The sequence below is a fragment of the Cricetulus griseus genome, chromosome 4 (assembly GCF_003668045.3).
Source record: "Cricetulus griseus strain 17A/GY chromosome 4, alternate assembly CriGri-PICRH-1.0, whole genome shotgun sequence".
Taxonomy (NCBI): Eukaryota; Metazoa; Chordata; class Mammalia; order Rodentia; family Cricetidae; genus Cricetulus; species Cricetulus griseus.
In genome coordinates, this window is record NC_048597.1 from 178,711,918 (window position 1) to 178,784,006 (window position 72,089).

General features: G+C 46.1%; 1 non-coding gene across 1 annotated transcript; it reads left to right on the plus strand.

Annotated features, from left to right (window-relative positions):
- The first annotated feature begins 8,476 nt into the window (after window positions 1-8,476).
- LOC113835231 lies at window positions 8,477-8,644 on the plus strand. The gene has a single exon (XR_003484608.1). It is a non-coding gene; the product is annotated as a U1 spliceosomal RNA (small nuclear RNA).
- Window positions 8,645-72,089: the final 63,445 nt, after the last annotated feature.

A 72,089-nucleotide genomic window follows, 5' to 3' on the forward strand; every position in this document is an offset into this window, starting at 1 on the left:
GAAGACTTACATATACGAGCACATTTTTTACATCACATCCCTGTGGGACTGTGCTTCAGTATTCTTGGTTTACAGTTAAGGGACTCCAGGCAAGGTCAAGGTCACAGCTAGTGAGAGGTGAAAAGCTTGCAAGCTCATACGGGAAGTCCACAGAGTCCTCCTCTACAGTGAAGATCCACCCCCTATCAGTCATAGAAATCCTCCTGGTTTTTGGAAATACCAGACTCATCATAGAAGCCTGACCGTGAGGCAAATATGGAAGTTGTCAAAATAGGTAACAGGTGGAAACAGAAAAGTATGAGGGAGCATTAAGCTGGAACCCCATTAAATACCTGAATCTTACCCTCCCCAAGGAACATAGTCCTATCCACTCTACATGGCTAAACACTGTGACACAGGAGGAGAGAATTCAGTATTACCCAGGTAGGTAGGAAGTGGTGGTAGAGCAATAGTTCACTTTGTCCTCTCTACCCAGCATGCTCTAGGGACAATGGCTCTAAATATACTGTTTTTTTAGAGCTCTAGAGGAAGAAATAGGGTCTTTTTTGTTGAGAGTTTCTTTTCTTTTCTTCCTCTTTCTTCTTGCCCCCCATCCCCACCCCAGACAGGATTTCTCTGTATAATAGCCCTGGCTGTCCTGAAACTTACTTTGTAGACCAGGATGGCCTCAAACTCACTGAGATCTGATTGCCTTTGCCTCCTGAGTGCTGGGATTAAAGGTGTGTGCCACCACCACACTACTTATTGAGAGTTTCTAAGACACCTTTGGTTTGCTTAATTTTGTGGTGCTGGGGCTCAGGTCTAGAGCCCCAGTAGAGTGTTAGGCCAGCACTGTATCATCGACCTAAGCCCCCAGTCCCCAAGGCACATTTGGGAAGTGACAAGGGAAGCAGGAAGTCCTAGTCAGTTCCCTTCCCAGGAGACTTGTCTGGTAGATAGTTGGATAAACTCCAGGGCTTAATTTGGCTCTAGGCAGACTTGAGGCCACAGTTGCATGGTGGGAAAAGCAAGTCCTAGGGGAAGGTTAGATTACAGTTAAGTGACGTCTCTTGGTCTTGGACCACCATGGGGCTAAGTTGTGCATGGAAGTGAAGGCCCTGCGCACATGCCTTCCTATGGCTTTTTCATTGCCATGTGCTCTCCTGGGACTCTCGACATCATGAGAAGTTCTCCATTCTCTGACTCTAGCCTCTAGCTGGGGCCTTTTTCTGTAATCTCAGGCTTGTACCCAGCAGCTTTCTAGGCAGCTCTTGGGGAGGCTCCCAGGGAATCACACACCCCTTGTCCCAAAGCAAGCTCCTCCTCTTCTTACTCTTCTGCCTTTTATCTTCACCCTCTGTAATGGGACTGGCCTTCACTAACCTCTTCAGTGGTGTCCATCACCTATAGAGAAAGACCAGACTCCTTGACTGGAAAGCAAGAATCTTTGGTTGCCAGATCCATCCATCTACCTTACCCCACAAAAATCCCTCTTCATTAGGTGCCCCATCTCTTTTGCCATCCTAGTGTCTTTCTTCCTGGTTGTTGTCATTACCTGATTGGAATCCTTTTCTTTCTCTGATAGTTTGATTGCCCTCCAGAGCCCCAGTCCCCCAGCTTCCCCCTCCCAGGGGGCGGTTATCTCTCCTAGGCATCCTACGCCATTGGTACATACTCTCTTTGCATGATAGAGTGTGTCCTATGCATTTCCCGCTGGACACTAAGCTGCTGAACTCACTTGTTAGTGTTTTGTCAAATTGACACACACGCCAGGCGTGGGTGGCGCACACCTTTAATCCCAGCACTCGAGAGGCAGAGGCAGGCGGATCTTTGTGAGTTCGAGGCCAGCCTGGTCTCCAGAGCGAGTGCCAGGATAGGCTCCAAAGCTACACAGAGAAATCCTGTCTCGAAAAAACAAAACCAAACCAAACAAAACAAAAAAACCCAAACCAAACAAAACAAAACAAAAAAACAAATTGACACACGCTAGAGTCATCTGAGAAGAAGGGACCTCAATTGAGAAAATACCTTCATCAGATTGGCCTATCAGCAAGCCTGTGGGGCATTCCTTGATTTATGGTTGATGTAGGAGGGCCCAGCCCACTGTCAGTGGTAGATAGTCCTGGGCAGGTGGCCACAGATGCTATAAGAACAGGCAGAACTAAGGCATGGGGAACAAGTCAGGCTGCAGTGTTTCTTCATGGTCTCTGCTTCAGTTCCTGCCTCCAGGTTCCTGACTTTCTTCAAATAAGCCCTTTCTTCCCCAAGTTGTTTTAGGTCAGTGTTTTATCATGGCAATAGAAAGCATAGTTGGCCATCTCAGGAGAAAGTGCTCTGGAAAAGATGCTCAGCTCAGTGAGGGTTCCCACTGCCCAGAAACACTTCAGTGTGGAATTGAACACACACACCCATGGTAAATGACTACAGAGTTCTGGGGAATGGGCCTGTAGTTTGGGGCAGGTCAGGATTTTTATCCAGAGTAAGGGTGTGCATGGTGTAGGAAGGACAAATGCCTGGAGAAATTTGCTGGATGCCATGCAGCCCATGACAGTGTGTGGGCATATGCAATGTATATATGTGTGCATATATTTGTATACATGTGTGTACATGTATCATGTGTGTGTTTCTCAGTAACATATATGCTCCTCTGCAAGTGATGCTTGGTGACTTCCACTCTTCTATCCTGGATTCTGCTTCAACTTAACTGCCTGCCTGTGAGCCCAGGACTCTCCATTTGCCCTAATCATCTCACCAAACCTCATTTAATGGAACGACGAAGCAACACAAACCTTCTTAGGGCTCCAAAGTCAAATGTCCTCCTCTGCCTGACCCTGGGAAACGTGAAAGAGGAGAGATGTATCTCCGACCTTAAGTCTCTGGAGCATGGTTCCTGAACCTCCATCAGGATCACCTGGGGACAGTTCAACACCCAGCTCTGGGTTCCATTTCAGACTGACTGGTTTGGAATCTTCTGGGCTTGAGACTTGGGGCCTCTGTATTTAATAAGTACTTTTGAGAGTTTAAAAAAAAATTATGGGACCAGCATGGAAGCAGAGTTTTGGGACCAAATGACGGCTGAGCTCATGATATGAGTGAGTGTATTGCGTAATAACCCCCATCCCTTGTAACAAAATGTATGGAGAACTCGCTATGTTTGCAGCACATGTTTAAGTCATTTATGCCTTAGTTCATTTGTTCTCTGTAACAGCCTCAGAGGGCTGGCGCTGCTATATCATCTTTACTTTCCAGATGAGGAAATAGGGTGGGAGTCACTTGGGGAGATGGCTCAGTCTACAAAGCACTTGCTTTGCAAGCATAAAATCACCAGTTTGATCCCCAGAACCCATTAAAAAGCCAGGTTAGGCATTGTATTCATTTGTAATATCACTGCCAAGGAGGTGGAGACAGACACATCCCAGGGGCTGGCTGGCTGGCTAGCCTAGCTAAATAGGTGAGTTCCAGGTTAGTGAGAGTTTCTGCTTCACAAAACAAGGGAGGGGGGTTAGGATGACTCAGTGGATAAAAAAGAATTTGCTATACAAGCCTGGTAACCCGAGTTTCATCTTTGAAACACACAGGAGGGTGGGAGGAGAGAATGAACCCTGCTAAGCTGTCATCTGATCTCATCATGCTGTGTCATGTGCACCTAACCATATATTATGCATCCATGCACACACACATGTACACACAGTAATAATAAACAAGCAAATATTTAAAAATCCAAGGTAGCATCTTGAAGATGGTATTCAAGGTTCAAGGTTATTCCCACATGCACATTCTCTCTCTCTCTCTCTTTCTCTCTCTCTCTCTCTCTCTCTCTCTCTCTCTCTCACACACACACACACACACACACACACACACACACACACGCACACGCTCAGGCAGTGAATACATGTAGGTTCTTTAAGGTCCCCTAGGAAGTAAAGAGCTGAGGTTCTGAATCTGTTCTTCACTATGATATACAAGAGACCAGCATTGCTCAGCATGCACATGCTGCTACAAGTTGTGGATAACAAGTAAGTATTCATCAAAGGCAGAATTGAAACCAGACACAATGGGGCTGTCTGATTAGCCTCTCCATTCAGAGGATGCTAGTTCTGTGCCATCAACAACTCACCCAATTTCCTAATACCCCGGGGAGTGGTCCTGGAGTCACTTGTGCCCTTGATTCTGCAGATAAGGATGTAAAGTTGGGAATTACCACTTCTCTTCAGCTGGTGGCCTGGGAGGTCTACCATCTAACACTGCTTGCAAGCCGGATTTCCCTGCCCACATTGTTCTCTTGGTCACTCAACTTAAGGACACAGGGACCTAGAGTATAAATTATTTCTGGGACTGTATCAACTGAAAAGCAGTAGTGACGACCAACCAATCAGCTGGAAGCTCAAGGCTGGTTTCCTTAAACAGAAACTATGTCTCCAACATGTGTTCTGCAAGATGTTCACAGGAACTGGGCGCCAAGGTCAGTCATGGCGGGAATACCTGGATTACACAAATTTAATATCTCTCTCTCTCTCTCTCTCTCTCTCTCTCTCTCTCTCTCTCTCCATTCATCCTTTCCTCCCCCTTCCTTTCCTCCACCTACTTCTCTTTCTCTCAACTGAGTCTCAGATAAAAAAAAAAAAAAAAAAAAAAAAGGTATACCTTGTGATTCTCTGAGAGGCCCAGGTTGGCTTCAATTTGTTATGTAGCTGAGCTTGCCTCAAATCTGATCCTCCAGTCCCTGCCTCCCGAGGGCTGAAATGACAAGACATGCACTACTATACCTAGTGTATACAGAACTGAGGACCAAACCCAGACCATTTTGCATGCCAGGCAAACTCTCTACCAACTGAGCTACATCCCCAGCCCTTTATTTATTTAATTTAATTTTTATTTTGCTTTAAAAACTTTTTCCTAGTATCTAGTTTTATAGTATCTAACCTGAAAACCAGTAAGCAACAGCATATGTGCACATTCAGGCTTTCATGTGTGTGTTCTTTTAAGAATGAAGGCCTCCTTTAGGAAAAAGCATCCTCCAGGCTGCCTTCCCCAGCATAGGCAGAGGGAGGGTGACAGGGCCACTGAAGGGAGAGAGTGTGTCAAGCAGAACAGCTTCATGGGTGGTGAGGAGGAATATTGCCAGGTTTGCAGTTCTGCCCTGGGCTAGGTGAGGCCATGACCTTGACAGAAAGCTGAGAGCTGTTTTCCTTGGCAAAGGATGTTCACTCTGAGTTTCTAATGCAGCCTTCAGGGTTCTGTGATGGAGGGGGAGGGAGGTTATCAGACTTCATCTACAAGGTTTGCCCCTGTGACTTCCATAAGCCTGACTTTGGCAATGTTTGATGGGGGGTGGGGGTGGAAGCTGGCCCAGCTGTGGAGTATGACTCTCATTTGGTGGTAAACACTCTGTGGGCCACTGCAGCCCACTGAAGAATTGCTTCTAGGGCCTGTATGTTTTCTGAAGTCCTGAGTGGGCAGATTGGGCACATGGTGCCAGCTTTCCAGAGGCCCCGCCCAGAGATCAGAAGAGGGGTGGGCCTCTGCTGAAGGTGGGCCTGCTGTCCCATCCTGACTCTGACCTCGCACAAGCTGCTTAACAGCTAACTGCGGTGTCTTTCTCTGAGAAATAGAGAATGACCTGACTTCCTCTTAGTTTTTCCCCCTTCAGTGCTGGGAATCATTCTTGGGGACTCACCATGTAATGCAAACACTGAGCCCATGGAGCCACTTCATCCCATGAGACTTCCTAAAACCTTGATGAGGAATTCAAGAGAGGGTCATAGTGAGAAGAAGAAAAATAACAATCCCACATAGCCTTGTAGAATGGGGCTTACTTGGAATCCTGCTTCTATCTCATGTAATGTGAGGCTGCCCTGACCTACAGTGAGAGAATCCTAGGCCTCTCTAACTGGGCAGAGAGGGGGCTACCCTTCCCTTCTTGGTGGTATTGGGGATAGAACCCAGTTCCTCACACATGCTCACACACACATTCTATCACACATGATGGTGACCTATCACTGAGCTATATCCTAGATCCTCTTATTTCCTCCTTCTCATTTTGAGATAGTTGTTCAAATTGGTCTTGAACTCACTCTGTAGTTCAGGTATGTCTGGAACTTTGGATCCTCCTAGCCCAGCCTCCCAAGGAGCTGGGCTTACAAGTGTGTGCCACCAGATCCACCTTGGAGGGGATTTCCCTTTAATGGAGAGAGATAGAGAGATAATTGGTACCCAAGTTTACACAGGAAGTTAGTGACAGATTCCCAACAAGAATCAAACACGAGAATCTTTCTTTCTCTGATCCATCTCTGTGACATAGAACTGCTCTACAAAGTCAGTTAGCTACATTACTATTAAAATGGAGTTTCTGGTGTTCAAAGTCTGAGCTCCCACGATCTGTGCTCCCACTGACTGTAAAGAGCAAGGAGGCTACTTTTGCAGTGATATTGATGATTGCAGATGCACAGTTGAAAAGAGGGACATACATGCAAGGCTTCTGTGACAATCCTATCCTTCTCCCTCCTCGAAAGTAACAGCCTAAACAGGAAGCCTTGGAAGAAAAGTGTGATAAGGATGCTGAAGTGTAGCTCTCCACAATTGATGGCTGGGGGTGGGGGGCGTGTAGGAGGGGAAGGACTCAGCTCTATTAAGAGAGTTTGACCATGCTCCAGTGAGTATGTAGATAACACAAATCGGACTTTTTGGGGGAGGGAGGTATTTACATGGAAGGACTGGGAAGTGATTGTGATTGGGGTATATGACATAAAATTCCCAAAGAATCAATAAAAATACTATATTGAAACAAACAAACCAACCATGGCTCCCATTGCGTTCTCTTGGTTGTCATAACTACTGTTTTCAGTGCCAAGGGAAACATCCCTGAAAACTCTGAGTTGTTCTTGATTTTTATTTTCTTTTAAAACTCAATTCCAGGAAAATATCTAAGACAAGATGGCTTAGCAGGATTGTTCTTTTGTGACCCTGTTCTTTAAGTGTCCAGTAAAGAAAGGCTACTTAGTGTTGGGGATGGTAACTTGCCTGGGAGGCACGGAGCCCAGCATTTAATCCTTAGAACAGTATAAACCGGCATGGTGGCACACACCTGTAATCCTGGCAAATAAAGGCATGGGCCCTGCCTGGGCTACATGAGATTCTAGCTGAGAGAGAGACAGAGAGAAAGAGAGAGAGAGAGAGAGAGAGAGAGAGAGAGAGAGAGAGAGAGAGAGAGAGAGACTCCCTACAACTCTGCTCAAAGGCAAAGGGATGTGCAGATGTGATATTATCTGTGTTCAATAAACAGTTGAAGACTCAGCCCTCAGCTGGGGAGTCAGGCTTAACTGAGTTCTGGTCTGAAGCAGGAGGCACTTAGCCAGATAAGTTTCTCTTGCACAAAGGGAAATCAAATACCTTGTCCCAGACAGCAAAGCCAGGCCCACTGTATGGTACTGGAGCCTCCTTCCCATGAGAAGAGACCGAAGGACAGTGACTCCCCCACCCCAGGCTTGTACTTCCAGACAGTAGCATTGGAAGGGTGCCAGAGGGAAGGAAGGAGGCCTTGGTAATGTCCGCCCAACTCTTTAACATTGCTGAGCTTGTGCCCAATTGGACTCTGGACTTGCTGATAGGAGACTTGGTTGTGAACTAAGCTAACAAGCATCGGGGAAACTGCTGGAAGGGGGAGTGAGTTATTATTCAATATAGGAGGGAAACCACAAAGTGAGATGCAGCACACACAGTGTGCCCAGCTCTAGGGGTATAGCTGACCCCATGCCAAAGCTCAGAAGGGATGCTGAGGTTGGTGGCTGATGGAACCAATAAGCCCGAGTGTCTCAGAGAAAGACGTGTGGGAGGGAGAGATTCAAGGAATTTGTATAGTAAAATAAAAACCAAGCAGATGCGAAGCAACATCAACAATGAAGAAATTCCAACCGTAAATCTTATTAAAAATAGTCATTGGGCAGGGCAGCGGTGGCACACACGCATACCTTCAATCCCAGCTGAGGCAGGTGATCTCTGTGAGTTCAAGGCCAGCCTGGTCTACAGAGTGAGTTCCAGGACAGCCAGGGCTACACAGAGAAACCCTGTCTTGAATAACAAAAACCAAACAAAAAATAGTTACTGGATAAGCTCAACGATCAGGATAGAGTTTAGTTGGGGGCTGCTGAACACAATGAATGAAGTAATAGAGTACTAAGGCCTTCACCTGGAAACATGCAGAAAGCTTTAGAAATGCAAGAAGTGGGTACTCAGGTCTGAAGGCAACATCTCATCCCCCTCTCAAGGCTCGTGAAACACTCTGAAGAGGAGATAGCCAGGGTATCAGAGCTGGACACCCCTCCGTCCCCAACCCCCACCATCCTACATTCGCGCACCCCCCACACACACGGAAGAGGGAGACTTGCTGGGTTAGAGGGCTAGAAGCAGTGGGCGGTAGACAATCGAGGGCAATGGCAGGACTGAGTCTGATCAGAATGCATTATATACATGCACGCAGTCGTTAAAAATAAATGAAGAATTATTTCAACAAATGCAAGCCATCCCTCATTCAAAAAGGGAGTTTTCCCAGGGTGAGGCTTAGCCACTGCAATCCAGATCTTCTGACCCTGAGATTGCCCCCAAATGTGGGGACCTCTATTGTAAAGTTTGTGGTAGTGGGGGGGACTGTGTTAACAACTTTTCCCTATTAAAACTAAATAATAAGAATTAAGTGCAAGAGAGAACTTAGATAATTCAGTTTGACTGAGCAGATGTAGGACATATTGAATTGAATGAGTCCCAGAGGAAGAGACAACAGAAATTCCTCAAAGAGATCGTAACAGTTGTTTTTCCTTCTTTATTTTGAGATCAGTACTAATTGGACAATATAACACAGTCCTTCCCATGTGTACCTGTGTGTAGCTCACGTTTGCTGCCAGTATGGGACACATATGTGTATGGCTATCTATGCTGTCTTACTCACTGGTCACCTTGTGACACATGTGACAATTAGATGAGGCTGCTGGCTAGGGATGTTGGAGAGACTTGTTCAATGTCGTATGGTCAAAAGTGGAGCAGGTGCTTCAGTCTCAGGCCAAAACCTCCCAATCCTGGTAGTGTTTGATTCCTCTAGGATTCTCCCAATTTTTGTGGTGAAAGTTCCACGTGTTGGCCAATCCCCTCCGTACCTGGCAAACTGAATAGTGGGTCATTCTAGGTCAACTGCATAACCCTGGAATTTGACAAATGGCCGCTTGAATTCCATCTCTACAATTTATTGGCTATATATGTGCTTCAACTTTCTTGTGTACAGAGCAGTAATCAGAGCCAGCAGGTGGCTTGACTAAACTCCTCATGACAGATACTCAAGGAATGCCAGCTTTGGCAATGGAGAGATGGCTCAACAGGTAGAAGTGTGTGCTACTCTACCAGAAGATCCAAGTTCAGATCGCAGCACTCACCTGTAGCTCTAGTTCCAAGGGATCCAACACTCTTAGCTTCCTTGAACACCTGCACAAAGGCAGCATTCACTAGCACACTCATACATACACACACACAATCTTGAAATATGTTAACTTGTTATTTGTATTTTATTGCAGTTTGTGTTTCCTACTGGGCCTGGTTTCAGAGGCCTTGAACACAAGGAGGAGTGAGTGCTTGCCTGGGTTCAATTCTCAGCATGTAAAAACAATACAAAACAATACAAAACACCTTAGATTCCCAGGGCACTGTCTCTAAATCCCCACCCCCCCCCCCACACACATTTTAACATGCATAACAAGGTTTTCAAGTCTGCAGGAAACCACTGAGAAACCATTTAAACTCCACCGAGACTTTAGAAAACAGGGTATGCTTGGCAGTTTTGTGGTGTGTGGGTGTCATGAGCTGTGGCCAGACCAGCAGAGTTAATGTAAGGATGTAAGGTTGGGTCCTCTCCTAGGCAGGAGGGAGACAAAAGCCCATTGTTTGTTTTTTTTTCCCTAGGACCCGAGTCTGCCTGAGGATGAAACTTCAAAGCAATTCCTTGAGACCCCCTAATCCTCAGGCAGAATTCCCTTTTCTGTCTGTCCTGCTTCCTGACCCTGTTCCTGGCAGCTGTCCCAGGCTCCCACCTCTGCCCAGGCAGGCATTCCCTCTCCATGACCTCATCAGAAACAGTCCCTCCCTCAGGCCTGGACCTCTCACCTCAAATTCTTCTTCATCAGAGGCCCCTGAAGCCAATTGTGAGTGTGGGCTTCCTCGTCCACTCCTCTCTCTGAGGCACAATGGAGAGCCGGCTTGGGGCAGTGAGTCATCTTAGAAAGCCATCTGGCTGCTAAATGCTCAGAAATTTCCTAAAACAATCACTCAAAACACCTATGAATAGGTTCCTTAAAGGAAAATGTAAAGGACAAGAAACCAAAATACGGTCTAGGGTGTAGTTCACAGTAGCGTGCTTGTTTAGTACACATGACACTCTGGGTTTGATCCCTAACACTGCACAAAGCAAGCCTGGTGGGTAATCAAAGCCTGCTCATGCTTGCAGAAGGATCAGAAGTTCAAGACCTCCGTTGGGTACACAGGGAAATTGAAGGCCTCCTGGGCTACTTGAGACCCTTTCTAAGAGAGAGGGGAATGAGAAGTAAATTATAATTTGAGAATTTTGCAGTAGTGAGATATAAAGAGAATTATGGGACCTAGAGAGATGCTTCAGCAGGTAAGAGTGAATACTGCTCTTGCAGAGAACCTGGGTTTGATGCCCAGCTCAAAGCTACCTGTAACTCCCACTGCCACAGATCTGATGCCCTCTTCTGGACTTTGAAAACACCTGCATTCACACATGTGCTGGTGTGAATGTACACACACACATACACACACACACACACACACACACACACACACACACACACACAATCTTAAAAGAATTATTGTTTTGTTTGGTAAAAAGCCACACACTCAGTCAACAAGACTGGGATGTGTTTCTTTCACTCATAAACAATAACTAAAGGAAATGGTAAATTTCAGGGGTTTTTGTTTTTTGTTGTTTTGTTGTTGTTTTGATTTGCTTTTCAAGTCAGGGTTTCTCTGTGCAACAGCTCTGGCTGTCTTGGAACTTGCTTTGTAGACCAAGCTGGCTTGAACTTGGAGATCTGCCTGCCTCTGCCTCCTGAGTGCTGGGATTAAAAGTGTGCACCACCACTACTGCCCAGCTTTTTTTTTTTTTTTTTTTTCTATCGGAATCAGTAGACCTAGTGAGCTCCATCTGCAGTTCCATTCCATTAGGTTCCACAGACCTTCATGAGGAATTCTGGAACCAGATGACCTGCCTTCCAGATTTAGCATTTTGTGGTCATAGAGAGTAAATCTCTCCAAATTGTTCATGGGCTCATGGAATATCAGTATTCTAAGGAGGACACTAACTACAACTGCCTTTTTTCCAAAGAAAGGCCAGGCATGGGTGTTGTTGTTGGAGAGGGGAGAAGGGATGAAGGAAGAATGCCAGGTAAATCTGTCACCTCCATACTTTCCTGTGGTAAACAGGGAGGAGAGGGACTAATCTCCATACAGAGAATTCAGTTACTGCCTTGAACCCGACAGACCAATCTGGGAAACTAAACAGTATCTGAAAATGATACCCTTCCTCTCGGTCCGTGTGTGTGTGTGTGTGTGTGTGTGTGTGTGTGTGTGTGTGTGTGTGTGTGTACATGTGCACTGCATGATGTATGTTGGCATCTTCCTCAATTGCTGTCCACCTTGTTTTTTGAGGCAGGATCTCTCATGGAACTCAGAGCTCCGTATTATGCCCTGGACAGTGAGCCTCTAAGATCTGCATTCTGCCGCTGTCTCCCAGCACTGGGGTTACAGGTGTGTATGGAGTCAGGCTTGTCATACACAGATGCTAGGGTTTGAACCCAGGTCCTCAGGCTTGCCCTGAAAACACTTTACCAACTGAGCAATCTCCCCAGCCCCCTGATGCTCATTCCTTGAGGAGTCTGGAGCCAAGCCTACACCCGTGAGACCTGATGTCTGTAAGAATGTATTTTCCATTTAAAAGAAACACGTGCCTCCCACGTTCTTCTGGGAGTCTTGACAGATGACAAATTCAGTTGAATATACAAAAATCAGCTGCCCACAGCAGCAACAACTAAATCAAACTTGATTTCCTATTAGTCAATATTTCATGATCTCATTGCCAAGCCATGCTAATCACTCCCCCAACCCTGTATACCCCACCCCAAGTCTCTCCTTAGGCAGAATGTCTTGCCTGGGCTAGGCAAGGAAAAAAGCTAATTGATTTTCCTCTGACAGGGCTGCTCTTGTGTCTTCCAGTGTGGGTTTCTGATTGAGTCCTTTGTTCTTCAGCCATCCACCTGCAGGTAATTATCCAGTACTTAGTGTGTTCACAGCTCCGGAGTAGATGTTGGGGAGTGGGAACTCCTGTTTGCTGAACACATTGCACATGTCAGGCACTGTGTGAACACCACTGCAGTCTTTCCTCATCATGACCAAATATCTGACAAAACACAACTCAGGGTGGAATAGCTCCTTTTGACTCAGGGTTTGAGAGGAATACCACTCATCTCGGCACAGAAGGCAGGGTAGTGGGAGTGACTTGTGGCACTGTTTCTCACATGGATCAGGAAGAGAGCTCAGGTCAGAACTGAGGTGACTGTAACTCTCTAGACCTACCCCTATTGCCCAATGTCTAAACTCCATGTCCAAAAGATTCTACTGAATGAAAAAAAAATGAGGACATGGCTGCTCCTAGGTATGGTGGAAGAGAAGGTTTATTGTAGACATAAGGGAGAAAACAGCCAGAGGCATCTGGAAAGGTCCAGACTGCACAGGGGTGGGGTGGGGTAAGAGAGAGAGCTAAGAGAGCACCTGGGAACCGTGAGACCAAGAAACCAAGAGCACCAATATGACAAGAGATCGTAGCTTCAAAATGGCTGAGGTTCCATAGGGATCAGAGGCTGGGAAGGGAGGCCTAGCCCAGCCCTGGGCTAGGTGTTTAGGGTAGAGGGTAAGGTATGACAGCCAGGATGCCTCTGTAACTGGTACTGAGAGATGCTGGGAGAACCTGGCAGCCAGTGTCCACTTTGATATGTAATGTAGGCACCTCAACCCTTTGTCTTGAGTTTGAGACCTCATGTCTATGAGCTCTCAGAGCAGAGTCACCAGCTGGGGACATGCGCAGTTGGGGGTGGCATATTTCACATCCAAACCCTAACAGTCTCTCATTTGATTTTCAGAGCCACCTGTGAGGTTGGAGTTTTGATCCCCAGCATTATCTAGAAAGAGCTCAATGCTGAGCAGGTTCTTACTGCACCAGTTCTTAACCAGCATTTAGTTACTTCCGTGTCCTAGAAGGGGAGAATGGATATATAATGCTTTTTCTCCAAGAGTTTGTAGTCTGTGTAGATGTATACAGCTACAGCTTGAACTATAGACCTGAAGGCTAAGTAAGCACCAATACAAGGGAGAGCATTTGACTTTAAATGCACTGAGAGATGAGACCATTGTGGACTGGATGGTTGTGAAGGTGTGCCCGTACCAAAGGCAGAAGACTTGGAGTAGGCAGCCGCTGCACAGGAATAACTAGGCAGCAGCATGGAAGGACTCAGAGGCTTAGACTAAAAGATCAGAAGTAATTTGGGAGGGGTGGGGCACGGCACATGGGTACAGAGCTGTCAGAGGGTGTTCTCAGCGTGATGCTTTATCTACAGGAATAAAGATATGAAGAGAACGAAGGGAGACGCGAGCGGCCACTGGTGTGTGGGTGGGAACAGAATTGCCAGAAGAGGTCAGGTTGGGGAATGGCATGTCCTCTCCTGGGTAGATACTGGAATCCAGAACTCGGGGATCTAGACCACACATGAAGGGGATTGAGTAATTAATCTGGATTCTTTATTTGGAAAGCATACCTTAGCTCTCAGTACATCAACTTCGTGTCATCAAAATTCAAGCTAACACAGAATACAAGTAATCAAATTCCCTCCCCTATCCCCACTATGGAGATTAAGCCTGGGGCTCCTTTACTGAGCGCCACCCATTCCCAGGCCCCTTGTTTACTATTACTGTATGTGTGAGTGTGTGATGTGTGTGTATGTCAATGGGTTGGGTGCACCTGGCCATGGAGGTTCAGAGGACAACCTTAGGTGTCAGTTCTTGGGAGACCTTTTGATTGAGATGGGATCTTTCGTTGGCTTGGAACTTCACTACACAGATTAGGATGGCTGGCCTGTCAGCTTCCAAGATCTACTGGTCTCCTCTTCAGATCTCACCCTTTCTGGGAATACAGGCATGAGTCACCAAATCTGACTTTTTATGTGAGTTCTGGGGGTCAAACTCAGGTTCCTGTTATGCAAGCATTTACTGACTGAATCAATTCCCAGTCCATTAACTTTAAAATTTATTTGAGACAAGAGCTTGTTAAGTACTAAGGCTAGCCTTGAACTTACGATAGTCACACCTCAGCCTACAAAATAGCTGGGATTGCAGACCTGTGCCAATAAGCCCAATACTACCTTTTTTAAAAAGTATAATTATCTGTCTAAAACCTAAATATCCCATAATACAAAAGTAAGCAAGTGAATGTGGGAAATATTGGAAATAAGGAGGTTGGGTGGCATGCTGTTGAGATAACAACGTTGAGAACTGACCAAAGATGTGGAGCCATGTGTGCAGATTCCGAACATGCCTTAGAAGCAGGATGCTCAGGGCATGGTGACTGATGGGTAAGAACCTAGGGAGAGGAAAGTGTCAAGGACAATTAATGCCTAGGCTTCTGGCTTAGATAAGTAAGTAAAGCCTGAGATGAGGGAGTGCAGAGCAGGAGCCAGGGTGAGGCAGGAAGCAATAAATCCCATTTTCAACACAGGGAGATTGGCATCTAACTGAAGTATTCACTGTGCATTTGGCTCTGTAGGTCTGACACTCTGGAGAGGGATCTCATTAGAGGCATAGATTGAAGAAGCACTGGCTTCAAGGTGGTAAATGCAGGCACAGGAATGGATGGATAGCCTTGCCCTGCAGAGCTATGTAGAGTGAGAAATGGGACTTAGGAGAGAGGCTCGAGGAACCACAATATTGAAGGTCCCATGCCTCTAGGAGCCCCTGCAAAAAGCCTTCCTCACTGAAAACCAGTGCTGTCTGTGTGAGGGGTTGAATATAGCTGAAGTGATAATTAGGATCTTGTCTAGGCCTTGTAAGGTACTGCTTTGTTATTTGTATTGCTCACTGAGGGAAGTCAACATCACAAAGAAACCTCAGAAGGCCTGTTGGGAGACAGCCCAGTCAGTGCCTGCTATTCAAGCATGTGTTTGACCTCAAAAACCCATGTAAAAATCCAGGCATAATGTACTTGTAATATCAGGCCCAGGAAGGTAGAGACAGGTGGATCCTTGGGGCTTGCTGGACAGTCAACTTGGCTTACTTGGTGAGTCCTAGGCCAATGAGGAACCCTGTCTTTAAAAACCAAGATGGGTCAGGCAGAGGTGGTGTATATGCCTTTAATCCCAGCAGAAACAGGTGAATCCCTGTGAGTTTGAGACAAGCTTGGTCTATAGAGTGAGTTCCAGGACAGCCAGGGGTACACAGAGAAGCCCTGTCTCATAAAACTATAACAAAAAACAAAACAAGATGGGCAGTACCTGGGTGATAACAATCAAGGTTATTCTCTGGCCTCCACTCCACACACATATATGTGCACATACATGAGCATGTGTGCATGTGTATACATAAACACACACTGTAAAAAGAAGTCCTGTTGAAAGGCCCACATGGAAAGAAACAGGCCTCTGAATATCAGTGCTGATTTGCCCCAGAATGCATTTAGGCACAGCCCCCAGCAGACACAATTGTGATTTAATGAGAGACCCTGAGCCAGAGCCTGTAGCTGAGCTGCTCTGGAATCCCTTACTCACAGAAATCATGAGAAATAGCAAGCCAGGACATTTGGAGTTGTTTTATTATGCAACAAGAAGCTCTTATTGACGTCTTACACACTCTGTGGGGTTCTAGGTGACTTCGCCCATCCCTTAGACAGCAGCCTAGTTGCAACTGCATCTAAAAGGTGTGTACCAATTGTGTGTTAGGTTGAAATACTGGGCCACATGCTCAGACATCCTGCTGTGGGCAGAGCCTGTCCCACACACAGATTGATAACACGAGCTGTTTTGCAGACAGGGTTTTAGTGTGAGCTTTTTGTGCAGAGCTTCACTGACGCTGTACTTTCGTGACGTAATGCTGATGGACGTGAACTTGAACAGCTTCACATCGCATAATTAATGACATTCCATTTCCATGACAACTCCTAATTAATCATGCCTGTTCCCATGAACTTTTAGCTTGTGGGAGTCCTAGCTCACATGGGACAGTAAATTATGCTGGCTTATCTTTTAAAAGTTTCTTTGAAACAGGGTCTCATGTAGCCCAGGCTGACATCCAACTTGCTTTGTAGCTAAGGATGACATTGAACTCCTTACCCTTCTGCCTCCACCTCCAGAGTGCTGGGATCATAGACGAGCACCATCATACCCAGTTGGGCATGAAACCCAGCTTGGTGCATGCTAGGCAATCACTCTATCAACGGAGCTAAATCCCAGCTCTAACCTATAATTTTTGGAAGGCAGAGCTGGGTGGTTGCTACTTCTAAGGACCCCCTGGACCCTAAGTTTGGCACTGGGGTTTATCAGTCCCCAAGGTTAGGGTTTAGTCCTTTCACACCTGCTTCCCCTCTGCTAGCATGGTACCTGGCACACCACACTAGCTCATTAAATATTTGTGAATACATAGCAGATGGTGAATAATTAATGAGCCGTGCTCTGCCTCTTCTTTCCTCACTCACAGAGTTAAGACAAAAATCCGTTTGGAAGGTTCAGCCTGTTTGATCTCTGTGGAGGGATATGGAGGAAGTATATCTTGTATTTTCTCACACTCTGGGCATGTGGAGTCGGAGGTTACAGACCTGGGGTCCTGGCCAACACTTCTCTCCCTTTGGAGAGCACCAGTATGAAGGAGAGTGTCAACAACAACCATGGTGGGAACGCTTGGAGACATCAAGAACATTTGTATAAGGCCTCATGGGTGAGACTTCTCACCAAAGAAGTCTTTGGTGAGGCCCATTCTTGGCCAGGAGGGCCTTCTGGTTTCATTTAGTGGCCAGGACTTTCCAAGGCTCCTGCCACCAGTTCACAAAGATCCATCTTCAAGAATGGCAATTCCCCACTGACTGCTCGCTGGCCAGGGCTCTCTCAAGTTTCTCTCCATGTGTGTCTTTCTATAGGGCTTCTTTAAAAACAAAACAAAATTTCAAATACATTTTTATCTATTAATTGTTTAATGTGTGCCTGTGGAGGGGGCAGGCATACCACAGCACATGTGTGGAGGTCAGAGAACAACTTTTGGGAGTCACTTCTCTTCTTCCATCATGGGATCTCATGGAATTCACTCAGGTCATCAGCTGGCATCTTTACCCTCTGAACTATCTGCTGGCTCTACGTGACTTCTTAAATGTCTTTATATGATTCTGGCTTCTTCAGAGTGAGTGATGCATGGTACCAAGGCTCAAATGGCAGTGACTAGTAGCTGAGAGAGACATTAGCTTCTCAAACAGGCTTAGCCAAGTGTCCCTCAATCTGCTGCAGGGAGGCACTTTGATTTTCCAGACACCCAGTGGATTTGTGCTTGGCTCTGGCTATTACCATCATTTCCACAAAGAAGCAAACCAGTTTTTTTCCACCCCCACACGTTGGCCACTGCAGGGCCAGAAAGCCAGTTGCCAAGCTGGTCCAAACCATTCCGGGTTCATCGCCTGGGTGATTTTGAGCTCATCATGAAGACTTGGTGACAAGGGCTAGGAGCTGTGGCTGAGGGGGAAGTGTGAGATCCTGTACGCACCGGGTGGCCATGGCCACCACAGCTCTTGAGTCTCCATGATGACTTGCAGATAAGCCCAGGGAGATGGATGACTGAGGATTGACAGGGCCACTTGTCCTGGATTTGGGTAGTCTGGGGACACTGGGCCACCTGCTGCTGAACTACTCCTAGCAAGAACGCGTGTTTCTGAAATTAGACACCTTACAAGGCTTGCCCTCACTCCTCCATTTATAAGTGACTGAGGCAGCTGGTCTTGGAAAGGAAAACACAACACAGCACAACTGTGTCCAGATAGGCTCAAAGGCTTGGGGTGCGGTGGGGAAAGGGGACTTCTGGTGTTCCAGTTTGAACTCAGAGATGCATTTCTGCATTGTCCCTCTGAGCTATAAAAATATCCTTCCTTCCTCCCTCCCTCCCTCCCTCCCTCCCTCCCTCCCTTCCTCCCTCCTTCCTTTCACTCCCTTTCTTTTTGATGAAGTCTCATGTGTTTCAAGCTGCCCTTAAACTCCCTATGAAATCAAAGAGGACAGTGAACTTCTGATACTCCTGCCTCCACCTGGCAAGCGCTAAGATTGCAGGCACGACACCATGCTTGGTTTATATGGTGCTGAGGATCAAACCCAAGGCTTTGTGCATGGCAGGCAAGCACCTTATCCGATGAGCTACACCCCCAGCCCAGCCCTTTCTTTTATAAATGATCTGTTCTGAGTCACGCACATCCTAGGGAGATCTGAGTCCATACAAACCTTTAGCTCACATCATTCAGTCATCTGATTAATCACATGCTTCAGAGCACAGTTTGCCCAGTTCAAAGAAATTCTCTTGCTAATGTTTTAGGGACAATGATTTGCAGTATTTAATTTTTCAAATATATTCTAACTACAAAGATTAAGCTTTTAACCTTGCAACTTTGGGGAGTTAGAAGTAGAATATTTTAAGCATATTCTTTGATAACTTCATACATATATACACAGTATCTTGATCATATCCACCCCAACTCCTCTTCTCCCACCTCCCCTGGACTCTTCAAGCACAACCCCTTCCCACTTTCACATTTTTTTTTTGTTTGTTTGATTGTTTTTTTTTTTGAGACAGGGTTTCTCTGTGACTTTGGAGGCTGTTCTGGAACTCTCTCTAGGCTGGCCTCGAACTCACAGAGATCCATCTGCCTCTGCTTCCCAAGTGCTGAGATTAAAGGCGTGCGCCACCAACGCCCGGCTCACATCCTTTTTTTTTTTTTTTTTTTTTTTTTTTTTTTTTTTTTATAGCCTATTAAGACTAATGCGACCTGTATGCACAAGAGTGTGGGACACCAGCCATCTGAACAATGTGAGTTTCCTGACTTCGTGAGAATCTGCAGAGACAGCTAGAAAGTGTATGCTGAAGAAGGGCTCAGTGGGTATAATGCTTTCTGTGAGTGTATGAAGACCTGAGGTCTCCAGGAGCAATGCAAGGCTGGACACAGTAGCCCACCCAGCTGTAATTCCAGCACTCCTGGAAGCCTGTGGCTCCTTAGCCTGGTATATGTAGCATCAAGCAAGAAACCTTATCTCAAACAAGATGAAGATGAAGACTGACACCCGAGGTTGTCCTGTGACCTGCAAACATCCCCCCATAGATAAACAAAGTAAAAAGCAAAAATGTAAATAATGCCCCTTTGACTTTTGTGTGTTTTGTGTGTATGAAGCGTGTGTGAGTGTGGGCACATACATGACACAGTGCTCATGTGGAGGTCAGAGCACAACTCTCAGGAGCCAGTTCTCTCCGGTCACCTTGCTTTGAGGCAGGGTCTCTTGCCTCTTTCAGTTTGCCTGCTTAGCCACACACTTCAGGCTAGCTGGCCAGAGAACTTCCTGGTCTTTCTCCCGTCTTCTCTCCCATTTCCCTGTGAAAGTGCTGGGAGTACAGACGCCAACCTCTATTTTCAGCATTTTCACACGGGCTCTGGGGATCCAAACTCAGGCTGTCAGGCTTGTGTGGCAAGTACTATCCTTCCCCAGAGCCCTCTTTGACTTCTGAAGCCATGCTACATCTTAGTGATTTATTGTCCTATAAAGGAGAGAGAAAAGAAAATATAGGAACAAGTGATCTCCTACAGAGAGGAGGGGTCTAGCCCTGCTGCAATGTGTGTTTATATAAGACAGCAGAGGGAATTCCTTCCCTGAATTCTTTCCCTGTGCCATCACAAGGCAGGGTTACTTGTAACCCAAGAAAGGGCTTCATGGTCCACTGCTGGTTCCCCACCCCTCCAGGGTCCTTGAAGGTAACAGACAGCCTCTGCTGTTCATCGAACTTAGAGCATTTTTACAAGCACATCTATTTTCATTCATAACACATTTTTAAAGATTTTATTTTTTTAATTATGTGCATGTCTGTGTATATGGGGGACATGCACCCAAGTACAATGCTCTTGGGGGGCCAGAAGAAGGTGCCATATCCTTGGAGCTGGAGTTACAGTTGGTTGTGAGCTACCCAGTGTGGGAGCAGGGAATCAACCTTGGATCCTCTGCAAGAGCAGTATGTGCTTGGAACCTCTGAGCCATCTATCTCTCCAGGCCCCTCACTCAAGACTAAATATTTACCTGTCCTGTTTACATGACATCACAGGCTACATATATGTACATACTTTACACTTAAAATACACATGTAAATATATGCAAATAATTAACATTGAGTGTCTGTAAACACTATTTTCAGAAAGTTGTAATTCACCCTTTTAAGTATTTTATTATTCCCCTTTACAGAAAATGAGGCACACAGGCAAAGATGGAGTTGAGCCCAGTCTGCCTGAGTGTTGTGGCATATGCTGACCTATCAGCGGATCCTGGCTTCATAAGGACAAGAAAATACGATGCTATGGCCTGGATCCTTAGCATCCTCCAAAGGCCCCAAGGCTTGGTCCTCCAAGGTGGTGCTTTTGAGGTTGTGGAAACTGGTAAGTGGAGCCCTGTGGAGGTTCGTAGGCCACTGAAGCTGTGTCCCTTTGGGACCTCAGCCTCTACCTCTTCTAGCTCTGTGGCTGTTGATGTGAGCAGGCTTTTGCTTTTCTAGAAGCAATTTCTTGCCACAGGGGCAGAGCAATAGAGTCAACATGGGCTAGACTGTGAGCCCAAACAACCCTTTTCTCTTTATAAATTGTCTTAGTTGGCCAACATACCTGACAAGTAGAAGCTTGGGAATGCAGAGGGGGATGAAGGAATCTTCCTGGGGGTGCGGATGGTGAGAGAAGTTCTCACTAAGGAGGTGATCTGTGAACTGAGAGTCCTGCAGGCAGCCGAGAATCATGGCGGTGGGAGCCCCAGCGCTCTGGAAGCAATAAGACATTTTCAGTGCTTTGTGGCCCGTACTGTGGCAGGGGCTCCAGGCTTTTGATCTGTACATTTCCTCGGCTTACATCCAAGCTTTTGAGAGCCATGCATGTGCTGGCTTCAGTCAGTTTTTGTGTGTGCACATGTTTGCATGTGCATGTGTGGAGGCCAGAGGTCAACTTCTTTTGTTGTTTAGGGATCATTCACATTATTTTTTTTTCTTTTGACACAGAGTCTCCCATCTGGCCCAGAACTCACCAAATAGGTTAGGCTGCTTGGTTAATGACATATATGCATATGTCTACCAACCCAGGGCTGTGATCATAAGCATGTACCACTATATCCAGCTTTTCTCTCTCTCTCTCCCTCTCCTCTCTCTCTCTCTCTCTCTCTCTCTCTCTCTCTCTCTCTCTCTCTCTCTCTCGGTTCTGAGGATTTGAACTTAGGTCCTCAGGTTTGCACAGAAAGTTCTTTACCCACTGAGTTATCTCCCAGCCCTACAGTGTGCTCTTTAAGTTGCTCAGCAATTCTGGGAGTAAACTCTTTCTGTTCTCAGTGGGCAGTTAAGAGAGCTCAGGCTCAGAGCTGTATTGACTGTGTATGTGTATGTCACTGGTCTTGTTAGGTTGGGGCTAGATTTGAACCCAGGCCTGTGTGAGCTTGCTGATTAACCTTGATATCATTTGTATTCTCAGGGAGACGTGAATACAAATCCAGTCACTCCAGACAGGGCAACAACCACAGATCAAAGAAGTGATTTCATCTGTGTTTAACTTGGTGAACCAGTAGATTTACCTGAGGTTACTTACAGGAACCTTGGTAACCTACAACATCTGCATCACTGATATGTCCCCACCCTGGCACTGGTGACAATCCCTCAAAACTGCATAGATGGAATTTCCCCTTCAGCTAACTTTGACCTTCCTGAGGACACTTGCAGAGGGGTCAGAATTACATATAGCTGGGTGGGGGCAAGCGTGGCTAGAATTTTAGTTGAGGGTCTCATGGTCCTCCCCCATTCCTTCTTTATACGAGGGACTGTCAACAGGCCTGATCTTCAGAGGGGCTGGTTGGGTTGTCACAGCTGTACTGATTAATATAGTAACGGCCATGTTAAGCCCCAGGGACTTGCACAATACTTAGCAACCAACACAATCCAACATAGCCTTTTCTTGTTGACTTAAGGGCATCACAGGGAGCACAAACCATGTCTCTGCTGGGAGCTTGAATGTGGAAAAGGGACCTAGTTATCTCTTGGGCTATTGATGTCTGATCTGCACTGCTTTCCTATACTTGAGGGACTGTTAAACTTTACAACAGGATGATGGAGTTTTATAGTTCTATAAATAGCTCCGTCTGTTCTGTCCTGAGAAATTTTGTTTTAGGTTCTCGCTTTGTGATCTTCTTTGTTCTTTGTGGCTGCTTCTTTAAGCCAGCTGCCTGCTCATCTATTTCTATAACTTCCACATATCCAGGCAGGCATCCCCTACTCTATCGCCAAACAAAGGCTGTGGAGGAAACTAAAGATGTTCAGATGAACTAGGTCTGAACAGTGCCCAAGAGAGAAGACACACAGGTTGCAAGGGTGGGGTGGGAAGTGGAGGGTGGAGCTGGGAATGGAGGGTGGCAGTAGGGGTGGGTTTGCCTCCCGGCACAGCAGCCCAAGCAGACAGAGTGGAATTTCCACACAAACGTGTGAACTGGGGTTGAGATTAAGTCTTTTTATGGCCTAGTTTCCTGCCCATTCCCACTAGGTCAGTTTGCAGGATGGTGACAAGAGCTAGAAACTCCAGATGTTACCCTGGGCCCTATCAGATGATGAGGGATTGAATAGGTCCTTGGGAAACATGGCACAGAAATTGAAAAAGCCTCCGAGGACTCTGAGGCCATTCTGTGAGGTGGTCAGTAAAAGTAGCTTTTTGTTTTTGACAGTAAAAGCCATTACATTACATCCCCATATCATTTTACTCATAATTAATGTTACTTTTAATTTTATTTTCCTATTTGAGGCAGAGTCTCATGACATAGCTTAGGCCGGCTTCAGTCTCCTGAGTGCTGGAGTTTCAGGCATACACCACCATACCTGGTGTGGCATTGATGTTCCTGTGGATTCCAGGTGAGTGGTGGCTTGAGTTTTTCCTTTTCCCCCAGACCATGAGATCTAGTTCTGCAGAAAGAGCTCTGTGGGCAGATGGATTTCATGATCCATCTCTGACTTCACTGCACACGCACCACATGGCTGTTTTTCTTAGGATGTGGTCCCCAAGGGTCCAGCTGACTTAGCTAAGGATTGAGGATGATAGTGAGAGATGACTCCATCACACACACCCTCCAAACCACTGGTGCATTTATTAAACTCTTGCCTTGAAAAATCCCCTGGCCATTTCTACTAATCCAGATTTCTGCTGTGTTTACTAGCCATTCTATACCCTGCTCATCATCTTGCCTATTGCAAAGTTTCTTTTCCCACATGTTTGAATTTCTTAGCACTTTTTGCCCAGTTTGTCTCTTATTTCACACCCCCCCCCCCCGCCCCAGACACCAGCTGTATAGACTCGGGACTCTCCAAAACTCTTATTTCATATTTTATGTGGAGAAAACAATTGTGTTTCCTCCACCCTCCGCCTTGTTAGATATTTTGTCTTTCCATCAAACCCCATTCACTCACTCATTCATCTATTCAACAAGAATCCTCAATAAGACACCATACCTGGGTCTAATGAAGATGCAAAGATGAGTGGATCCAGAGCCCATGAGTCCAGGGTCCACAGAGCTGACCTGTAAGGGATGAGATAAGAGACAAACTGGGTAACCATAGAGAAGACAGAAAGTGCTAAACCTTCAAGTGTGTGAGAAGGGAGGCCTTGCTATAGGCAGGCTGGTGAGAGGGTGCAGCAGAGTTTGGGTCCTGGAAGGTGAAGGCAAAGGCATCATATCCGAGGCAGGGGAATGTCTGGGAACTGGAGGGGACAGTTTGAGTGGCAAGAAAGATCAAAGTACTTGAAGTGAGTTGTGAGGCTAGGTGAAGTCCTTAGATTAATTTCCCTCCCTCCTTCCCTCCCTCCCTCCCTCCCTCCCTCCCTCCCTCCCTCCCTCCTTCACTCCCTCCAAATCCTAGCTCTCATCTCAGGCAGGGTTAGATGGGCTGAGTGCCTTCTTACTCTTGGACAGCAAGGCTTGACCCTCAGGGCACTTTTAAAACTGTGTTAAGATTTAATTTTATTTATGTGTTTGAGTGTTTTGCTTGTATGTCTGCACACCATATGCACATAGTGCCCACAGAGACCAGAGAGGGAGGCAGATCTCCAGGAACTGGAGTTACAGATGATTGTTAGCCACTATGTGGTGCTGGGAATCAAAGCCAGATCCTCTGGAAGAGCGAAGACTTCTTCAGCAGTTGAGAGCAGTGCGTGAGTCCCCAGGGCTTCTGCTGTAAGATTTAAGGCAGGAGGGACTGTTTAAGTAGGTGAGGCCTGGAGACCCCTGTGACTGTATGTTTCTGTCCTTGGTTCCTGCTGCTCTCACATCACAACAGGAAAGGAAGGGATGAAGAGAGTTTTCTGGGGTGGGGGAAAGCCCCTCTCTGCCTGCTTCAGCCTTCCCCCAGCCATCTCATCGCTGACCTGCTTTGGGACCCCTCATGTGTAGTGGTGAGGACAGATCCATGATGCTTACAAGAAAGAATTCCTTTCCTTGGGGCCTGGAGAGATGGCTCAGCGGTTAAGAGCACTGACTGCTCTTCCAGAGGATCCTGGGTTCAATTCCCAGCACCCACATGGCAGCTCACAGCTGTCTGTAACTCCGGTTCCAGAGGATCCTGGGTTCAATTCCCAGCACCCACATGGCAGCTCACAGCTGTCTGTAACTCCGGTTCCAGAAGATCCAATACTCTCATACAGACATACCTTCCTGCAGGCAAAACACCTATGTGTATAAAATAAAAATAAATAGATTTTTAAAAAAAGAGAAAAGAATCCCTTTCCTTATGTCCTGAGAATTGCCTGGATTTGGGCTTCTGTGCCGTTGGCTTTTGGAAACTATAGATTTATTTTTCCTTCTCTTCCGTAAAAACAGACTACAAATTACATAAGCTTCAGTTTTTATCCAAATGCTGACTTCCTTTGGTATGGAGATGTGCCACTCCTAGATATTTGTCTGGGCACTGTGTGACTGCATACTTCATCACACACACACACACACACACACACACACACACACACACACACACACACACACACACACACACACACAGTGGGTATAGTTCAATTGGTAGAGTGCTTGCCTGGCAAGTTTAAAACCCTTGGTTCAACCTCCACTAGAATATAAAGTCAGGTATGGTGATTTGTGCCTGAAACCTCAGCACCCAGGAGCCAGAGGCAGAGAGGTAAGGAGAATCAGGAGTTTATGGCCAGACTTGGCTACATAGCGAGTTTAAAGACCAACCTTCATAATACGACACCTTGTTTCAACAAACCAACCCCACAGATGTTTACTTATTCTCCATTTAACAAATGTGCTTCAGGTGCCTGCTCAGGTCTAGCCCTTTGCCAATAGGAGTGGGTCCACAGCTCTGGTCCCCACCTTCAGGGCTTATCAGAGGAAAGGAAGGAAAATGATTGCTCAGTGATTTAACTGACTAACCATGTAGTAATCAGAGGAGCCAGAGGCCACAGTAGCTAGGGCAGGGGGACACCCAACTCTCCTGGAGTATGACACAGGACGTGTAAATAAGACGAGGTAGTTAGACTGGATATAGGTGTGTGTGTGTGTGTGTGTGTGTGTGTGTGTGTGTGTGTGTGTGTGTGTCTGTGTGTCTGTGTGTCTGTGTGTCTGCCTGTGTGTGTATGTGTGTGTGCATGCGTACATGTCCTGGGAGAATAAGCAAGGTGTGGGAAGGGCTCCAACAAGTTGGGCAGGGGAAGAACAGTTTGAGCTACAGGCCGATGATGGTGGGTGTTCAGCAACAGTCAAGCCTGTGGGCCTTTGCCAGCTTGTGGTGGCAAGGATTTGGATGGCTCAAATTTTCTATTTAGAAAGACTGTTTGGCAGGTTTTCAGCCCAAATCATAGGCTCTTTCAGAAAAGAATTCTATGTAATTTTGCTCACATCAAAGTCAAAATTGCATACATTTGGATGGCCATGCTATCCAGGCCATATTACAGACACCATTCCCACAGTGTCCAGTGCCCACTCACCACTTCCTCCCAACACCAACCCAAGAGGGAGGCCCTGATAGGACAATCAGAGCAAGACCGGGACCTAGCTTTAGCTGATGGTAATAGCTACTGAGGACCCACAGTGACTCCAGGGATGCTGACAGTATTTGAACTAGCAGAGAACACTGGCAGTATCTGACCCTGAATGGATCCTCCAGGTAAGTGGACATGTGTGTTGGACACTTTACTCAGCCAGACTGACAAGAGGAGTTCTCTAGCAAGAGGTAGCTTGTCTGCAAGACTCCTTTGATGGTTGACATTGCTTGTTAGCTGGCCAGGATCTAGACTCACCTCTGAGAGACACTCTGGGCATGTGTATGAAACAGTTTCTAGGATGAGCTAATTGAGTAGGAAGACTCACCCTAATTGTGGTGGGCAGGAGACACACAGAACGGATAAAATGGGAAAATTGAGTTGCAAGTTCATCTCTCTGCTTCCTGACTGAATTTAATGAATCTGGCTGCCTCAAGATTTCTGCTGCCATGCCTTCTGGGAAAAGATGGATCATAGCCTTGAATCTGAGCCCAAATCCTTGCTCCCCTAATTTGCTTTTGTCAGAGCTCTGTGGTCAGTCCCCTGGCCTGAGTTGAGCACAGCGCTTCACATCTCTAAATCAGGGCCCAAGGAAGAGCTGCTTCAGTTACTCTGTGTGTGTGTGTGTGTGTGTGTGTGTGTGTGTGAGAGAGAGAGAAGAGAGAGAGAGAGAGAGAGAGAGGGGGGGGAGGAAGGGAGGGAGGGAGAGATCTCAGGTATTGTTTTTCAGGCACCTTCCTTTTTGTTTGTTTGTTTGAGACAGGGTCTCTTTCATTGGCCTGAAACTTTTGTCAAATAGCCTAGGCCAGCTGTATCCAGGTGAGCTCCAGGGATCTGTGGTCTCAGATTCCCATCTTGTCATCAATGGGCACATAGCTTTTTTGTGTATGGGTTACAGGGATTGAACTCAGATGTTGAGGGTTGGGGGTTTCTGAACATGTGTAGTGTCTGATCAAAAAGTCCCTGTGGACAGTGGCTTGTGTTCCAGAACTTTCCCTGCCCTTTTCCTCTCATTAGATATTTAGGTCTGCTTCCTTGCCTGGGCTTTCTAATTTGGGAACTGGGAGTTGCATTTTAAAAATTTAATACATACTTACAATTTAAATGCATGCATGAAGAGTATGAACATGCTATGATGAAACCCATTATTTTGTAGACAGACCTAAAAAAATTAATAAAAAGAGGAGAGAAGAGGGGAAGAGGGAGAGAGGGGGAGAGGGGGATGGAAGAGAGAGGGAGAAGGGGAGAGGGAGACGGGAGTGGTTTTCATTAGTGTGGAACATCCCTGTGCCCTATTCAGTTGGCAAAATGTCTGGCTATGAGCCTACAGAAGAGGACACACAATTCTGCCTCATGTCCTCTCCCTTGGCACATCTGTTTGAGTCTTTACTTTCAGTCACCCTCTACTGCTCCTACCTCACCCCCTCAGCCCAGTATTGTCACATAACTAAACAGCCACCTTCCTCTGCTGTGCTGAGATCTGGCATGGCCTCAGAGGTGTCTTAACAGATTCAAGAACATGGTGTCTATGCTAAAATCTAAGGTTTGAATGACAAACAAAGGTATGATTCCACCTAAGTTCACTCAGGGAAACCAATGAGTTTACTGGGGGCTAATTACAAAGCAATGGATACTAAAATACAGCCTTAAAAGAAGCCATGCTGCTTGCAGTCTGTATCAAGCATGACCATGACTTCCCCATAGTTGGGTAGATGGAGCCCCCTCCCCTACATCTTCTGACTGTATACTCTCTAGCCCCTCTCTGAGGCCACATACAATTGGAGCAGAACCGGTTGGGAGGAGTGGCTTGATTCCAGGAAGGAAAGTCAACAGTTAATACACCCTGCTGGGACTGTCTTTTGCAAGCCAGTCCAGCTGAACTGGTGAAGATGGTAGCCCTATGACTCAGAGGATAATCCTGTATGACAGCTTCAACTCAACATAATAGCTGTAATAGTTCAAAAGACATCAAAAGCCGGGGTTTAAATGTAGCCCAGTGGCAGGCATGAAGCCCTGGGTTGGACCCCCAGCACCTTATGAAAAACAAAACAAAACACACACACAAACAAAAGCAGGTGTGGGGGCATACACCTGTACTCTCAGCACTCTGTGGGGGCAAAGAATCTGAAACACACACTTGTACGTATTTCTCTGAGTCCTGATTAGACACTTGCTACCAGCCAGATCCAGTTCATGTTTAGCTACATGCTAAAATGAAGACCAGACTGGACTACATGAAGCTCTGCCTCAAAACCAAAAAGCAGTTGGATGTGGTTGCACACATTTTAAATCCCAGCATTGGAAGGCAAGCAGATCTCACGAGTTCAAGGCTAGCATGGTCTACACAGTGAGTTTGGTGAAGGCTACAAATGAAATAAAACAAACACAAAAAACAAAGCTGGCCAAGGTCTCCCAGGCCATTTTCTCTTTGTCCTTTCAGGCCTCAGAGTCTTGAGGAAGAGAACAAAGACTATGACATAGGCCCTCAGCTTTGGCTGTGAAATGGCACCCATGGGACAGGCACACATCTCATCTCAGTTAAGCTACTGGGATATTTCATTAGCTTGGGTATTGGATGGCTTCCTTTATGGGTAGTTCCTGGAATCTCTGATGAGGTTAGTTATTAAGGCTTTGACAGAGGAAGAAAGCAAGCTCAGATGGAAGGCTTTGGGTATTCCTACTTAATCCTTCCAAAACTCAGAGTGTAAGTCAGACAGCTGTGGTCCACAAAGAATGTTTCCCTCAAGATTAGCCCTGTCACCTGGGGCCTTGGATGGCCAGGAGCAATGAAGAATACTTATGGTGAGGGCTGGGAGATGGAGCCTGATGACCTGAGTTAAGACCCCCCAGAATCCACTTAAGAGCCAGGTGTGGCAATGCTCTCCTGTAATCCCAGTGCTGGGGAGGGGGAGCCAGGAGGATTCCAGAGCTCCATGGTCATCCAGTCCAGCCAACCGGTGAGCTTCAGGTCTGAGAGACCCTGTCTCAAAAAGAGAGGTGGAGAGGCAATGTGGGCACTCAGAAGGCAGAGGCAGGGGGATCTCTGAGTTCCGGGCCAGCCTGTTCTACAGAGTGAGTTCCAGGACAGCCAGGGATACACAGAGAAACCCTGTCTAGAAAACCAAACCCAAAGGAAAAATAATAATAAATTAATACTGAGGAAGACACCTAATGGTGACCTCTGACCTCCAACTTGCACGTGCACACACAGACACACACACACGGGATACTATGGAGGTGATATTTCATGGCTGTTAACCACTTGTTAATTATTAATGATGAACTAGTTATTAATGTTTTAAAAACATACAAACGTGTAAGGATAATAGGTGTTGAGCTTAGTTAGTCGTATTAACTTTAGATGAACGGTCACAATTCCCTCAGTGCTCCCCATTCCCCATCCTTCCTCTCCCCCAAGAGGGAATGTTTGTTCTAAGTTGTTGTGTAAACTTCATACCCATGCTTAATAATTTTACTGGCATATGTGAACCCAATAAACAATTCACAGTATTTTTTGCATGCTTAAAGTTCACACAAATGCATCCAAAGATTCTAGAATTTTTTAACTCAGCATTCATGTATTTAAGATTAATTGGTGTGTGGTAGATCTAGTTCATTTTGGTCTACTACATACTATTCTATTACATGAATGAATCACGATTTATTAATTTATTCTCCTACTGATAGACATGATTAGGATTTTTCATTGTAGAGAGTGCTACCAAGAGTAGCCCCATGTGCCCTTTTGCTCAGGGGTCATTGGGTGTGTACACCTTTCATGTTTGCCTCTAAGCCCATATGGCCTCTTCAGGCCTCTGGATTACTCTCCTCAGGTGTAACTGTCCTGAAAAGAGGCGTGGGGAGGCTCTAGGATCTTGTGATGTTTTGGGGCAAGTCAAGCAGTCCATGGGATGCCAGAGTTCATTTTCTCCATCTAGCACCCACCAATAAGGGCTTAGGGGTGCTATGGGCTTTCTGATGTATGTTTGGGGTAACTTATCCACTTCCCAAGCTCCTGTCTCCCATAGCTAGGGAAAGCAAAGCATTCCTTAGTGCTGCTTAAAGATTTACATCTATAAAAAACCAGTCCTGGGTCTGATGGGTGGCAAGTGTCCAACTGATACCGAGAATGATAAATAAAAGTGTCTCTGGCGGGCGTTGGTGGCACACGACTTTAATCCCAGCACTCGGGAGGCAGAGGCAGGCGGATCTCTGTGAGTTCGAGGCCAGCCTGGTCTCCAGAGCAAGTGCCAGGACAGGCTCCAAAGTTACACAGAGAAACCCTGTCTCAAAAACAAAACAAAACAAAACAAAACAAAAAAAGAACAAATAAAAGTGTCTCTGTGTGTGTATCTGTGAGTGTGTGTGCACGTGTGCATACACACATTTTTATGTGGAGGTCAAAGATCAACCTTGGGTTTATTCCTCAGGTACTGTCCCTTGTTTTTTGAGTCAGGGTCTGCCACTGGCCTGGAATTCACCTAGTGCACTAGGCTACCCCCTGGTACCCACCTTTGTCCACCTCATGCTTGCACAGTGAGGCTGTGCTGACCACCATCTCTCCAGCCACACAAAATTATTTTTAATGAAAATAATGGATCATATATGGCCATTTAATTCCTTAGATGTGACATTTCCTATCTCCCACTTGTCCCACAAGAATTATTCTATATAACTAGCACCCAGGATCTGGGATGGAAGAATAGAAAAAGGTCAGGGAACTTTGTCCCTTGAGTTTGTCTACCATGTCTGGGGTCATGTGTTCAATTCCCAGTACTGCAAAAATGGATGGATGATGGATGTATGGACAGATAGTTCATTTAGTACTATTTTATTCAGCGTAATGTGTGTTTCCAAGCAACACCTACTCTTTCATCTTGGGTGGATGTCTCACAGAGCCCTAACTAAGTACGGGTTATTCAAACAAATCTATTTAACTTCACGATGCTCAAGTTCCTTGTTCAGATTTTTGTTTACACATAAATTAAAATCCTTTCAAGCTAGGTTCAGGGTTCCCATTTTCCTGAAGTGTGTTGGAGGGAACATGTCATATGGTCAAGGGGAAATGGGTTTGCTGTGGGCAAGCCCTGTGACTCTGAGTTTACGATCTCACTTTATAAGTGAGAGCAGAAATACCTGCTTTTAATGCAGTATCGAAGAGTCCATGGGGCAGTATACATGAGGCAGCTCAGTAATGCCCATGAAATAACGGGAATTGGATAGTACTAGCCACGTTCTTCTCATTTTCCCCAAGGAAATGAGAAGGGCTAATGCCCTGTGTAGCTGAACCAAAATTAACCTCATAAACTACGTTCTCCTTCTGAAGGCTTTGAGTGTTATTGTTTCTTGCTGCATTACCTGCTGACCCTGGAAAAAGGAGGCTCTGCCTCTTCTCTTTCCCAGCTGGACTGGTCCCTCTGCAAGCCACCAGGGCTTCATTCTGCAGCTGTGCTATTCTCCAGGGTGCTGTGTGTGTTTTCCAGCCTTGGAAACAGCCCAGGCCCACGCTTCTCTCAGGGTTTATCAAAACTGCTGAATTCTGACTCTTTTTTTGCCAAAAATGCTTCTGTGTGTGGTTGGAGGTTGGCAGATGAGTTCCTCAGCAGTATCTACCCACAGAGTGACAGTCTAGCTGAAAGTGCTAGTGTGATGTGGCCAAGTCCTTTCTCTCTCCTTCCAGGGGACGCTGCAGAATGAAACCCTGAGCAATCAATCAAGGTGTCAATCCAGCTGGCCTGTGATGGCAGATCCAGGCACAGGTGCAGGGGTAGGTAATAACACTTCCTCAGCCCTCTCCTGGGCATGGTTAATGCATGAGGTGACATTCAATCATCTCCCTATGCAACAGTGGGGAATAGAAGTGCAGCAGGATGGCTGGAGTCTGGCTGGAGTCAAAGGGTGAGAGACTCGTTTCCAAGACACAATTCTGGCAGTGGTCAGAGAAGGTTTTCTCCCTCCCTCCTCCCTCCTCCCTCCCTCCCTCCCTCCCTCCCTCCCTCCCTCCCTCCTTCCCTCCCTCCTTTCTCTCCCTTCCTTATTGAGATGGGGTTTCTCTGTGTAATCCTGGCCATCCTGGGACTCACTCTGTAGACCAGGCTGGCCTCCAACACAGAATTCCTTCTGCTCTGTCTCCTGAGTGCTGAGATTAAAAGTGTGTGCCACCACACCCAGCCTCAGAGGAGGTTTTTCAAGCCAGCATTCTTCTCTCATTTGGAGGGCTGGTGACAGCTTCTGTGTGTGTGTGTGTGTGTGTGTGTGTGTGTGTGTGTGTGTACTCAACAATGGCCAGTGTTCACAAAGTTACAAGGCCAAGCAGTATTCTGTGGCTGGCCACTGATGCCTGTGATAGGGGCAAAGGGACCACCAGGGGACAGGCTGTGGGAGAGAAGGACCCCAGGAGAAGTGAATGCTGAGAGCCTGAGAGACTCTGGGGCTGTGGAAGCTGGAGGTAGAGACGAATATAGAAGGAGATGCTAACCAAGTCATCCAGAAAAAAAAAAAAAAAAAAAAAAAGTCAAGACAGAAAGTTGAGAGCTGAGTATCAAGATGCTGGTGGACCCTCCAGTGGGTGGGTCTCAGCAACAGCACCCTCAAGTGGTGCACAGCCTCAGAGGCAGCCAGGCCTTGGCAGGTGGGTTTCCATGCCTTCATTCTCATCTGAGTGAGGCAGAGAGGACACAATTCAGGGCTACTTGCTATTGAGAGCTTTCCTTGCACTATAAGGCCTCTCCACCTTCTCCCCAAACCCCAGCTGCAGTTTCCCACGACTCAGACCCCCTGACCTACACTACAGCTTAAACTGTCTTGCATCCCTGGCATTGCATACTATGTGTGTTCAGTAACTGGGTTTAGGTATTATCCTCGTTTGATTCTCTGCTGCTGTGATAAAACACTGACCAAAAGCAACTTTGGGAGGAAAGGGTTTATTTGGCTTATACATCCCAGTCATTGAGGGAAGTTAAGGCAGGAACGATGGAGGACCACTGCTTACTGGCCTGTTCTCTGTGGCTTACTCAGCCTGCTTTCCTCTACACTCCAGAACTGCCTGGCATGGATTGACACCACCCACAGAGGGATCGGCCCTCCCACACCAATCACTAATCAAGAAAATACCCCACAGACATGCCAGTCTGATGGAGGCAGTTCCTCAGTTGAGATCCCCTCTTCCCAGATTTGTGTAAAGCTAACAAAAGCTAACCACCACAGCTATGCCACACATTTCATTTTCTAGTACAGCTATCAAAACTTCAAAAGGAAGAGAGTACTTGGACCTTTTTACAGTATCTCAGCATAAAATAGAAAATTCTTCTCTTTCTCTGGGCTAATACAGACTCTTGCCAGGAAGCCACGCTGGTGCCACAGCAGCCCAGAAGCTGCCCCTAGGCTGGGTACTCTTGTGCAGCAGCCCTGGACACAGAGAGGAATGTAGCAGGGACTCACAAGCTCATAAACCGATTGGCAAGCAAGTACACGAGCAGCTGGCTAACAAAATGGGCCATGGGAAATGCTCAAACACAAGTGTAGATGAGATCTCAAGCATCTTGACCCTCTGATAGAACATCCGATAGATGGCCTCACATCATGAGTATAAATTCAGCATAAAGTGGCCTTGGTGGGATATCATCAAATTAGAAATGGGGGATGATGTTAGAAAGGGTAGGGGAGGTAGAGGGTGGATCTGAAAGGAGTTTCAGGCAGAGTGGAAAGTGAATCTGATAAAAATAGGTTGCATGTACATTCTCAAAGAAGTAATAAAAGAAGCATCATATTAAAAATGTCTGTCCTAGCCGGGCATTGGTGGCGCACGCCTTTAATCCCAGCATTAGGGAGGCAGAGGCAGGTGGATCTCTGTGAGTTCGAGGCCAGCCTGGTCTCCAGAGCAAGTGCCAGGATAGGCTCCAAAGCTACACAGAGAAATCCTGTCTTGAAAAACAAAAACAAAACAAAACAACAACACCAAAAATGTCTGTCCTAGACTTAGTAGACTTCCTAGGGGAGGCCTTACCCTCTCTGAGGAGCAGATGGGAGGTGTAGGGGTAGTGGGGAGAATGGGATGAGAGGAGGAGGGGGAACTGGGATTGGAATGTAAAAAATAAATCAATAAAAACAAACAAACAAAAATGCCTGTCCTAAACATGGCAGTGGTGAATGTACACCTTCAATCCCAACACTTGGGAGTCAGAGGCAGGAAGATCTCTGAGTTCAACGCCAGCCTGGCCTATGGATCCAGTTCTAGGACAGCCAGGGTCACACAGAGAAACCTTGTCTTGAATACGCAAAAGGAAAAAAAAATTCTGTTCTGCTGGACTGTATATTCTAGTGGGGGGGTATAAAGATATTTAAATGGGAAGTGTTCTGGAGAAAAAAGACTTAATATGGTAATGAGATTTGGGAGTATGGAATGAGTGAAGAGAAGTGCTGTAATTTAAAAAATATTTACGCTTATTTACTGGTGTGTGTGTGTGTGTGTGTGTATGTCTGCACTTGTATGTGCGTATGTGCCAGAGCACGCATGTGGAGGTCAGAGATTGATTTGTGGGAATCAGTTTGGTTCTTTCCCTCCTCCATCTGTGTTTGGGCATCACAGGCCATCAGGCTTGGAGGTAGTCAATTACCCACTGAGCCATCTTGCGGGCAGTTTTGGAAAAGATGATTGGGCCAGCCTCATCAAGACATTTTAGTGAGACTTTAAAAGACTAAAAAAGGGAGGCTTGTAGGTACTGAGGAAAAGATCATTCAGGGTCGAGGGGACAGACAGTGCAAAGGTCCTGGGGCAGAAGATGCCTGTCTTGTTTGAGGAATGGGGAGCACTCTGTGAGTGTGCAATGGGGCATGAGGAGCATGAGTGCTTGGAAGCCAGTGTGTTGGCCTGACTTGGCTTTGAGTGCTAGGGAAATGGTACTCTCTGGACGTGCTGAGCAGAGAACTGTGTGCTCTGAACTACATCCCAAAAGGACCATCTAGACATAGGCTCCAACTCCTTTGACTGTGGCCTCAGGACTTTCATATTTTCCTTCTGCCTACAACATGAGACTCATGTCTTCTACCATCAATAGCTCCTAAACACTCTACTTTCTCCATGGGTGACCTCATTCGGCCCAGGCCTTCTCGGCCACTGTCCCCTCTGCAGGAAGACCACTCCTCTTTGGGCCAGCTCTCCTCTTTCTATTCAGCCTTCAGCAGTCACCTCAAACACTGTCTGTTATTGCAGCCCAGTCCTAGTCTGGATGCCGGAGCTTTCCCATCAGCCCCTGGGGACTTCCGGGCCTCACCTTTCATGCTCATTTTCCTGGGTCCACAGTCTTTCGCACCTCTGATGTCTTGGAGGCAGGAAACCTCACCTTCTGCTTCCCACATCCATATCACTTATGCCAGACCGTGACACACACAGGCCAGGAAAATGTGCCATATAAGAGGATTCTGACGGAACTGTTGCTTCTGAGGTCTTAGATATAGAAATCAAATATCCAGGGCCACATGGCCAGGGGGTTCTGATGCCTTGCTGCGTGTTCCTGCATGACCCTGTGACATCCTTTGTATGGGCTTCTCTGAAGCCCTCCTTAGGGCAGGGAACTGAACAGATGAGACCAATAGAGTAGTGGAGGTTTGGGGGTGCTCAGGCACAGGCCGCTTGTGGAAGTCACACGGGGCTCACTTGCAGCCCCTGCCCTTTACTTAGCTGGATGTACATGGATACTTCTCCAGGCCCAGCTGAGCTCTTCGCCAGGGCAGATCCACTTTCACTCAGAGTGTTACAGCCAGAAGAGGGGGCCCAGCCCCGTGTTTCCGTGGCCACAGTGTAGGCGGCCTTAGCAGAATTTGAGAGAAAACTCATGGACTACCCTCTTTGTCAAAGCTTGGAGGGCAGGCAGGAAGGGCGGCAGGGTTCTCCTAGTTCTATTCTCTTGTAGAGAGAAAGTTTCACAGACAGACAGGAAGATGGACTGGTCATTGTAGAGGATGAAATGCAATTTTGTATTCTATTCCTCTCCCTGATAGAATCGGTCTCCCAAGTGTCCCCTTTCTTCCCACAGAGAGCCAAGAATCAGACTTTCGGACCCCACAACAAAGCAGGCTTCCTCCTCTGCCTGTTTCTTTATAAATATTCCAAGGTTAGGCTGCCAGGAGGCGATTCATTTAGCAAGGCTATCATTCCATGCAGCTGTGGCCACCATGGCCAAGCAAATGACTGAGTGACTGTGGCTTGCCCAGAGCTCAGCCTCCTCATCTATTTTACAGGGGGAGGGGGGTCACTCATCTCTGGTTTCAACTCCTGCCTGCCAGAGGATTTCTGCTTTTAAAATGCCCCGAATTAGAAAGGCCACTGAAATTTCTCGAGTTCTATCAGGAAAGCCACTCACACTTCTGCTTCAGACTTCTCTGACATCTCTATGCCTAGCCTTCCCAAACTCTGTCAGAGGGGGTGGGGGATGGGGGAAGAAGTGGAGAAGCCAGGTAGAGTGATGCACACCTGTAATCCTTGTACTTGGGAGGCTTAGGCAGGAAGGCTGCCATGAGTCAGATGGCAGCCTGGGCTATATGGTAAGACCCTGTCTTAAAAAAAAAAAAAAAAAAGAGGGGTCCTGGAGGGATGGCTAAGTGGTTAAGAGCGCTGGCTGCTCTTTCAGGGAGCCTGCGTTTGACTCCAAACTGTCTTTAACTCCAACTCCAGTGGGGTGGGGGAACAGATGCCCTCTTCTAGCCTCTGTGGACCAACATACACCCAGACACATATATACATAAAATAATAAACAAAATAAGTATCTTTTAAGAATAGAAGAAGTAGGGAACACACACACACACACACACACACACACACACACACACACACACAGAGAGAGAGAGAGAGAGAGAGAGAGAGAGAGAGAGAGAGAGAGAGAGCCCTTTCCATAGCCTGATTTGGAGCTACCAGGCCTCTCTTTCCCTAAACCTCTTTTCATACTAAACCTCTCAAGTTCAAGAGCTCCTTGGGAGGCAGAGAAGCATAGAGAATGGTTCAGTAACCTGGGACTCCACTTGGTTAGGGCTATACACACCCTGTTCAGTGAATGCACTCGGCAGCCTGAGCGCCTTACCCGTGTGCTGTGCACTCACCCTCACTCTGAACAATGCACTCCAGACCCCCAGCTGTACCAAACTGCACGAGCACCCCTCTCAACAGTCCTATAAGTGTCTCTTCCCTTTAACAGTCATTAAACTTAGATTCTACTCACTATACTCTGTTTATATCCAGTATGGAAGATAAAGGAGTCGATTCAGCTGGAACTGGTTTTGGGTACGTGTGCAATAAGACAAAACTGTCCTTGAGTGAGCTTTTACTGATAATTTCCTATATACCATCTCTTGCCTCTGCATAATTGGGCATGCATGAGTTAAATCATTATGGGAAACGATATGAGAAGTAGGAAATTATATGACATAATCCATCAATCAAATAAGAAACTACCCAGAACTATCTTCCTTAGTAACAGCCCTTCCTCTTGAGCCCCATAAAAGGAAGCCCGAGAAATAATTGGGGTCCTTGGGTGTCTCTACTTATGCTCCCTTGATGTGTATTCTGACCTTGTCTATTCCTTTGCTTTAAATAAAATTTTCTTGGTATTTTTGCAAATCTGTGTGGGCTTCTATTTCAATTCCTTGAATCAGAGACAAAGAACTGACGGTGACCACTGATAATACTTGGGGTTTCCCAGAAGCCATGCAGGTGCCCACATGAGGAACATTTCTCCAGATGCTTTCTATAACTACAGGGGAGTAGTGGGCATAGCTAGGGCTGGGAAAGGCAAGAAGGAAGCAAGGGGGGATGGACAGCATGGAATGAATGGTGAGAATGGAATAGATGAGGTTTGGGCTCTGGGTTGGACATGGTTATTGTGGGATATCTGCACACTGTGTGAAGATGCACTGCTGTGATTGGTGCAATAAAGAGCTGAGTGGCCAATAGCTAGGCAGGAGAGGATAGGTGGGATTTCTGGAGAGAGAACTGTGGGCAGAAGAGAGGCAGGCAGACGAGAGGTGGAACTAGTCAGACATACTGTACAGAGGAGGGGTAATGGAGCCATGTGGCAGAAAGTAGATTAATAGAAGCAGGTTAATTTGAGTTATAAGAACTAGTTGAAGCCGGGCGTTGGTGGCACACGCCTTTAATCCCAGCACTCGGGAGGCAGAGGCAGGTGGATCTCTGTGAGTTTGAGGCCAGCCTGGCCTCCAGAGTGAGTTCCAGGATAGGCTCCAAAGCTACACAGAGAAACCCTGTCTCGAAAAACCAAAAAAAAAAAAAAAACAAAAACAAAAAACAAAACAAAAACAAAAACAAAAAAAAACCCCAAAAAACAAACAAACAAAAAAACTAGTTGAGAGCAAGCCTAAGCTAAGGTCCAGCTTTCGTAATTAATAATAAGTCTCCGTGTCATTATATGTGGGCTGACAGTCCAAGAAAGTCTGACTATATATGGTAACAGAGATGAAATACCATTTAGATGGGAGGAATGCTTAAATGTAAAGAAGCCAAGAGCAGTGTCCTGCCTACAGAGCAGCAGCAGAAAAAAGAAAACAAGGGTACCAAGCTCTGACTGTAAGCCAGTCACGATGAGTGTCCAGCAGATATGAACAGGTGTGGTCCTCACTTGAGGGTACAAAGAGCTTGGTGACTCAAATAAGAATGCCCTGGGGACCCATGGACAGTGTCACAAGTCAGAGTGGGTACTGGGAACAGCAGTCCCAGCAGCAGACAGCCCTGAACTGGCACAGGGACTATGATGATGGGGACAAGTCCTGGTGCCTTTGACACATCCCTGCTTGAATGGCTGACTGCCTCTCTTTAGGTAGCATTTGGACTCTGGGCTCCCATGGGTGATGTCCTGATTGAGGCTTTCAGTGGTCCCAAAGTCCTGGCTGGCTCCAGACACTCACATCAGATATAAGTCCAGGTCTTAGCTTGCTTTCTGACTTGGTGACTCAGCTGACAGAAATAAATCATGCCGGCAGCAGTTCTTTCTGCGTCTCATGGGATTGAGTATTGGGAAGGGAAAAAGAATCAGCCAGTGAAATGTGAGGAGTCCTCCATCTGACCCAGCTCTGTGTGTGTGTGTGTGTGCTCACAGATGTGCATGCATGTGTGCATGTGTGTGTGTGCGTGTGTTTGTGTGTGCGTGTGTGTGTGTGTGTGTGTGTGTGTGTGTGTGTGTGTGTGTGTGTGTGTGTTGCAGGGGTGAGATGGAGACAGAGACAGAATGACTTGGGGAGTTGAGAAGCTGAGGGAGCATCCTCTTCCACTGTCCACTGTGGCCAGCAGGAAGCCTGGCCCTGGGATGCTCAGAGCTAACAAATAAAGCTGGAAGAGCTTGAATTTCTTTTGTTTTTCTTTTGTGTATGCATGTTCGTGAGCATGGAAAAGTGTGTTTCTGTATGTGCATACATGTATGTACACAGGTGTGTGAGGGCCTGAGTACTGTTTCTTGGGGGCTGTCCACTTGTTTTTGACATAGGGTCTCTCTCTAGCCTAGAATTCACCAAGTAGGCTAGGCTGGCTAGCCAGTGAGCCCCAGCAACAGCCTGTCTCTGCCTTCTCAGAGCTGGGATCACAAGTGTGCACCACGACACTTGGCTTTTTAAAGGCTAGTTCTGGAATGGAACTTGGGTCCTTGTGAGACTCGTGAGCCATCTTCACAGCCTCAGAAGAACTTCTCAGGGCAGTTTTCTGGTGTGTAAAGATGAAAACCTAGCTAAGGAAATTTAATATTTTACCCAAACCCAAAAAGGTGGCTAGTGGCAGAGTCTGAGTGTCCTGCCTGCTTCCTGGGATTCTCTAATGTTCCCTGGGACAGAAGGGGTTAGTGGAGCATGGAGCAGGACCATGAAACCTGCAATATCAGGAAGAGCTCTGTCTCCATGAACATTCTTGTGTGGTGTGACTCCCCAGCCCAAGGCATCTACTAATCTGCTCTCTGTCTCTTTAGCTTTACCTTTTCTGGCCATTTCAGAGAAACAGTGTATCATTTTCTTTTCCAGTGGCTGTGACAAACTACTTGATGTTCTGATTAGTTTTTATCTCAACTTGACACAACCTAGAGTCACCTGGAAAGAGGAAACCCCATAGAAAAATTGTTCCCATCAGATTAGCTTAAGGCTGTTCTGTGAGGAATTGTCTTGACTGATGATTGGTGTAGGAGGATTCAGCCCATAGTGGGTGGTACCATTCCTAGGCTGGTGGGTCTGGGCTGTATAATAAAGCTAGCAGAGAACAAGCCAGAAGGTGGTATCTCTCCCTGGTTTCTGCTTGAGTTCCTGCCCTGACTTTCCTTAACAATGGACTATGACCTGTAAGTGTAAGCCAAATAAACTGTCTTCCCAAGACACTCTTGGTTGGAGTGTTTTATCCCAGCAACAAAAAAGCAACTAGAAGACCTGACCATCATGGTGGAGAAGGCACAGCAGCAGAGGTGTGGGGAGACTGGACTTCATGTATCCATAGTTGGGAAGCAAAGAGAGGGGGAAATGATGGTGCTCAGCTTGCTTTCTATTCATACTGTCCAGTCTGTGGAATGGTACTGCCCACATCTAGAGTGGGTCTTCCTGTTTCAAACAAACCAATGTAGAAAATCCCTCAGAGACATGGGCAGAGGTCTGTCTCTCAGGTGATTCTAGGCCCCATCGAGTTGAGGTTTTAAGCTTCTATTCTCTGCTTAGCTTTGTCACCCCATCTGGAGCCTTCAGAAGCAATTCCACCCACAGTTCAAGGAAGGAAGAGAGAAGGGCAGCATTGGTGGAGGGACCTGGAGTACTCAGGAAGTGCCACTTGGTGGGAAAGCCACTGTCAACACCATAGGGGCAGACACAGATGCAGCTGGGGATACTGGGAGTAAATATGAAGGCTCTCCACTTTCCTCCATTTCTTCCTGTTTGTGGAACCTTACAGTCACATAGCAGTCTGGTAACTCAGGAGCTACAGGCCACAGAGGTCAGCCTCCAACACCAGAGTTGGATAGATAAAAGTCTAGAGAATCAACAAGCCTGCTGTGTGCTTGGAATCCTGGTCATTTGCCAGCAACTTTGACGATGTCCTCATAGTTCTTCTTTTTCTTCTTTTCAAATGTACATGTGTGAGAAGTGCATGCATGTGTGTGCATATTTGAAGGTGTATGGGTGCGTGTGTAATCATGTGTATGTGGAGGCCCGAGGCTGATATCTGGAATCATCCTAAACAGCCCTTCTACCTTTCCTGTTGAGGCAGGGTCTCTCAATCAAACCCAGGGCTCATTGATACAGCCAGTCTCACTACCCATCTTGCTCAATGCTTAGAATTGCAGTTTGAATGAGTAATATGCCCCTTAGGCTTACAGGTTTGAACGCTTGGTCTCCAGTGGGTGTTACTATTTGGGGAGTTTATGGAACTTTTAGAATGTGAAGTCTTACTGGAGGAAGTATGCCTCTGAGGACCAGCTCTGAGGTTTATAGCCTTGTCCAACTTCATACTGTCTCTCTCTCTGTGCTTCCTGTGTGTGGATGAAATGTGATGAACCAGCCTCCTGCACTAGCTGCCCACTGCCACCCTTCCCCACTATGATGGGCTCTGGTCCTCTGAAGTGATTATCCAAAGCAAATCCATCCTTTCTTAAGTTGCTCTGGTGATAGTGTTTTATCACAGCAACAACAACAAAAATATCTGATACATTCGTTGAGGCAGGGTCTTACAACACAGGGCTTGTCAAAATGGCTAGTCTTGCTCTGCATATATCTCATCTCTGGCTTTAGAGGCTGGAATTACAGGCAGGCTGCTACACCTACTTGGCCGTGTTGATTTGTGTGTGTGTGTGTGTGTGTGTGTGTGTGTGTGTGTGTGTGTGTGTGTGTGTGTTATCAATTTGACATAAGCTAGAGTTATGTGAGAAGAGATAATTACAATAGAGAAGCTGTTTCTGTAGGCAGGCCTGTGGAGCATCTTATTAGTGATTGATATGGGAGGGCCCATTCCACGGTGGGTGGTGCCATCCCTGGGCAGGTGGGCCTGGGGTGTATAAGAAAGCAGGTTCAGCAAGCAATGGGGAGCAAGCCAGAAAGCATCATTCCTCCATGACCTCTGCCTCAGTTCCTGCCCTGACTTCCCTCCATGTTAGACCACAATTATAAGCTGAAACAAACCCTTTCCTCCTTAAGTTGCTTTTGGCCATGGTATTTTATCAACCAATGGAAGTCCTAAGATGCTGGCATTTACAGGGCTTCTAGGAGTTGGAACTCTAGTCTTCTTGTCACCACACACTTTAGCCACAAAGCCACATCCCCAGACCCTCTTGCTTTCTCATGCTAGCTTCTGGGATCAGATCTTAGTACATTGGTTTCTATGCTGTGGTGGCTAGCTGGCATGACTATCTCTGACCCCTGTTGCCCTGGAAGAAATGATGGTTTAATCTCGGCGAATGTAACAGTGCCCACCACAGGGTAGGAGCCCAGTGAATATGTATTCATTTGAGCCGTGTCCTAATTCTTTGATGTTTCTGCCACCACTGCACAGTAGTGCCTACTTCAGGGCTGTCTACTGAAGTTCCTATAGCTTCCGAGGCTGGGCATATGCATACAGCCTAATAAGGAGGGTGACAGAGGTACCAGTGTCTCTTCTGTAAAGATCTGAGTGACTTCCCAATTGGAAGCAGTTTCATTTTCTCAGTGATGCCGATGCCACACAGAATTAACTTTGTTAACCGTGTGCTTATCACTGAAAGGAACTGGTCATTTCTGTTCAGGAGGATAATCACTGCCCACAATACAGATCTGACAGAGGTTGGTTTAAAATGGAGTTAAACCAACCTGCCTTTGAAATTACTAGACACTTCTCCCAATCTTGAAAAAAATCTTCAAAGGAAAGAAAACAAAAACACAAAACCCCAAACCAACAGTTTTCATACCCAGGCAGCCTCCCAGATGAAACAGACACTGCTATGTGCAGACTTGAGGCCAATGGCATTTCCTGACTGGCCACCACAGTGAGCATTCCTTCAGGGCATTAGCCTCCAAATGTTGTCCCTGCCAGATCATCTTGCCCAAGGGCCCAGAGGATGGACTGGAGATCACTGAGCAGGCTGGGAATGGCTGGATTTTGAGCTAGTTCTCTGGGAGGAGAGGTCAGAGTGACTTTCAGGTTCCCAGAAGATTATAGAATGAACTGAACTGAACCCACCCAGATGGCTAGGAGAGTACTCCTAGGATGAGTCTGGAGAAGTGACAAGAGGACAGACTGAGAAGACTCATGTGCAAGTCGGGGCTCTTCACTTACTGCTGGGGGTATTGACATTTCATAGTAATCTGTAAAAACCTAATATCCAGTTGGCCTCTCCCTATGGAAGTGTTGGCTCTAGAGCCATGCAGACCCGAGTTTAAAGGAGGGCCCTTGCCATTATTAATACGTACGGCGTCATAGTTTGCACATAGCCACCAAGTGAAAAGCTGCATTGTCCAGCCTCTTAGTGTTAGCTATCAGATGCTGGTCATTCTCAGCTGAGTCTACAGCCTGATGAAATCAAGATTGGCAGCTCCTTCTGTGAGGAGTTAAGAAGCCATGCTGTGCTGTAATTTTTACAGCCTCTATCTCTAACTTTAGGCCATTCCTAAGATCTCTCTACATAACCCTGGTTGTTCCTGGAACTCCCTTTGTAGACCAGGCTGGCCTCGACCTCACAGAGATTCTCCTGCCTCTGCCTTCCAAGTGCTGGGATTAAAGGTGGGTGCTACTAAATCCAGCTAGGCCATACCAGTTTTTTTTTGGGGGGGGCGCTGAGACTGGGTTTCTTTGTGTAGTTTTTTGGACCCTGTCCCAGAACTAGCTCTTATAGACCAGGCTGGCCTCAAACTCACAGAGATCTGCCTGCCTCTGCCTCTTGAGTGCTGGGATTCAAGTTGTGCAGTCCGGCCTAGGCTGTCCCTCTAAACGAAGCTCTCAAGGCTTTCCTCTAGGGTCCTTCTATGTTGTCTCTGATACGATACACTATCTTTCCAATGCTTTGCCAATGTCTGATCATGACTCTGGCGGTCCTCAGGCTCTCTTTCCTGATAACTCTCATTGCTGAAGTGTAATTTTGTGTCAGCTCTTTTCATGAACCAACTCATCTGCTACTCCTCTTTCTCTCACTAACAATACATAACAAAGTCATTGGGTTGGAGTAGAGTACAGCTTCCTCATTTGCCAGAACAGGTAAGGAGAGCTCTGCACTTCCTGTAGTTTGGTCAAGGAACCATCTCAGATCATAGACATAGCCAGGATGGCAGGAAGAAGCCTGCCGTCCATCTCAGAGGTGATGCACTTTCAATCCAGGCTCAAAAAGTTCTGTGGGTAAAGTCCAAGGCATACATGTTTGTGGAAAAGAATGTTTGAGAATCACATACCTGATAAACTATTTAGAGCAGTGGTTCTCAACCTTCCTAATGCTGCGACCTTTTATTATATTTCCTCATGTTGTGGTGACTCCAACCATAAAATTATTTCATTGCCACTTCATAACTGTAATTTTGCTACTGTTATGAATTGTAATGTAATATCTGATATGCTGGGTGGTCTTAGGTGACTCCCCCAAAGGGGTCGCAACCCACAGGTTGAGAACCGCTGATTTAGAAGCTACGAAGAGCTCTTAAAAAATGCAGTAACAAGATGATTTAATAGCCAGCAGATCAGCAGAAATAAAAAGAAAACAGGCAGCACCGAGGGTAGACAAAGCTATAGAACTCTGAGAACCTAGATGCTGAGGGTGGAAAGAGCATACATCCATTGAACAACCATTTGGTAGTAGCTACAAAAGCGGAGCATGCTCACACTCACCATCCAAGCCAGAATTTCCAGCCCTGTGTCTAGAGAAACACAGGTGCATGTAGACTACTATACACAAACAATGCTTCAAGCTGTGTTGTACATGAGGCAGAACCTGCAAGTACCAAAATGTCCCCCTGCAGTTGAACAACTATGTTATATACACCTATGTAACTGTGCGGCTATTAAAACATGCCACTAAATGACTGTATGGCACAGATGTCCGTTTGGATGCATGAAGCCAGCTGCTGAAGCCCCATTAGAAGTTGACTCTACTTCTCCAATAGGCAAGATGCTGCCATAGCCTTTAGATGCATACACAGGAGGAAGAAGGAAAAGAAATGTTTCTTTCAAAAGGCAGGGGGCAGCTTACTATTACTACGGCTTAACACGATGTTTTCTCAGGAATGTGAAGTGAACCTCAGCCAGGATCCCCACTTGTGCTAAAACTATGACAGAAAGAGAAGAATTCAATAGGAACCAGGGATGGACACACCTAGGCCTTTCCTCAGCAACAGACCAACGTCGGAATCCAGAAATTCCAGCTCAGCTGGACCACAGGTGTTTGACTGACTCCAGCCAGCATTTAGTAGTTTCTAGTCTCTGGCAAGCTCTTCAGGGCAATGTGGCTACATGGAGCCAACTGTTGTCTGGAGAGATTCCTATAGAAACCTCAAATAATGACAACAGCTCCAGAGGCTTTTGGCTCGTTGGCTTTCTGTGTGTTTTGTTTGGAGACCAGCTGCTAGAGATGACAGCAGTTTGTCTATCCTCCATGGGAGGGAAGAGGCAGAGAGACAAGGAAAGAGGTCAGAGGCTAGACAGGTTTTCATTGCAAGTTGTGACCTAGTGGTTCAGGAAGAGGCGTGGATCTCTGCGTTCTCAATTCCCCAGGCTTGGGTTCTGGTCCCTGACTAACTGTGAGCTAAGTTAACATAGCTCTACTTGAGCCCTGAGGACACGTCTGTGGAAGCTGGGACTCACACAGAAACAATTTGCAATGAAGGTCAGCGAGTGTGTTGGGGGACATGAAGATTAACATATAAACCAGGGCTGTTATCAGAGAAAGGCCTTCCTCACTGGGCTTCCTGGAGGGAAGCCTGATACATACAAAAGAAATGTCCTATAAGGGGCCATGGAGCTCATGGCCCAGTGCTTCTGGGTTTTGCCCTCAGCTCACTAGCCATTCTTGGGAGACCTTTCCCTTTCTTAATTTGCTGTCATTAATTCTGCATCCCATGTAATTCCTTGCTGTGGGACACATGACCCTGGATACTTCAACAGTTAACTCTGGGATATTACACAGGTGACTCTGGACTCTGGACTTTGCCTATAATAAGTGTACTCGTGAAGTTCATTCAGTCATTCAACTAGGATGGATTGAGGGGTTGAGTGAGCAGGTACTGGACCAGGGGCTGTGTCCAGCAGGGGCCACAGTGGTTTCTTTTCTGAATGGACTGGTGTGAGGATTGCTCATGAAGAAGCAGATAAGGTGGAATGGATCTGCCATCAGAAAAGGGGATGGAGGTTGGAGAGAAGTCAGTTTAGGACTACTTAAGGCATCCCCAGATGTCTCACGGCCAGGACTGCAACAGCATGGAGAGTGTAACTAACCGTTTATGATATAAACCTGAGGGTGTCTGTCCCGTGAAGGGAGACACAGATGGTCGTGGAAAGGCCCCAGACTTGGGCAATGATAGCAGAGGAGCAGTTGTTCTTTGCAGGGCACTGTGCTGAGGGCTGGAGACCCAGCTTTGCTGGCCAACCCCTGGGTTCCACCCCCAACACTGTATAAAACAAATGTGGTGGCTGGTACCTGTCTATAATCCCAGCCCCTGGAGGTGCAGGCAGGAAGATCAGAAGTTCAAGGTCATCTTCTATGCAGAACAAGTTCAAAGCCAGCCTAAGCTTCCATGTCACCCTGTCTAAAAAATGTTAGTAAAAGCTATGCTTGGATAGCTGTAGTTAGAGATGGCAAGTTCAGTTACAAAATTCTCAGTATGGCTCTCTCCAGGGCCCCCACAGCCTCTATGGAACCTCCTAAACCCAAAGTGTGCACTTGGATGGTGGAATCCAGACAGACATTCATACTGTAACACAATGGCCCATGCTGTGAAGCGACCACATGAAACACACTCTGCCCTCTCTTGCAGAGTTCATCTACGTACATTCTTTTGCTGGGTCCCTCCTGCCAATGAATACAAAACATTCAAGTCCTGCGAGGAACATGTCTGTTAATTTACCAGTGTTGACACTGAGAGGTGACAGGCTGGTGTGGAGCTGTTTATAAGACTCGGATGCTTTGCGGATCGTTTGTGTAGCTAACCTTCTTGAATTCAAAGTTAGAACTCCCAGTGCGTGTTATGTTTTTGGAGCAGTCTATCCAAGTATCTGAGTGAAACTCGGGCAGTTCCGACAGAGTATTTATTTACTCAAGGAATTTTGTGTATTCTGAGCCTTTATTTATTTCATCTGTTTAATCATGGATTTGAAAGTTCTGAGAAGTTTAAAATTTGTTCGATTTTGAGTAGGAGTCTGAGAAATTAGGTATGAAATGTTAATTCAACATTGAAAGGGATGAAAGGGGATGGTTAGAATGCTGGACAGGCTTGGTTCTACAGCAAGGAAGATGGGCAAGGGATGATGACAGAAAAGAAATATTGTGCCAGCAGAGAAGAATGGATTGCAACAGGATCAGTGAACAGATGGCATGGAATACCATCTACAAACATTATTTTAGTTTTCACCGTGTGGAAATGTGAACATGATGCGTGTGTGCCTATGTATGTTTGCATTTGTGTTTGAGTTCGGGTGCATGTATGCTATGTGGAGGTCAGAGAGCACCCTTGGGTGGCACATGCATGCCCCCATACACATATACAAAATAAATAAAATATAATTTGGTTTTTTTTGAGGTAGAGTCTTACTATGTAGCCCTGGCTGGCTTGAAACTCAATAAAGCAGGTCTGTCTGGAACTCATAGAGACCCACCTGTCTCTGCCTCCTGAATGCTTAGATTAAAGGCGTGTGCCAACACACCTGGCCTATAACATGTATTTTTTAACTTAATTTTTATCTTTTTCATTTATTTTATGTGTATGGGTGTTTTGTCCAAGTTGTGTGTCTATGTATCATGTATATGCCTGGTGCCAGAGAATGCCAGAAAGGAGCGTCAGTCTCCTGGGACTGGAGTTACAGATGGTTGTGAGCCAACATGTAGATGCTAAGAGTTGAACCCAGGTCCTCTGGAAGAGCAGCTGTGCTTTTAACCACTGAACCATCTCTCTAGCCCATAAAATGTTTTAAGAAAGATGTTAGGCTTCAATTGTGGAAGATTAGAAAGCTAATGTAGCGTTTGCCAGACTTGGGGTCTTAGACATACCTGCAGCTGCATTCTGATGACAAATCAGAGCACAGTGAGACCAGAGCCAAGGAAGCCAGGCTGGAAAAGACCCTCACTGTCAAGGGGAGATGATGAGTCTGCACCAAGGCACTGGCCCTGGAATTCAGGAACCCCCATTTGACAAGTGTGCTGAGGATACAGCCTAAGGAACTTGGCATCACTTATGTAGGTGATGGGGAAGGAGAGAGGGAGGTAAGACCATGATTCTAGTTAAGGTAAGCCCAGGGTGGGGAAAGCACACAAGTTAAGGGTAGGTCTCAGATGGATTCAGTAATGGCTACACTGGAGCCCTAGCAGAAATGACAGAGGGACCACTCAGGGTAAAACACTTAAGGCAAGATTAATTCAAGAGATGGCAGAGGAAGGACAGTGGGGGACACTGGGAGCAGGTAGTTAGCCTAGGAAGGCTGTTACTTTTTTACCATCTTGGGGATGAAAATAAGTCTTCTCTATTCGAGGCCAGTGTCTCTGGTTCCCACCCAGTAGTACTTCCTTTCCTTGCCCCTTCCTACAATTTTGATTTCTTTCGGTCTACCATTATCCCAGTGCCAGTCAACTTCTGGCTCTGGTGATACCAACTCTGGATCTCCTTCTCTGGCTACACACAGGAGCCACAGAGGGTCAGACAGAGTGGAAGCTCTTATTTAGTCCATTATTGTCATGGCAGGAAGCATGGTGCTGGAGAAGGGGCTGAGAATTCTACATCTTGATTCACAGGCAGCAGGAAGTGAACTGGCTTGAGCTTCTGAGACCTCAAAGCCCACCCCCTAGTGACATTCCCTCCAATAAAGCCACACCTACTCCAACAAGGTCACACCTAATAGTCCCACCCACTATGGACCAAGCATTCAAATACATGAGTCTATGGGGACCATTCCCATTCAAACCACCACACCCACCTTCATATAAGGAAATCAGCTTTACTGTTTTACTATTTTTTAGCCTTCCTCTCATGCAAAGAAAACGTGGATTCCCCCACTTTAATCCAAACCACTGTAAATTAGAAGTGTAGACACATTTGAGGAGCTGGAGACTAAATTCCTTAGCAACTAGAAGCATAGGAGACTTAAAATTTGCAAAGTTTCGTAAGACCAAATATAAAGGTTGGGGCTCTAGTTCAGTTAGTAGAGTGCTCTTCTAGCATCCACAAAGCTCCGGGTTCAATCCCCAGCATAACATAAACTAGGCATGGTGTGGTGGCACTCATGTGTAATCCCAGCACCTGGGAGGTACAGGCAGAAGGACTGGACATTCAAAGCCAATATAGTGAGTTTGAGGCCAGCCTGGGCTATGTGAGACACATAACTAAAAAACAAAACAATAACAACAACAACAAAAAGCCAAGACAAGTTTATTGCTCTAACTTGGATCTGTAATATCTCAGAAGGCTGTATTAAAGGCTTAGTTCTGAGCTGGATTCGATTAGGAGGCAGGGGAAATGACTTAAGAAATTACTTGGGCCTTGCTGGAGGTCTTTGGAAATGCTTTGAAGGGGATTGTGGGAATCCAGTCTTTTCCTCTTTTCTTTCAGGTCCCAGACCTGAAGTGAGTGGTTTTGCCTTGCCTTACACTGTTCCTGCCATGAAGCTCTTCGTGGCTGCAGACCCAAAGCAATGGACCCAATTGATCACACAGTGAAACCTTCTGTGCGTATAAGTAGATCTTATAAATGTTTGCTATAGAGATGGAACACTGCTGAATAGAGAGCCTGGCCTCAAAGATTCAAGGGAAGATGTATGTGTGTGAGGGTGGGGGGGTTGTGGTGTGTATGTGTGTATGTGTGTGTGTGGGGGGATTGTGGGGTATGTAGAACAAGGCCTTCATAAAGCCTAGAGCCTGTGCACAGCTTGGGAATCAAAGATCCTCACTTGGGTGTGGGAGTTGTAGTCGTAAAAACTCTTTGTTAATACTTTCCTACAAGAGTTTTTTAAAGTGTGTGTGTGTGTGTGTGTGTGTGTGTACTCTAGGAGGCCAGAAGAGGACATCAGGTGTCCTGCTGTATCACTTTCTGCCTTATTCCACTGAATTTGAAACTAGGCTGCTACCAGCATATTTCAAATGCCAGGAATATTTTCATATCAAGTCCTGTTGTCATTGTCCTCCTCTGCCCCAGACAAGGTTTCTCTATGTAGTCCTAGCTGTCCTGGAACTCACTCTGTAGACCAGGCTGGCCTCGAACTAAGAGATCCACTTGCCTCTGCCTCCCAGGTGCTGGGATTAAAAGTGTGAGCATACTGCCCAGTTCGATTTTTTTTTTCCTAAGAAGTTTTTCCGTGGCTTCTTTGAATCATCTTCCTCTACTGGTTTTGAGCATCTAAACATGAGGACAAAGAAAAGCCAGGGCAAGAGACAGAGCAAGGACAGGACCATGGGGTACCCTAGGTCAGGGTTGGGACTTGATAGTCACCTACCTACTGTATGTACACTTGTCTGCAGAAACTGAGTTGGGTCCTACCATGCAAAGTAAGTCAGTAGAATAAAGCTTGGGAAGACAGCCCAGTGAAACCTTGGTCACAATACAGGGAAGTGTAGAATTTTCTACATAAAAGATCAAGTCACCTGTCAGCAGATAGGATGGTTTGATTGGGCCACAACAGTTCTGTGACATGTCCTGAGTCCGCCTTGAATTTGTTCTCCAGCGGGGGCCTGATGATGGGAGACAAAGCTGCCAAGAAGAAGCTGGCCACCTTGGAAATTTACCACCTTTATTACCTAGTTATGGCCCCTCTCCCTGTCTGTCTGTCTACCAAGGGGTCTGTCTAACTCCTGGTTACTCAAATCTAGTATGGGCCAGCAATTGGATTAGCCATTGATAATATGAAGATGAATATTACATGATTTCTGTTTTTTAAATCATTGAATTTTAAGTGCTTTGAACACACCCATAGCCTATGTATGTTAAATATGTCATTATGTAGTATGAATTAACAAAATAACAGAAGCCACATGTAGTGGTGCATGCCTTTAATCCCAGCACTCAGGAGGCAGAGGCAGGTGAATCTCTGTGAGTTCAAAGTCAGCTTGGTCTACAGAATGAGTTCCAGGACAGCCAGAACAACACAGTGAGGCTCATCTCAGAAAATAAAAGTAATAATAACAGGCACTTCACTTCCATCTGCCTCAGGAATTCATGCTAACACATGAAACACAGATACTCACATGCAAATAGCCTCACTGCATTCTCGAATTGCCCACAACCAAGGGGCACTGAACTGGCACACTGTGGCTCCCCTCCACCTGCCCAGTTATCATTCAGGACATGGAGATGGCTGTCCTGCAGACAAGAGGGCCTGGTGCTATTCACTGTGTACCTCTCAGGGCCCTCGAAGGTTATTTGGCTCAATGGGGAAGGGAGAGAGTCTACAATCCTCAGATCTGGTTTTGATCTCAACCCTGCCAATTTTATTAATTGTATTACTGTAAGATTTTGTGTCAGATTCTCTGCCTAAGATTTGGGGGTGCTAGCCAGCTTGCTAGCCGGATTTTGAGGTCCAGCACTGGTCCTCAGGATTGCAGGGCAAACACTTCAAAAACTGAGCCGTCTCCCCAGCCCTACTCCTAGTCTTGATCATTGTTCCTACAGGGGCATCTCTATATTCTGGAAGAGGGAACAAGAGGAGCCAAGTGTGGAGGCTAGCCCTGTAATGACTGTCATGTAACATTTCTAAGACCTGGGGCTGGGGCTGGCTGTGTAGTCTGCCATCCACACAGTCTACACCAGTCTCTGCCCCTGCATCTGCCAAGGGGGATCCCTGCAGCTCTGGTCCTCACCACAGGATTGCAAGGCCAAGGCAGGCCCCATCAATAGAGGTGATGCAATTGCTGCTGTTACAAATGAGTCCCAAAAGCTGCTGGGAAGCTATTGGCCTCCTCTTTTAAGCAAACACACACTTGTCAGAAACTATAACCTTTGTCTTCACTGATTCAAAATCTATGCTTTAAAGAAAGAGCCATTGTGTTCAAAGACAGGGAATAATAAGATTCACAAATACTTCATTTTACCAACTCCCCCTCAGGGAAGCTTCTTGGTCCACACTCCTTACAAAGTTGGCTGGAACTCAGAGATCTCCTTGTCTGCCCAGGATCTTCCCAAGGATACAGGAAATCTTGGTGGGTTGAGGTCTTTGTGGGAGGTGGGCTGTATCTTCCCAGGCCAGAGTTGCCAGGAAATCCCTTAATGGATCATCTTGTAGGGTTGGGGGCACCTCATAAAATTTCTTCTCCACCCACACAGACCTACCACAACTTTCGCAACCCAAGTCACACTCCCAATTTCCCTTTCTTCTTGTTCTAGACAGCATGCCGGGGGTCTCTGGACTAGACCTATTTCACTAGCACTCCTGGGGCAGCTCTCTGAAGCTATCAACAACACCACCAGAAATCTGTAGAAAGTTCAGACATGAAACCACCTGCAGTGAACCTGCTACTCTCAGAAGGTCGCAGAGTGAGAGGGAAGGCCAGCCCTACGAGTGTTTGTCTACACCTACTGTTTGGTCCCTGGAGTGTGTATGCCCCAAAGGCTTCTGGGCTGAACCAGGTGCAGGGTATTGTCTGTGTAATAAAGTATTCAAGTGTTGCCCAAGCAGCAGACAGGGCCCCCTCTTCAAGCTGCAGCAGCAGGAACAGGTGCGCTGGTACATGTGAGGTCATGGAGCATTGTCAATAAGTTTCCACCAACCCCCTTCCCTGCTATTGCTAGGTTAGTGCAGAATGGGGGAGTCCCAGGCCAATGAAGTCAGCTTGTCACTCACTCCCACAATAAATTTGCTAAGGGATGTGTCGGTCCCCTGACTCTACCACAATAGACACGTGGTCTTTTGGAGAGCCCCAGGACTGGGCACTGGGAGCTTTTAGATACATGGGCTAGAGATAGGAATGTGTGAGGTACAATAACTACAGCAGAGGGCAGACAGATCTGCCTTCCTCTCCTAGTGGGACAGCCTATGTGGCTTGCCTTCCAACTCCTGTGGGAAGGCGTTCTGTTGTCTCCAGCCTAGATGAATTGCTATTTGGAGACTCACGAATCACCAATAGATCATATGCATGTGCATGGTTAGGAAGAGTCTGCCTGGCCCAGATCACTTCTCTCCTATTCACGAGGTGTGTGAGTTCTGACAAGGCATTGGACTTTTTGGTCCTTCTCTCACCTTCTCTTTCCAGGTGTGTCTGTGTGGAGCTTCCATAGAGGCTGGGGCCAACTTGGGTGTCATTCTTCAAGAGCTGTCCATCTTGGTTTTTGAGATGGGGTCTTCCACTGGCCTTAGGCTCCCTGATGTAGTTAGGCTGGCCAGCCACCAAGCTTCAGGGGTCCTCCTGTCTCTGCTTCCCAGTGCTGGGATTAATTACAAGTATGTTCTACCATGCCTGGCTTTCCACATGGACTCTGGGATCAACCTCATGCTTGCTTATCAAGTGCTTTAACCCATCCCATATCACATTCACGGCATGAAGTTGTGGGGAATCCATGATTTAACATACACAACACTTAGAACAGCATCTACCACAAACAAGCCCTCAGCACAGGACTGCTCTGATTTCACAACCTCTTTTGTGGGCATGTAAAACATAAGTCATTTTAGTCATTTAAAAATTTTTATTAAAAATCTTTATAAATTTTGACTATATTCTTTTCCCTCCCCCAACTCCTCCCAGATCCTCCCTGCCTCCCTACTCACCCAATTAAATGTTTTGTCTCTCTTAAAAAAAAAGAAAAAAAGAAAAAGAGAAAAAAGAAAATCAGGAAAAACAACAACAAAACAAAAAATGAAAATCAAACAAGAAACTCAATGAGACAACACACACACACACACACACACACACACACACACACACACACAAGAAAAGATATGGGATCCATTTTGTTTTGGCCAACTACTCCTGGGCATGGGGTCTGCCCTGGAGTGTGGCTAATATGCCCAGTGACACTCCTTTAGAGAAAACTGATCTTCTTTTTCCCTCCAGGTATCAATGGCAAACAGCTTCTTGGTTAGGGATGGGACTAAGTACACTCAAGTTGTGAGACCATCACCAGCAGACAGCTATATGTTTTCATGGTCGCCTCCTCTGCTCAGCCCCACGGAACCACTATTTCTTCTACCTCCAATAAGATAACTATTGGTTATAAAAAGACTTTTATGTGAGAGAGAGGGAACATAGTGTTGTTGGGTGGGTAGGGAGGTATGGAGAGGAATTAAACGGAGTGAGGAGAGATGGCCCAAATATATTGTTTGAATTTTTAAAATTAATTTATTTCGGGAATATTGCCTGTTCAAAGATGATCCGTAGGCCGTAATGCTAAGATTTCTTTATCCAGATAAACACCAGCCCAAACGCAAGCCAGAGAGTGCCCAGAGGCCACAAGCTAGTGTGGCCAGAGAGAAGGGGCCTCCACATGTTCTCGGCCTCTTAAGAATTGCCTCCCCTGACCACACCCTCACTGGCGTGGCCAGGCACATCTGTATGGGATACTAGGAGGCGGGGCTACACGTCTCCCTACACGGGAACATTGGTGTTTTGCCTGTGTGTATATCTGTGTGAGGGTGTCAGATCCTCAGGAACAGGAGTTACAGACAGTTACGAGATGCCATGTGGGTGCTGGGAATTGAACCCTGGTCCTCTACAAGAGCAGCCAGAGCAGCCAGTGTTCTTAACCACTGAGCCATCCCTCCAGCCCCCTGGAAAAAAATTTTAATTAAAAGAAATTTATTAAAATTTTAATATTTGGCTGGGCATTGGTGGCTCACACCTTTAATCCCAGCACTCAGGAGGCAGAGGCAGGCGGATCTCTGGGGCCAGCCTGGTCTCCAGAGCGACTGCCAGGATAGGCTCCAAAGCTACACAGAAAAACCCTGTCTCAAAAAACCAAAAAAATAAAAATAAAAAAATTAATATTTGGTTCATGTCAATGTCAAGAAATATTTTCTAGCCTGGGCAGAAATGGAAGAATGTGGAGACACAGTTCATCATGATGAGAGTTTATACCTTCAGGAGGTTTTGATTCCAATAGGTTGAGCCTGACAAAAAGCTAATGAATATGCAGGCAATCTCAGACACAGAGATGTTTGTCATTATTGAGAAAAAAATACTCAGAACTTAGGAATAGGCCCAGAGAGTACAGGATGTCTTTTCAAGGTCACATAGGAGCTTTGCTGAAGAAGACCTCCCAGAAGGAGTAAGTGAGTAAGTGTGTGTGTGTGTGTGTGTGTGTGTGTGTGTGTGTGTGTGTGTTTGATATGTGAGAGATTCACATGACCTATAGTTCACATAGAGGTCAGAATACATTTGGTATTGATCCTTGCTGTTCCATCATGCTTGGGTGGGGTGTCTTCATTGTGTAAACCATGCTAGGGGGGTAGCAAACATCTGGAGGTCCCCTGTCTCTGCCTGCCCTCTCCTCATAGAGGGATGCTGGGATTACAGGCTCTTGTTCAGTTGTGTCCTGTTGTCATGTGGGCTTGGAGATCTGAGCTCAAGTTGACAGGCACTTTCTCCCACTGAGCAGACTCTGCAGCAGCTCTAGAAGGGTCTTCAATGATCTGCAGGAAACACCGGAGTTTCACTTGTCTCATTACTTTTTTGTTAGACAATCCCACCCCACCCCCCAGATAGTGGGAAGTTGCATGTTAATTTGCATGGTTTTAGTCAGATAAAAGGGCTAGTATTATGTATGGTTTAATGACCCTACAGGAATATGACCGCCTTTAGAACCTTATCATTTTTTGTTTTTTCTTTTCTTTTAAATGCACACAGTTTCTCAAGTGGACTTGGCATCCGCAATAGGTTCTTTTTTGTTTTGTTTTGTTTTTGTTTTTCGAGACAGGGTTTCTCTGTGTAGCTTTGGAGCCTATCCTGGCACTTGCTCTGTAGACCAGGCTGGCCTCGAACTCACAGAGATCTGCCTGCCTCTGCCTCCTGAGTGCTGGGATTAAAGGCATGTGCCACCAACACCCTGCCAGCATTAGGTTCTTACTGGTTCCTTCATCAATGAGTTAAATGCTGATGTATTTATTCTATGTTTGCATGACCACCCTGTCTTTAACTTTTGTAAATTATATGTTGACACTGAAGAAATATACCTCAGATAGCTGCATGTGTTTCTCCATCAGACTTCAGGTTCAGCTTTCCATGGGAGACTCTGGGGAAGGAGAGGGGTACACAGAAGGTGGGGGTGGGGAGGGCGGAGTCAGCACTTCAGGAGCTGTCTTTTTAAGGAACCTGAATTCTACCTGTGTAAGTTCCCCAGGGCTTCAGAAGTCTGTTGGAGCCACCAGTGTAGACCCAGGCAGGGGCCCTGTCTGGTGCTTGCTTAAAGAAACAGAAGGCAGATAAGGTCCCCTCTGGGGCAGTGTTCTTCCTTCCTGGCCTAAATTCCTTTCTGCTAAACTGAGAGCACGTCTCTTCTGATACCACTGTACCCTCGGATCTTCCCAATAACCCCAGCACTGCCCTTCACATCTTTTCCTTGCACAGAATCAAATGCCTGGGACAGCCCTACTGAACAGTGCCCTCTAGCGAGACTTTGGGTCCCTACAGGCCTCTGTGGAGGGGATGGCTATTGGATGACTTGAGAGAGAAGACAGAGTCCATGTTCCTCCTCAGAACACTGCTAAGCATCTACTGTGTACCAGGGATTGTAAGCCACTGCAAGGCATGGGCAGCAACATGAGAGCAGAGGCCGTGTCCATCTTGCTTTTATTATTGAGTCTTACTATATAATATTGCAGGGCATATGCTAGGTAGACTGTAATGTTCTACTAAATGTATAAAGAAAAAACAAAGGTTTTTTGTTTGTTTGTTTTTAATGCCACGGCTGGGCTTTAGTGAAATCAGTGTGGGTACTGTTGAGTGTTTCCTCAGAGCACTCCCATGAGTCAGAGCCAACCCACATCTTCATAATTAAGCTAAGCTTAGCAAGCAGCTGGAGAGCAAGTGCCAAGATCAAGCAAGAATCCAGTCAATTCTGTGACCATTGGCAAGTCATTTTGCCTTTCTGTGCCTTACCTACTCTTCTGTGACAAAAGAAAGCCTTCTAGTATTGTCCTGAGGGTTAAAATAATTAAGCCTTCCAAAGCACTTTGAATCATACCTTTTGCATATTAGGTTCTGAGTTGGGATTTGTTAAGGGAAGTTTGTTGGAAGCTGAAGTCATAGCTAATTAATAATCTGACAGCCAAATGAAGTACAGTAGGTCTCCCTTATCTCTAATTTCACTGGTATGTGGTTAACTGAGGTTTGGGAATGCAAAACAAAACATTCTAGAAATAAACAACTCATACATAGTTTAAAGCAATCTTGCTCTCTCCTGCTGTCCCACCTGGGATGTGATTCATCCCTTTGTCTAGTGTGTCAGTTATGTACATGCCACCTGACCATTAGTCATTTAATAGGAAAAAGCCTAGTGGAGAGTATTAATGCACACACCTGACATCTATTACCTGATTTATGATAACTCCGTGAGGTCTTATCATCACCTCAAAGGCAAAATCAGAGGTTTTGTGAGGACCCTGAGATCCCTAAGTTTGGAGTGACCAAGCTGTAGACTCCAGGGAACTCTCTAGGCTTGGGGTAAGTTAAGCTCAGAATTTAGAGACCACTTGGGTGTTGGAGCTCAAGCAGTGTGGGAACTCAAGGGGAAAGGCAAGTGAGCCATCTGTGGGCTGGAGGGACAAGACTCCAGGGCTGGCCAGAGCCCAGGACTCAGCATTAAGGAACCTTTTGTGCTGGGGTTCAAAAGCAGAGTGAGGGTGGGAGGGGGTGGGAAGGAGGGGGGTGGATTTTATAGCAATCAATCAATTAACCAGTCCACCAACGCTCAGGCTTGAGACATTTGGCAATGAAGGTGAAGGAGGTGGTGGAAGGTGCAGCCTCCACAAGCAGATGGTCTGGGAGGCTCCCCAAATGAAGATAGTATCCACGGGAAAAGGGGGAGATGGAGAAACGTGAGGAAGGAGGGAACAGCACACAGATGGTTTTCCTTGGAAAAGTGAACAAGCCGCAGGATAAAGATGAATGGCTGTAGGGACACATCTAGAAGCAAAGAGGGGGTGTGTGTCCAAGCTTGTCTTTACAACAAAGCAGAGCTGAGATAATGCTTGGGGGTGTATGGAGGAACTGTGTCAAGGCATCAAGGGTTGGTGTGGTCTGAGGCTCCTCCTCTGCCTTCTTCACGTGAGCCATTCCCATCGCCACCTTTGCTGTGGACTCCGGGTGGACAAACCTTGAAGTACATGTCTTATCTTGTCCCTAAACTGACACCAAAGGCCAACATCAATCATCGCTGAGCTTTGTCTCTCAACAGTGCTCCCAACAGCTTTGGTAAAGCCACATGGCTGGACCTCCAGGGGAATCTTTATGCTGCCTTGAGGGCAGGGTTTGTAGTTGTGCCTCCTTGTGAGGCAGGAAGGATCCACACAAAGTGGTGAAGCTCTGAAGCACATCCTCAGACTACAGCTCCTCTCCCAGGCATCCTTTTGCAGGGTTCTGGTATGGTTTCTCCTCCAGCTGTCCCACTAATCTCCCCAGGGTCCCCAGAGCTAAGCCACTTATCTGACCATCAATTGGCCATGATGGCAAGAGGAACAGGTTCTAGCCAAAGCTGTCCTTCAGTGAGTTCATCACTCTAAAGAAAACTAATGACACCTACCTGTGGCTCTTTAGCTGCAAGAATAAGAATGCGGACAGAAGCAGGCCTGTGATCTTAAGATGTTTTGAAAAGGCAAAGATGCTTCTGAGAAATTCTGACATCTAATACCAGTGCCGAACCTCCAGTCATGTGCGCAAGAACTTGTGGAGGGCACGGGCAGGTCTTTAGTCTGAAGGAAGTAACTGCAATGGTGCATCCTTTAACTTGCAGAGCTATCTGAGGACAAACGAGGCCACAGGGCCCCTTCAACACACCCTCATGCTGCAGCAGAAGCTTTATTCACATGGTATTTGACAGTTGATAAAGGGCCTGTCACTTTCTCTCAGGATCACTGCTGCTATTTTAATGGCATTGGCTTGCCTACCCCCTAGGGTTTTACAATTCCCCCACCACATAGAAACCACCAATCCGATTCTTTTATCTCTTTCTTAAGCAGAGAAATCCTGAGGGAATATGACTGGATGGTAGATTTGGTGGGTGAGTTGAAACAATCCTGGGGACATCAGCCATTGTCCCCAACTCAATCACTCTGGGAGAGGGCAAACAGCCAAACTAGATCCAGAGTTATTTTTAATCCCAAAGATGCAGCATGTTTGAACCAATATCCCCAGGCCAGGAGGCCCTGCCAAAGCAGTATGACTCCGAGCAGGTATCAGAATGCCGTGGCTACAAACCACCACTCTCTAGAAACTAGAGTTGGGCTATGGGGTGTATTTTTACATATGCTGACTTGCTCTTCCAGCCATGGGTTCTGTGAGGACGGTGTGGAGGCCTCGTGCTCCATGCCCTTTAGCCTGGGTCTAAGTGACATGTAGGCTGGCTGTCTTGAGACCAGAAGAGCTGACTTTGCAAGGGCCCCACCCATTTCATACTGCTTCTGTTACCATTCTCTCCATCTGCCACCCCCATCTCCTTTCCAGCTCACCAAAGCACTCTCTGATCTTCCCCCTTCTCTTTCCTCTCCAGTCTTCTCACCTCCCTGTATGCCAGCTAACACTAATAATCTGTATTCATGACAGAACAGCGAAAGTCAAGGGCTGTGGAGGTGGCTCAGTTGATAAAGTGTTTGCCACGCAAGCTTAAGACCTAAGTTTAATCCCCAAAGCCAGGAGTGTCAGCACCTGTAAATCCTAGTGCTGGGGAGGCAGAGGAGGAGGACCCCTGGATTTTGATGGTCAAACAACATAAGTGAACTGGTGAGCTCCAGGCTCAGTGAGAGACACTGTCAAAAATAAATAAATAGGCCGGGCGTTGGTGGCGCACGCCTTTAATCCCAGCACTCGGGAGGCAGAGGCAGGTGGAGCTCTGTGAGTTCGAGACCAGCCTGGTCTACAAGAGCCTAGTTCCAGGACAGCCTCCAAAGCCACAGAGAAACTCTGTCTCAAAAATAAATAAATAAATAAAAATATAAATACATAAATAGATAAGGTGGAGAGTGACTGAAGAAAACATTGGCTGTCACTACCTGGCCTCCAGGAATGAGTACACACACACACACACAGAGAGAGAGAGAGACAGAGAGAAAGAGAGACAGAGAGAAAGAGAGACAGAGAGAGAGAGAGAGAGAGAGAGAGAGAAAGAGAGAGAGAGAGAGAGAAAAGGAAAAAGAAGCTGCAGGGAGGCAGGGTAAGAAGTTTGACCTAAAACCTTGCTTTCTCTCTAGATAACTGGGGAAAGCTGGACAAGTGGCTCAGCTTCTGTGTATCAGATTTCCCATTTGTGTAACACAGATGAAAGGATGACAGTATGGTGCACATCACAGACTGGGTGTGCAAGTTCAGTGAGGGCAGGGGGGAGCACTAGCAGGGATGACGGTATGGTGCACAGCACAGGGTAGGTGTGTAATTTCAGTGAGGACACTAGGAAGGGTGCCTAGGAAGATCCTGGTATTCTGTGAGCACATAGACTTCTGCTATGATTATTTTTCTGCTTAGAGAGAAACTTCTATATTTCCAACATTTGCCTTCCTTACTGTATCATCTGGGCAAGATACTTATCTCTCTTTTCTTCATCCATTTAGGTGCTTGAGCATTTTAGGGTATGAGAAGAGGAATAATTCCAGGTTCCAGTGGATGTTGAATTTCTTATATTCAATAACTTGCTTGGTGGAGTCATTGCAGTATTTTGAAAACACTATGAGCAACATTGCTTTAGTTGGGGCTCTCACACGCTATAACTGTTGAAGGCAGGTTTCAAGTACACAGGGCTTCCTCATGTTATTGGTGCTCTTACACTGCATGGTTGAAAACTTTCCATGGGTGGAGGGGAGGTGGCTCAGTAGATAAAAGTGTTAGCTGTGCAAGCCTGATGGCCTGAGTTCAGTATCCAGAACCCATATTAAAAATGGTATACTATTGTGTACATCTGTGATCCCAGCACTTCTACAGCATGGTGAGAAAGAGACAGGAGAGCCATCCAGAAGCTTGCAGGCTGGCTGGCCTGCGAAACTCAGTGAAGCAGCATAAACAAGAGACCCTGCTTCAATAAGGTGGAAGAAGAGGATTGATTCCTAAAGTTGTCCTCTGACTGTCACATGTGAGTGTCACTATACCTGCACTCACACCCACACACATACACACACACACACAAAATGTAAACAAACAAACAAACAAACAAATAAATAAAAACTTGTAGCCAGGCCTGTTGGTGCATACCTTAATCCCAGCACTCAGGAGTTAGAATCAGGCAGATTTCTGTGAGTTTGAGGCCAGCCTAGCCCCTAACCAACACAGCAAGCTGCAGGACAGCCAGGACTCTACAGAAAGATCCTGTCTTAAAAAAATGACATGTTTATGTGTATGGCGGGGGGGGGGGGGGGGGGGCTTAAGTGGGGAGAAATCTGCCTTACTCTATTTTGATCACATACCATTTCCTAGTTTTAATATATATTTTACATAATGCCTATGCTTTTTAAATTAATGAATACAATGAAACCATTAAAAATGCTTTTCCCTGTCTGATTGCTGCTTACAACCACTGCATTGGTGGTGGGCAGAATTCCCAACCGGCAAGTGATGGGGACAAAGAACAGACACACTCATTGGCACCTGGTGCCAGCCTTTGCCCTGACACTCGGTCACACTTGTCCTATCTTTGTCAATGCCTGGAATGTTATGTGCTCCATTTAGACTCCATTCGTCTGGGAACAGATTGGGTAGGGGTTAGAGATATCCACCAGATGAACACAGAGCTTCTTGCTCCAAGGTCAGAGGTCCCTGGTGTCTGTTCCCTGCCTCTATCAGATCAGCAACCTGGCTGCTCTCACTCGGTTTTTTTTTTTTTTTTTTTTGATCCCAGTGATGCCTCAAGACTTTTGGCAACAACACTGTCCTAGTTTGAATAATAAGGGTTCATGTGGTGTTACTGGATCACAATGACCAAGTCCATCAATTAATTGATTCATTGATGGGCTCATGGCTGAGCTGTCTATTAGGAGGTGGGGCTGATTGGAAGATATAGGTCATTAGGGATGTGTAACCCAGCTGTCATGAGGTGAGCAGCTGTGCCCCATCATGCCCATACACCATGATGACGTTCTGTTTTACTGTAGACCCATAAACAATAGAGACCATGGTTTCTATTAGAAACCATGAATCTAAATAGGTCTTTACTTCTTCAAAATGTTTTCTCAGGTATTTTATCACAGTGATGGAAAGTGATTGGACATAAACACCCAGCTACATCATAGTTTCTACAAAGGATCAAGTTCTCCTGGGCTGGTGTTTAACCATGCAGATATTTGTTTGGTTTTGTTGATACCACAACTAATATTATCATAGGTCAAATTATTGAGTGATTATTTGGTGATGAATGCTGCCCATTTATAAGCACCATCTCATTTAATCTATGTGACCTCATTAAAGGAGAGCACTGTTTGTCCCACTTTATTGATAGGAAATTGAAACTCATAGAGGTTGAATGCTATTCACAGGCTTCAATTTAATGTAGAGGAATTTATATTCCAGACAGTATAATTCCAAAACTCATGCAATGAAATGTACGTTAGAGATTTTCTCATCTCCAGGAAATGTAAGGGGAGTGTAAAAAGAATGGCTTCACTAACTTAAATTTTATCATTTTGAGTGTGTAGCCTACCATATTGTGTGAACCGTGGTGTCCTATACAAGGGCTCTATGTGTGTGTGTGTGTTTGGGGGGTTTTAGCATGTTTATAGATCAATTTTGGAGCTGGGGAGACCATACTGAGTGGTGTGCCCTATCTTAAATATAAGGAAGAGCATAATGGAGAAAAACACTTGACATTGAACCCTGGCTTCCACATGCATGTGCACACATGTGTACACACATGATATGTGCATATATATAAAAAAGAGAGCAATCTGGAGTAGAGTCCTGTGGGGTGGGAGGAGACGGGAACAACTTAATACCTTGGGCAGCCCACGTCCCCCCTCAGAGCCTGTTTCCTCCTCCGTGAAACTGGAATGACAAACCTTAGGTCATGGTAGGGCATGCTACATGAGATCAACTGCAAATGTCCACAGGAATGACTCATCAAACAAACATGAAAATTAGGGCCACCCTTCTCCACATGGTGCAGCAAGTGATGGTTCATATTGATTGTCATCATGGCAGGATCTAGGAGACAACCTAGGAAACAACTCTCTAGCATGTCTGTGAGGGAGCTTCTAATTTGAGTTAACTGGGATAGGAGGATCCACCCTGATGTGGGCAGCACCACCTCATGGGTGGGGCTTCCAGATGGAATTAATAAGGAGAGAGTGAGCTGAACACTCATTGCTTTCTGCTTCCATGGGCATAAAGTGACCAGCTGCCTCACACTCCTGTCACCATCATTTCCCTGCCATGGCAGACTGTACCTTTGCACTGTGAGCCTGAATAAACTCTTCCTTCCTTAATTTATTGTTGTTTACCCACTGAACCAATTAGTGCCACCCATATCTGGATAGGTGTGGGGCATCCCCTGGGGTGTGAGATGACCACCTCAAATGACCACCTCCCTCAAAGCAAACCAACTCTCCTCCAGCTTCCAACATTCCTTAACTGCCAATGAGAGCTCCTCACTTAAGTGGGGGCCTTGGCAGCCCCTCCCCCATGCATGCTGAAAACTTTTAACTAGCTTGATCTTGAGCAGGTCATGTGTGGGTAAGCACAGCTGTTTTGAGTTCATGTTTGCAACAGCTATGTTGTGTCTAGAAGGGCATTTTGAGGCACTTCTCCCATCCTCTGGCTCTTCCATTCTTCCCATCCCATCTTCTTGAGTCATAGGGTACTGGGGTTGGGAGAGGTTGATGTAGATGTGCCGACTATGCCAGTGTAGTCAACGCCACTTGTTCCCAGCACTTGGACCGGTTCTGAGTCTCTGCATTAACCATTGGCCACTGCATTAAGAAGCTTCACCGACCAAGGTAGTGGGTGACACAAACCGATTTTGTTACGGAGAGGAAAAAAGAAACTAAACGAGGGGTTCCCTGAATCAGGACCAGGAAGGCGAGAGGTAGGGGCTAGAGGTAACCAAGTGTCTGCTGGCATGTGTTCAAGATGAAGAGGCAGACCAGGTGGGGAGCCTGGGCCCCCCAGCAGCTTCTCACTGAACACTAACTGTTGCAGGTTGGGAAGCGCTTTGAACCCTGTACTCCGCAGTGTCTTCAGCCATTGAAAAAGGTGCATGCAAGCTCCTCACATTCCTCTCTCTTGCTCAAGCCTTCTCTTCCCTCTTTAGTCCAACCAGAGTTTATATCCAGGGGGCCTGGGGATGTAGGTTGTTATAGAGGGGCTTCTGGGCTGAGGAATTGGGCCACCTTGCCTGTAAACCTCCTGTCCTTAGGAAATAAAAACTAAGCAAAGTGGGATGTGTAGACACCGATAACTAAAGATACATGCACACACCCACACACTGTCTCCAACCCTCCTGTTCCAAAGCCCTCATGTCAGTACTCAGGCTATCCTCTAATAAGAATAGATAAGAAGGGTGCCAGATTCTCAAGGCCATTTTCAGCGTTCTTCTTCTGAGGCCATTTGGATGACCAGCAAGCTCTGGGTAAGTGTCTGGTGTTGTGGTGGTTTGAATGAAAATGGCCCCCCATAGGCTCATAGGGAGTGGCACTAGTAGGAGGTGTGGCCTTGTTGGAGGAAGTGTGCCACTGGGGGTGGGCTTGTGGTTTCAAATGCTCAAGTCCATTTTCTCTCTCTTTCTCTTTTGGCTCTTTCTCTAGCACCATGTTTGCCTGCATGCTGCCAAGCTTCCCACCATGCCAGTGTTGAACTAAACCTCTGACCCTGTAAGATAGCCCCAATTAAATGTTCTCCTTTATAAGAGTACCCTCTCCAGGGCCTTTCCTTTCTAAGAATTCATGTTAGACTTCCGGATGCTTAGAAAATAGAAGGCCCTCTCACTTCCTCTTGGGGCAGGAGAAGCCCAGCCCTGAAAGACACAAAGGTCCCCTGAGAAGAGGAGGGAAAATGCTATGTGTTCTTTTCCAACTAGCCTACAGGAGAGGACCAGACCTGGGTAACTTCTTACTCACAGTAGCTTGTCACTTAGCAATTACCTAGTTTATTGGTAAGTCAGTTCCTCATCTTTGGAACATAGAAAGAGCTGTGGTTCCCCAGACACAACATGATGCAACAAAAGCCATTGAGTAAAGCGTCTAAGACTCTCTTGGCTTCTGTAATCTTTAGAGCCTCTCTAGAATACAGCTTGGACAGGATGTGCCCAAACCCACACAAGGGCCAGTGGGTATTTGAGGACTGATGTGGCTAAGATAAGATGTGTGACATTGTGACACAGGTAAACATCACCAGCTCCGAAGCCACCCACACTGCACAGGTGGCAGCTTGCGCTGAGAAGGAGTGGCGGTGGAGTCAAACGCACCGGAACCCAAGTTTAGCTTCATTGCCTCAGCTGCTGCCTCTCTCCGTGTAGACAATTCTTTCCTTCTTCACAGAGACCATTAAAGGGCATCATGGGAGTCTGTGAAAGTTAAAGGGCAGGAAGCAATGATGGAGCAATTAAAACTGAGTGGAATACCCTCTGCTCTAAACACATAACCATGGAATGTAGAAAGGAAAATTTTAATTGCAGAGTCACATTTAAAAAGAAGAAGAAGAAGAAAGAAGTTATTGTCTGTGTAGATAAGGCTAGGGCACTGTCTGCTCCCCTCCCTGAGGGCCACAGAGGGAGGGAGCTCTGCTTGCCCCTCTGAGTGATTGGCTTTCTCATCTTCTAAGCCCCTCTCCAAACCCTGTTCCTTGAACCACTTCCTAAAATAAACAAGCTGCAGACATCCCTTGTCTCCGACATGGCCTTTATGGTTGAAGTCTAGTCTCAGGCCACTGGAAAGGAGGGGGAAATGAAGCAAAGAAAGGGAGAGATACATAGAAAACCAAACTTGGCAGAAACAAGGCTGTTGGGTTTTAGTTGATTCATCAGCTAATGGGGATTTTAAAAACAACACGTTTTGTCATTTCTGTATTCCCTGGTTCCTAGAACCTCATTACTTCAACCTTCAGTCTTCTCTCATCCCCCCACCCCCACCCTCTCACCCAGGAATCCTGGCTGGAAACAAATCTTACCACACTTGCTTTTAAGTGACCTGGGCAGGCCCCTTTGCCAATCTGTCCTTTTCTTACTGTCTCTCGATTGTCTTAGCACTTTAGGACACCTAGGTAGAGTCTCCCAGATGCTTACAATGGCCCCTTTAAGAAAACTGAAACAAATGGTGGTGTTCTGTATTGCAGTATTGGATCTTACTTAATTTTTTTTTTTTTTTTGTATTTAGCTTCATTTGAGACTTATTGTGTATATTCTGCAAAGGGCTTTAAAGAGAGTTTTTAAATTTAATTTTATGTCTGTGCACCTGAGTGCCTATCAGGCAGCTCACAAACTGCCTGTAACTCCAGTTCCAGGGGAATCTGATGCCCTCTTTTGGCATTTTCAGGTACTGCATACATGTGGTGCACATAAACTCACACAGCCACAAACACATATATACCAAAGTTAATAAATAAACAAGTCTTTAAAAAAATTCAAACTACAATTTTTATTGAATGCTTATCAACTTTAAAATATTTTATTTGGGGGCTGAAGTTGTAGCTCAGTTGGTAGAGTGCTTCCTACCATTTGAAAAGCCCTGGGTTGAGCCCCAGTACAGCATTACAGAGGGTGGTGTACACCCGTAATCCCCATGTCTACCTCTGGAGGTAGCAGTGGAAGAATCAGAAATTCAAGGTGACTTTTGGATACATAATAAATTAGAGGCCAGCTAGGGATACCTAAAACCCCATATCAACATTAAAAGAAAATTTAATTTACATAGTAAATTTACATAGTAAATAGTTTAATAATTTGATTCATGAATATAATATGTGGTGATAAGATTAGAGGAGTTGCCATTTTTCTCATTTAACATTAAAAAATTGATTGACATAGTAATTATATTTACTTATGTGGTACAATATGATTTTAAATAAAGTATCTAAAAAGAATGATGAAACCAAAGTAATTAACATTTCTGTATCCTTAGATTCACTTGTATTTGAAGCTCCTAAGGTCCTCCCTTCTAGCTATTCATAAGCTATATAATAGGCCATTGTAAATCACAGTCTCCCCATTGTTCTAGGAATACTATAACATCCATCTAACCACACAGGTGCCTATTCTCTAACCACCCACTCTCTATCTCTCTAGCCTTCTCAGCCTCTAGCAATCACTATTATACATTCTGATCAACTTTCGTTTTTTAACATCCATATATGGAGAAAAGATACAAAATAATTTATCCTTCTGTACCTGAGTTATTTCACTTAACATAATGTTAAGTGTTTTGCTGAAAATTACAGAATATTGTGGTTTTTTTCATTTTTCATGCATATGTGTACAGTGTATGTATGTACATTTTATATGTGTGTGTGTGTGTGTGTGTGTGTGTGTGTGTGTGTATCTGTATGTGTGTGTGTGTCTGAGGTTGATGTCAGGAATCATCCTTGATCACTCCACCCTATTTTTTGAGGCACAGTCTCTCAATCAAACACAGGGCTCACTGATGTTGATAGTCTTGCTAGCCAGCTTGCTCTGGGGAATCCCATCTCTGTTTTCTGAGGCTAACATTACAAGTGGGCTACCATGGCCACCTCACATTTGTATGGGTTTCTGGGGATCTGGACTCTGGTTCTCAGGCTTACATTGAAGTGCTTTAACCACTGATTCCTTTCTCCAGCGCCAAGACTGTCACTCTTCTGTGGCTGAAGTATACTCTACGGTATACCACACTCTCCTTAGTCCTTTATTTGCCTGTTGATGGACATCTATGTTGACACCACATCCTAGCAATGTGAATATGGGGCATGCATCATTTTCACACCATTGTAAAGCTGAAAGATCTAAGTTGAACCAATGTAAGTCAGAGACCATCTGGACTTAGTAAATGGGAATTGTAAATGATATTTGAGGCAGAACTTGCCAATTAAAAGAGACTTTATTTCCAGGATTAAGTTAAAATTTCATAAACAACAATGGCATGCCAAGACAGATGACTCTGTCCATAATTTAAGAAGTTAACTTTTAGATAGACTCTTGCTATGTCAAGGAGGCTGATCTTGAACTTATGATCCTCTTGGTGTTCCACTCTCCCAAGTGCTGGGACTACAGATGTGCACTACTATGCCTGTCCAGAAATTAATTTTTTAAATAGTTTGTATAGTTGAGTAGTATCCCAAACAGGTGAATCCCTGGCCTAGGTTGGTCTCCTCTGACTCTGTTGACTACAAGTGCTCTCTCCTTCTTTCCCCTAGGAGCACATTCTTTATGCAGAACTCAGCAGTGCTACGATGTGTTCCAGAAGCTAAGTCCCTAGCTGGGTGTTTGCTGCCTCCTGCAAGGCCTGGTTGGTGCATAGGAGTCCCAGTATCATGCCTCTTTTGGAAGGAAGCAAAGACTGAAATAGCCAGAGATCATCACTTTTTATAAAGGTGCCATGGGTAAGCTGCCTTATTAGACTTATCCTCAAAGCTGTGGATGTGGAGGCTAGAGAGATAACTCAGCAGTTCAGAGCATTCACTGCTCTTACAGAGGACCAGGTTTCAGTTCCCAGCACACACAATGCAGCTCACAGCTATCTGTAACTGTGGCTCTAGGGTCTAATGCCCCCTTTTGGCCTTCAAGGAGAACTGCATGCATGTGGTACACATAAAAACAGACAGTCAGACAGACAGACAGGCGTGTGCATGCGCGCGCGCGCGCGCGCGCGCACACACACACACACATTTTTGGAAAGCCAGAGGGCAATACTGTAGACAGATTCTTAATTACAGGGCACCTCTCTTTTTTTTAAGTAAACCACTTTTCAGTAATAATTGCAGTATTTGTGAACTAAGCAAAACCCTCCAAGGAACTCAGCCAATGCTCTTTTTAGGTTACTAAATTGATCACTTGACAGAATTTGTTTGAAAGGAGGCCAAGAAATCATTACTAGAATTTCATTAGTAGCATTTGACTTTTCCGTCTATATTATTAAAGTTTATATGTTCAAATTGGCCTCCAGAGGTGTGTGTGTGTGTGTGTGTGTGTGTGTGTGTGTGTTTCTCATTTGGTAAAAAAAAGCTGTAAAGCTTAGTTTTTATGTTAACTTTTCCTTGGTCATGAGTATTATCTATAGAAGAAAAGAAGGTCATGGGGATCTCTTTCCCTGACCTTATGGCTAAGCAAGGCCATGTGTGTAGAAGGAAGGTGTGTACACTTGAAACACTTGAACCTGCGCCTCTTTGGACAGCTGACAACTGTGTTCCTGATGTCTAGGCCTGCTTGTCAGGGCAGTTGTCAGAGATGTTGCGTTCACTGCCCTATGAACAGCTGATTGTGTCTTTCTGAGAGTGTTGGGCAGTTCCCTGGCATGGTTCTTGGCAGGAGTTGGTTCTGTCATCAGATGAAAGGCCACCTATGTATGGCATCTTTCCAACCATTTATCTCTACACTGCTTGGGGTCAGAGGGAAGTTCTATCGTCCCCTTTAGACAAGCAAGGAAATACTACAGCCAGTCTTAGATTAATGGCAGGAAAGGAGATCTGTCCTTGGGGCTTTTGTGCACTGATGAGGGTGGAAGATTTATGAGTGAGGATGCTTGGTTCTCAGAGCCCTCACCTCCCTGCCCCCCATACTGCTCTCCGAGCAAATCTGCTTCTCTTTGCATAAACACAACCTACTCCAACCCTCCTTGCTCCTAGATACCAGCAAACCTATTATCCCTTTCACCTGTGCACAGCCAGCACGTACTCAGCACAGAGCATCTGTCCACCCCATGTGCATGTCTTGGGTGGCCATGGGGGCTGGGTTCTGTGCTTGGACCGGGGTGGCAGGGTACCATAAGGACTGAGGTGGACTCTAGAAAGACACACCCCTGTGGAGAATGAGGCTGTGGCAGAAAGTTTGGGATGAATAATGGTCTGCTTGGTAGTGCCTCTGGGATAGAAGGATAGACCCGATCTGACAATGACTTCAGAACACCAGGCCCAGAAGAGCAGGGGACTGCTCCCAAAGCCATAGTCGTGAAACATGCATGGTACCATCACTGGGATTGCAGATAGTTTTTCCATGGGTTCTGGGTACCCAAACTCAAGTCCTCTCTCTTCCATGACAAATGCTGGACTCACTGGGTCATCTCCCCAGCCCCTAAAACCAATTCTTCTATAGTTTATAGCCAGAGTTTGAAAACCATTGGTGGCTAGCAATCCAGTCTCTCCAAAATAACCTCTCTGTAATAGCCACTCCACATCCATACAGCTTTAACATGAACAGCATTAACTACTATTTAGTCGATCAAAATTTAGGTGACAGCATCAAGCGGATGTTCTTGCAACAACCCTGCAAGAGAACTATGACTATGATCATCTCATCACATTTTGCAGAAGAGGATATAGAATCTAAGGAAGACTCACTGACCTTCCCAAGGTCACAGAGCTCTGAAATGGCAGATTGTGTTTTTTTGTCATGGTATGCACCCTCAAGCTCTTGTAGACATTTTTTTTTCTGTGCCATAGGTTCACTCAGGTGGAGTTGTGGAGTGTGGGGTATTGGCCAAATGTCTCCTGAGAAGTCTCAGTGCCTACAGTCTGTTCTGAATACAATGCAATGGCTTGGCCTAAACTCACTATCTTACCCCAGTCATAATTTCAAGAGTTTAGTTTCACTGCCAATAAACTAGGTTCTTGGAAGGTAAGGCCATATCTTTGTATTATGGCATGTACTTAACTTTCAAGATGTTTTGTGTCCATTTTAGAATCCAGCATAGACTTTAAGAGCCAGTACATGGTAAACGCTAGCCATTCTCTGGGTGATGATGGCGAGGACATCAGCCAAAGAGGAAAGATCCCTGAGTTTCAGCTTTTGCTCTGATGCTATCAAAGCAGTTACAGCTAGTCACTATCTCCCTCTCTGACCCACCACCCTCTTTTTTGTCCTCAGATTCCCCACACAAACTAGAAGACCACAGCCACCCTTTTGATGGCCAGATAGATACTAGAACTGTCCCACACCACAGGAATGGAGGCAAGGTCTGAGAGAACCCTCCATGCAGGAAGCTCCCAGACCACAGCTGGGCCATATAATTGGATTTCAGCCTGGGACATGAGGTACCTTTACAGGCCCCTCTTCTTATATTCCTGAGGCCAGCAATAAGCAGACATCTTGAATGAGTCACAGACTTCAGCCTCTAGGTCTTTAGGCGCTTTCTCAGTATTTAGCAAAAGGTTTTCATGTCAGGTCCATGAGAAACATAACAATCTTCAAGCTTCTCTTTAGGGAATCCCCCAACAGCTCACTAAAGAAGCAAGCAGCGTGTTTGAGGTCTGCTGTCACTATTGTGCTGGGCAATGCTTCCTTTTTTATTTGTTTGTTTATGCTTTTAGTGTGTGTATGGCATGTGTGT